Source organism: Triticum urartu, chromosome 7, assembly GCF_003073215.2.
Source record: "Triticum urartu cultivar G1812 chromosome 7, Tu2.1, whole genome shotgun sequence".
Classification (NCBI taxonomy): domain Eukaryota; kingdom Viridiplantae; phylum Streptophyta; class Magnoliopsida; order Poales; family Poaceae; genus Triticum; species Triticum urartu.
The window spans coordinates 697,302,246-697,372,891 of NC_053028.1; the positions used below are offsets into that span (position 1 = coordinate 697,302,246).

The 70,646-nt window shown below is 45.3% G+C and overlaps 5 protein-coding genes and 2 pseudogenes across 11 annotated transcripts; 4 read left to right on the forward strand and 3 right to left on the reverse strand.

Moving 5' to 3' along the window:
- The first annotated feature begins 1,675 nt into the window (after positions 1-1,675).
- On the forward strand, positions 1,676-7,145 carry LOC125525687 (protein NRT1/ PTR FAMILY 8.3-like). Its single transcript, XM_048690688.1, has 5 exons — positions 1,676-1,815; positions 2,850-2,949; positions 3,223-3,440; positions 4,612-5,168; positions 5,491-7,145. Exons 1-5 carry the CDS (start codon positions 1,753-1,755, stop codon positions 6,311-6,313), a joined length of 1,761 nt encoding a protein of 586 aa, XP_048546645.1. The 5' UTR covers positions 1,676-1,752; the 3' UTR covers positions 6,314-7,145.
- A 4,623-nt stretch (positions 7,146-11,768) lies between these two features.
- LOC125525689 lies at positions 11,769-13,603 on the forward strand. The gene is made up of 2 exons (XM_048690689.1): positions 11,769-11,874; positions 12,306-13,603. The coding sequence occupies exon 2, from the start codon at positions 12,367-12,369 to the stop codon at positions 13,447-13,449; it is 1,083 nt and encodes a 360-aa protein (XP_048546646.1). The 5' UTR covers positions 11,769-11,874; positions 12,306-12,366; the 3' UTR covers positions 13,450-13,603.
- Positions 13,604-30,896: 17,293 nt separating this feature from the next.
- LOC125519462 lies at positions 30,897-37,169 on the reverse strand (annotated as a pseudogene).
- Positions 37,170-41,298: 4,129 nt separating this feature from the next.
- On the forward strand, positions 41,299-43,952 carry LOC125518756 (pentatricopeptide repeat-containing protein At4g15720). Of its 2 annotated transcripts, none has more exons than XM_048683611.1 (2): positions 41,299-41,628; positions 42,041-43,952. In XM_048683611.1, exon 2 carries the CDS (start codon positions 42,161-42,163, stop codon positions 43,946-43,948), a length of 1,788 nt encoding a protein of 595 aa, XP_048539568.1. In that variant the 5' UTR covers positions 41,299-41,628; positions 42,041-42,160; the 3' UTR covers positions 43,949-43,952. The 2 variants fall into 2 exon arrangements, with proteins under 2 accessions (XP_048539568.1, XP_048539569.1); XM_048683612.1 differs by lacking the exon at positions 41,299-41,628 and adding an exon at positions 41,820-41,958.
- A 2,454-nt stretch (positions 43,953-46,406) lies between these two features.
- LOC125518757 (receptor-like cytoplasmic kinase 176) lies at positions 46,407-51,321 on the forward strand. 6 transcript variants are annotated; one of them, XR_007288084.1, is made up of 8 exons: positions 46,407-46,687; positions 46,841-46,976; positions 47,101-47,243; positions 47,335-47,458; positions 48,181-48,610; positions 49,927-49,958; positions 50,115-50,273; positions 50,640-51,312. XR_007288084.1 is itself a non-coding variant. In XM_048683614.1 (6 exons), exons 1-5 carry the CDS (start codon positions 46,421-46,423, stop codon positions 48,585-48,587), a joined length of 1,077 nt encoding a protein of 358 aa, XP_048539571.1. In that variant the 5' UTR covers positions 46,407-46,420; the 3' UTR covers positions 48,588-48,610; positions 49,927-51,321. The 6 variants fall into 6 exon arrangements, 2 of the variants coding, with proteins under 2 accessions (XP_048539571.1, XP_048539570.1); XR_007288083.1 differs by having other exon boundaries at positions 50,133-50,273; positions 50,640-51,311; XR_007288082.1 differs by having other exon boundaries at positions 49,927-50,273; positions 50,640-51,313.
- A 2,033-nt stretch (positions 51,322-53,354) lies between these two features.
- LOC125519463 lies at positions 53,355-55,522 on the reverse strand (annotated as a pseudogene).
- Positions 55,523-64,231: 8,709 nt separating this feature from the next.
- LOC125523641 (putative F-box protein PP2-B12) lies at positions 64,232-66,292 on the reverse strand. Its single transcript, XM_048688692.1, has 3 exons — positions 65,913-66,292; positions 65,697-65,821; positions 64,232-65,155 (listed from the first exon to the last, which is right to left on the reverse strand). The coding sequence occupies exons 1-3, from the start codon at positions 66,192-66,194 to the stop codon at positions 64,813-64,815; spliced, it is 750 nt and encodes a 249-aa protein (XP_048544649.1). The 5' UTR covers positions 66,195-66,292; the 3' UTR covers positions 64,232-64,812.
- Positions 66,293-70,646: the final 4,354 nt, after the last annotated feature.

Consider the following 70,646-nt stretch of genomic DNA (forward strand, 5'->3'; position numbering starts at 1 on the left):
AATTAGATTAGTAAAAAAAGACAGTCGTAGGATGAAGTGGGAGCACGGATAGGAGCATGGGAAGGGAACAGGCAAGCCGGATAGTGGAGGAGCGGGAAACGTGGATGCGCGCCCTTAGGCCAACTCCACCGCGTGACCCTATCCTGTCCGTCCTTGTCCGTTTGGGGTAAAAGGGACAAACGAGACGGCCTAGCGCACGGGCGCAAACGGACAAATGTCCGGATTCCGTCCGCTTCCGACCCATCTTCGGCCCAAACTTGGACTCGGTTTGGGGTGAAACGGACGCGCGCGGACGGCCTCGACGCATGCCTTTGTCCCCCCCCCCCCCCGTGGCCCGCCTGTCGCGGACACTAGCAGTCCCTCCGCTCCCAACGCTTCACCCTCTCTCCCCGCCCCGCCCCGCCGCCGGCGCCGCCGCTATTCTCCGGCCGCCTCCTCACCGCGCAGCCCCCCCGCCGTCCGTACCAAACCACGTCTCGACATGGCCGCCACCACGCCCGCGCTTCCGCCGTAGTTTTGGCCGTCGATCGGAGGAGGTTTGGCCCTCGCCGTCCTTGCCGGTGGCAGAGGGGACACGACTGCCGGTGACGTACCACGGCGGCCGAGGTAGATTCCCACGAGAGCTCCAGAGCGGCCTGTAGCCGGCCGACAACCACCCTACTGCGTCGAGGTGATCATCGCGGCCTCTTCGCCACCACGAGCGCAAGATGTTCGACCTTTTGCCAACAAAGGTATGGACAGTGAAGACGAGTTTTTCTACCATCACTTCCTTTGTTCATCGAACGATTCGTCGTCGGATGATGACGATCTTGTGGTGGCTGCACTGATGAGAGTATCTTCGACCAAGGATTTGATTATCAAGGTGAAAATATTGAGCCCCTGCACCAAGACCCGGCCACATTTGAACAGTTTGCCCAATTCCACCGTGAGATGCGTGATTGGCACACTCATGTGAATCTTCAAAATGACTTGGTTGAGCACGTGTGGGATCACGTTGGCAACCAATAGATGTATTTGTCCATTTTATGTTCAGTCAAGACAATTTCGATTTGGTTGTAAAACTATTTTATTAAAGACAATTTCAATTGGGTTGTAAAACTATTTTAATTTTCAGACAATTATTTGGGTTCGAAACTAGTTTTAATGCAAATTTGGGCAATTCTTGGCCCTGACGGACAGGATGGGGCAAAAGAATGCGGCCGCGCGCTGAGCGACGGCCACCGCATCCCAGGACAGGCCCGGACACGACTCCAAATCCCTACCCAAAAGGATAAAAACGAGACAAAACGGACGTCCGTTTGGAGTCGCGCGGTGGAGTTGGCCTTAGCCGTGAGTGTCCATGGACACGGAGAGCCGTCCCACTCTTGGGCTCCAAGTGTACAGAATCAATAATGCTTTCCCCTGCCCCGTCCTTACCAAGAAGTGCACGGCGCTCGCTGCTTTTCTTTCTCGGTTTGGAAGAAAGTAAATCCGACCTGCAGGCTGCAGCATGTTTGTCTATATATATACTCGATGAATGCGACGCCCGAAGCAGTTGGAACGAGCACCGATCATTTCTGTGCATTATTGTAGGGCCATAGATTGAGACATCATGCGACCTGCAGCTCCATCCGTTTCATGTTATCTTCTTCCTCTTGCTTCCTCTCTTGTTTTGTGTCTTCCTGTAACAGTTGTAACTCAAATGAAACCAAACAGTTGTAACTGTTCAGCAGCTCCCAAACCTTTTTCCAATCTTCCTGTAAGAACAGAGCCATGGACTCCACGGATCAGTTTGACAACAGCCCTCTGCTAGACGGAGACGGCTCATCACGAGAGGTTTGTACGCTCTCTCTCCCTCACTCCCTTCCCCTCTCGCTCTCTCCCTCTCCCTCGCTCTCTATCTCCCTCTCTTCCGGCAACAGTGTCTTAATTAAGTCTAAGCAAACGGTTTCCATGCTTAGTTACCTGATGAAGCATGCCGTATTAAATTTCAAACTTGTGCTCTGGTGATTTGCTTCATATATAAAGCGGGACGAAAGCCTTTTTTGATATTCCTTTTTTTCCGAACCATGTGCCTATTCTTAATTAATACTCCCTTCATCCCAAAATAACTATCTTAAGCTTAGTACAACTTTGTACTAAAGCTAGTACAAAGTTAAGACACTTATTTTAGGATGGACGGAGTACGTAGTATATAAAGCGGGACGAAAGCCTTTTTTAGTATTCCTTTTTTTCCGAACCATGTGCCTATTCTTAATTAATACTCCCTTCATCCCAAAATAACTATCTTAAGCTTAGTACAACTTTGTACTAAAGCTAGTACAAAGTTAAGACACTTATTTTAGGATGGACGGAGTACGTAGTATATAAAGCGGGACGAAAGCCTTTTTTAGTATTCCTTTTTTTCCGAACCATGTGCCTATTCTTAATTAATACTCCCTTCATCCCAAAATAACTATCTTAAGCTTAGTACAACTTTGTACTAAAGCTAGTACAAAGTTAAGGCACTTATTTTAGGACGGAGGGAGTACGTAGTATAATCTATATAAATAAAGGAAGTATACTCTCCTTAATTAGCCATACTTACATGGATGCAGTCTATTCTGAGTTTCTGACAGCATCGAAAATAGACAGGTGATGGCTCATGGTTTCAAAGAACATCTGTTTTGAGACTAAACTACTCCCAGTTTGTAACCATAATAGTACCTTTGTAATTATCAGATACCAGCTCTCCCTCTGTTCATACCAATTTACCTGTGAATGCGCCATTAATTATATTATTTTAATGCACATTTCTCTATTGCTACATCTTCAAAAATTCAATCGGCGAGATTTATCATTGATTACTTTTGCTTTACTGTGAAGTGCAGAATACAACAGAATATACAGGTGATGGATCTGTTTGCATCAGTGGGCATCCTGCTTGCAGAAAACATACAGGGAATTGGAAGGCCTCCTTCTTAATCATAGGTCAGTCAGTACAGCACAATGCTCATGCATAAGTAACCTTCTGTTGGAAGACCATGGAAATGTGATGGTTAGATGCTTGTATGCATTTAAAAAAATACTTCACACTCAAGCCTTCATATATTATACATCCAGCGTGATCCCAACTGTATTTGTGAAGATAATTTGTCTCTTCAGATAGTGAACGGAACTCTAGTTGAATTTGACACTAGAATTTTGTGGTCGCTTTCTGTATTCAATACAAGATCTAACAAAAGGCAAACTACTTTGTTGCAGTCTGTTCACTCTGCTGTTATCTTGCATATTCTTCCATTGGAAAAAACCTTGTCAGTTATCTCACAAAAGTCCTACATGAAACAAATTTGGATGCTGCAAGACATGTTGCAACTTGGCAAGGTACTAGCTATCTCGCGCCTCTGGTTGGAGCCTTCGTTGCCGATTCATATCTGGGAAAGTACCGGACAGTTTTGATCGCCTGCATGATTTTCATTATTGTAAGCGCTACAAATCATTCATGCCTATTTATGATTTAAAATAATCACAAAGAGTCAAAGACACCCTGTTATCATTCATGCCTAGACACCCTGTTATCTGTACCGTCCGTGCAGAATATGGCGTCTGGAGATCTGTGCCATGCACTGTAGGGTTGGAATCAATTAGCAGGTCTACTGCATCGTTAAACACGGGAGAGTTCACAATATTTGAATGAATCTGGGCCTATTCTAGGCCTGTTCCTCCTGACCACCTACCTAAAGAAAGATGAATAGACATTGGAGATGACATGTCGGCCTGCTACCTTTCTTCTCTCTCCGTTCACAGCCTCTCCATCCATGGAAAACAGTTCTTTTCTCTCCTCTCTCACAGCCTCTCTCTCCTTCCATTCCTCGCTCATAAAAAATGCTCTCTCTCCTCACCTTTCCGCTCTCTTGCCTGCTTAATTAACTGAAGTGGAGCAGCCATTGGGGTCTGAGGAGAAAGCATTGGCTGTATGTGGTGGATGTCGATTTTTTTACATACTGCATGCAAAGCTAAAGAGGCAACCGGATGTTACAGGATCTGACACACTGCTCGCACCTGTTCCATCGCGGTCACTTCAACCATCGTGTGCACCGCATACACCTTCTGCCAGGCCTACTCCTGCCAAACCTATTTCTGCATGCTACACCTCCTCCCGTCGCTGTTTGTCTGCTTAAAAAAGCCCGACTAATCAAGCTGATCCTGCAAAACGTCTGCATCTGTACAGTGCCTTGCACGACTCGTAATATAGCTGGACGGACAAGATTAGAGGGTGCCGGGACTCCTAGGTGCTGTGGCACCTTTCCGAAGACACTTATGCATATATAGTTCTGATATGATATGCGCATTCAGCACTTTATTTTATCTCGAACATGCATCTAACTGTGTGTCATTTTGTATTGGAAGAAGAAATAAAAATTGCGCAAAGCTCTAACACCTGCGAAAACATAGCCATAAAGGTGGCACTTACCAAAACAAAACAAAAGAGAAACTATAAAAACTAAACAGCCCAACAAATCTAGCAACCAACCTATATGCCTGATTGCAAGAGATCAAAAGATCATTATTTACCTTAACATGTGCATTCAACATCTGAGTTCAGTTTTCTTAACATGTCTGTTTATCTTTTTTTTTCATTCTGTTGTTTAGGGAATGATGATGTTGCTTCTATCAGCAGCACTTCAATTAATCTCAGCCGGTCCTCACGCTTGGACTGTTTTGGTACATCTAGTCTCTTCTCAGTACACCATATTCTTGGTTGGGTTGTACATGGTGGGTTTAGGGTATGGTGCACAGCGCCCTTGTGTCACGTCTTTTGGAGCCGATCAATTTGATGACACCGATTATGTGGAGAAAACCAGAAAGAGCTCCTTCTTCAATTGGCATTATTTTGCAATCAATGCTGGTTCATTGATTGCTGGGACTGTTATTGTCTGGGTTCAAGAACATGAAGGCTGGCTCTGGGGTTTTACAATTTCAACACTGTTTGTGACTTTAGGTGTATGTATTTTTTTCTTGGGCTCCATCGTGTATAGATTTCAGAAGCCTGGAGGAAGCCCTCTGACAAGACTATGCCAGGTTGTCATTGCAGCTACTCGGAACTTTGATAAAGTTTTGCCATGTGATTCCTCAGCTCTTTATGAGTTTATGGGGCAAGGCTCGGCAATCGAAGGCAGGCGGAAATTGGAGCATACAACTGGACTTGAGTAATACTCTGCTGAGATTTTGACTCTTAAGTTTATAATTTATGCATTCATTCTATTTTGAATTTCCATTCAAGTATACTAGATTAGTTTATTTGCTAGTAATATGGTATTATAAGCTACATTTTAACTTATATTCGAATCCCTGAAAAGGAAAAAAAATCACACTTTTGTGAAACTTCTATTGTGGTACAAATGGATGTGCTGAAATTCGTACGAAAAATATTTCTCTCTTCTATTTCAGTGTTAAGGGAAGTTGAAACAGAGTCTGATCAAGTAGATTTCTATAATTAGTAAAGTGGTCACATTTTTCTTTCCCATTCAGGTTCTTTGATAAAGCTGCAATTGTGACATTACCTGACTGTGAATCTCCTGGCCAACATAATAAATGGAAGATTTGCACTGTCACTCAGGTAGAGGAGTTAAAGATTCTGATCAGGATGTTTCCAATTTGGTCGGCAATGGTATTGTTTGCTGCAGTTCAGGAACAGATGTCTTCAACATTTGTAGAGCAAGGGATGGCAATGGATAAACACATCGGGTCTTTCGAAATACCTGCTGCATCCTTCCAGTGTGTAGATACAATTACTGTCGTTGTACTGGTTTCAATTTATGAGAGACTCATTGTTCCAGTAATTAGAAAATTTACTGGCAGAGCGAATGGCATTACGTCACCACAGCGAATAGGGATTGGTTTATGTTTCTCGATGTTCTCAATGGTGTCAGCAGCATTGGTGGAGGGTAACCGGCTACAGATTGCACAGGCCGAAGGTTTGGTGCACCGCAAGGTGGCTGTTCCGATGAGCATCATGTGGCAAGGACCCCAGTACTTCCTGCTAGGCGTCGCCGAGGTGTTCTCCAATATTGGGCTAACTGAGGTTTTCTATGATGAATCTCCAGATGGCATGCGAAGCTTATGTATGGCATTCTCGCTTGTTAACATGTCGGTTGGAAATTACCTTAGTTCATTTATCCTTTCCCTTGTGCCAGTATTCACAGCCAGAGGAGGCAGCCCAGGGTGGATACCTGATAACTTGAATGAAGGGCATTTGGATAGATTCTACCTGATGATGGCTGGGCTGAGTTTTTTGAATATAGTAGTCTTTGTATTCTGTGCTATGAGGTACAAATGTAAGAAGGCTTCCTGATCCTCATTGACCTCTGCAATATGGCGAAGCGTGTGTAGAAATTGTACTGTGGTATATATCATCATGTGCAAAGGTAAACTATGCCGCAGGTAATTGCAATGCCGCATATCTCGTCTCGTGTAAAAGCACCCTTGGCTGAGCCCAACATGATACCATTTGTCATCTACGGGTGTTGTGCAATCAAACACAGTCTTCTTCCTCACGATCTTCCCTCCCCCCAAGTGGTTGATTGACAAAGGTAATAAGCTTATGCATGAAGCTGCCTCGGCTACATCCCCTGAAGTGGAAGCAAGATCTGTTGGACACTGCTTTTCTGAAGAAGGAGCATGTTGTAGTAGTTATTTCAGTGATGTGGGCAATTTGGAGCAATAGAAATATGTATATGGAGAATCTCAATACCAGACACTGAATATCAATGGAGTTGATGAGTTGATTACATCACTTGATATTCCAAGGGGTGATACAGTGGACATGAACTCATAAAGGAACGTTAGAGGTACCACCGCAGGGCTGGGTAAAACTGAACTGTGATGGGGCGACCGACCAGGCCACGGGAGATGCAGGAGCCGGAGTGGTGGCTAGGGATGATCGGGGGTCCTTATTTGCGAGATACTCTAAATACCCTGCTAAGGAGGACCCATTCATAGCCGGAATCCTAGCTTGTCGTGATGCTATGAAACTTGCTATGGTAGACCGTTATCACATGTGATCGTGGAATCGGATTCCGTCCATTTGCACAATATGGACACTAGGAAATTATAGGTCTGTCGAAGGCCAAGTTTGTAGAGAGATGGACTCTTATCTCTCATCCTCTAAGGGATTTGATCTAGTCTTTGTGTGTCGGGAGGCCAATTTTTGTGGCTCACCAATGTGCCAGGCATTCACATTTTTAGACAATGCTTGTAATATGAATGTTATCCCTGATTTCCTGATTGACCCTGCTCAATCAGAGATGTTCCACTTGAATGAATAAATACAAGGAGTGGTTCTCAATAAAGAGGAGTCCATAGGTGGAATCCGTGGCATGCTAAAGTGTCACATTTTTTGTTTTCCGAGGACATAGGGAGCAGAGGCAAGCCGACCTTGCCTTACCGTTATGGCACCTCGGACGGCTACAGGCAAGTGGTCGTGTGTTTACTAGTACTAGTACTTTCCTCTCGTCCAAGTCAACTAGACTATACACATTGACTCAAATCAGGAGATGAGTGGCCATCACCAAAATACTTAGCATGCACGCAGGCAATGCCAGCCAGATATATATGTACGTGTATGTTACGATCCGATTAATACCAGTCCAGATGTATGTGGTTTGTTGATCGACAGGAAACTGAAACTGAAAATGATGTTCTGGGGCGGTTTACCGACGTCTGAACCAGTCAGCCGGTCATCTGTAGCCAACCATTCTCCTTATCTTACCCTGCCGGCCCGCTCTTCATTCTTTTTGCTGTATAAAAGCAGGCAGATAAGTCTCCTTTTCTTCTTGCCCCCCTCTCGTACGCCCACTTGTTGGATGCATGTTAATTTTCGGTCAATTACTACACATCTTCAAGGTTAGTGCTCACCTCTCTGGGGAATTAATACTTTTGGAACCATGAACCACCCGGCCACCATCCTTCGGTTATGTAGTTTTAAACTTATCATATCTTGAAACTTCCAGTTTTTATTCTTATCATATCTTGAAACTTACAAATCTAGACTATACTAGATGAAATACAAGTATTTTTTGTTGATCAAAACAAATCACAGAGAATATATGATATTCTAGTTGTTGTAGGGTTTTGCCTTTGTCTTTGTGAGTGGTCTTTGGCTTTGTTCTTCTTTTATTGATGTTAGCCTTTAGGTTTTTCCTAGTTTGCGTTTCTTTCCTTTTTCAATTAACTCTGCAGGTCTTTTTTTTTGGGCTAATTAACTCTGCAGGTCAATTCTTGTGATCTTTTCTCATTCTCCATCACTGATGAACGCATTGATCTATATCTATTATTGTGAAGTTAATTTCATGATATGTTTTTTTAGGTATCAGAGAAGCTGGCTGGGCTCATCTAGAGTAGTACACCTGGAGGAAGGAAGCAAGATCATGGCTTTGCCGGCCTCGATCTCCCACCTGGCTCACTTGGAACAGAAGCTATGGCTGCAGGACACAGGGAAAAGCTTTTGGTTCCCCAAGGGAACTACCTTGAGCATCCAAGGCCTCAAGAGGGAACTGGTGAACTTGTTGGAAGATGTAATCCTTGTACGTCAGATCAATATTTATTATCTTTGCCTTCGATGAAGCGGCAAACCCAATCCACCTGTCAAGATGATCAGAGTACTCTATGAGCAGGCCACACTTAATGCTGAACTTATTGATCCCTATCCCACTATGCCGACAAATAACCCCATTTACGATCTCAATGAACTTTGCTCGTGTTATTTTGGTACCATCCTGATGAGCAAACTCATCATCGGTATCATAATCCAGATAAGCAAACTCATCGTCGGCATCAGAATCCGGAACATTGGGGCCATCGAATCATAGATTACAGTGGAATTTCCAGAGCATTCTCCAACTTGTTGAAATGATGCTTGTCCTCACAGCCTCTTTCAGTGGCAGCAGTGAGATTATAAGAGTCCGAATCCCCTGCGACAAGAAAGGACCTGAGTTTCTAACTGGTAGACACAGTGAGGAACCTAAAATATCGAGCCCCACTTAGGAAAACATGAAATGAACAATAGTTGAAGCATAGTTGATGTTCCTATTTATGCAGAAAACAATTTAAGCGAGAAGCCCTGAACATTGAGGCTCACATTTTTGCCCCAGAGTTCCAAATCCATGGTTCAGGGAGATGCAAATGCATCACATCAAGCAATGATTTTATTTCCCTTGCTGTAATGTAAGGAAGATTAGGAGAGAAAAAAGAGGAACTGGCGGAATGTGAGTAGTTACCGCAGGCAGGTCCTCCATCCGGAAGGGCGGCGCGTCGGCGACGCCGTGGTGGTGCTCCGATCTGCCCCCCGCCGGCTGCATCTTCCATGGGCTGCTGCAGTGAGGGAGGATCCACAGGTTAGTTAATGGCGACAGGAACTTCGCGCCCGCAGATCGATCGATCTGTCAAGAACACCCACGGGAGAGGAGAGGGGAGGGGAGAGGATGCTAGCGCAGCCTACTTTCTGATCTAGAGGAGGTGCAGCCTCAAGATGGCAATGGGCCCCGGAACCCATGTCCCAGTGGGTTCTTTTTTTACCCTATTATAGGGCATGTCCAATGCATAGACATTTAGATAGACTTTTAAAAAATTAAAATAATTTAAAAAACTGTAGCGTAAGATCCTGTGTCACAAACGCCGAGGCACTTTATGTCACATCTAACCGGCTGCCAAGTCTAGCATCGCTGGCTGGGAGACGCCAGGAAAATCTTTCTGTACGAGCAAAACGGCAGGGATTCTATTCCTAAGTGCCTGCTGTAAGTAATGCGTTGTACATGGCCTTAGGGAACATGAATGGGTGTCATTTTAACCTCGCAGGGCTGCTGCTGGGTAAAGTATAAAACCCATCACGTTTCGCGGGTTCAAACCCATTTCAACAATACCCGAACCCAAAACCTGCCACCCCCACCAAAATACTGCATTGAGTGTATTGGGCCATTCAGGCTCGACTACACACTAGCCCACCCAGGTATAGGTGGTGTACATTCAGGTACATTGTTGACACCGTCAACAGAAATTGCAATTGTGCATTCAGGTATAGGTAGTGTACATTTAGGTACATTGTTGACTTCTATTTTTAATCTTTTGGTTGAAGTTATGCCGCTGAAATATGCTCTTTTTGCTGCTGAAATTCTATTTTGTGTTGCTACTATGTTTGCTTAAAACTTGCCGATTTCCCGTGGGTTTAGAAAACCCGATGGGTTTAGGGGACGGGTAAAAGGCTAGCCCCGCGCACGGGAGGGGCTGGTGGCACGGGATCGGGGGGCCCTGGAGCTGCCCGAGGGGAGGCGACACGAGGGGGGAGGGGAGGGGAACAAAGGTTTAGATGACAACTATCTTGGAGTGCAGATTCAGATGTCGGACCAAGAATTGGGAATTATATGACCACTTTGATATGGCATGACAATTGGATGAGCTGATTACATCACTTGATATTCCAAGTGGTGATACAGATGGACATGACCTCGTAAAGGAATATTGAAAGGTACCACCACTAAACTGGGTAAAACTGAACTGCGGCGAGGCGACCGACCAGGCGATGGGAGATGCAGGAGCCAGAGTGGTGGCTAGGGATGATCAAGGGTCCTTCTTATTTGCGAGATGCTCTAAATACTCCGCTAAGGAGTACCCATTCATAGCCGGAATCCTAGCTTGTCGTGATGCTATGAAACTTGCTAGTAAGGCAGATCGTTATCACATGTGATCGTGGAATCAGATTGTCAGTCCATTTGCACCATATGGACACTAGGAGACGACATGTCTGTCGGAGGCCAAGTTTATAGAGAGATGCACTCTTATCTCTCGGACTTCGAGGGATTTGATCTAGTCTTTGTGCGTCGGGAGGCCAATTTTGTGGCTCGCCAATGTGCTAGGCATGCATTCGCTTTTTTAGACAATGCTTGTAATATGAATGTTATCCCTGATTTCCTGATTGACCCTGCTCAATCAGAGATGCTCCACTTGAATGAATAAATACAAGGAGTGGTTCTCAATAAAGAGGAGTCCGTAGGTGGAATCCGTGGCATGCTAAAGTGTCGCATTTTTTGTTTTCCGAGGACATAGGGAGCAGGGAACCGGATCCTCTAACATCCTCAAGGGATGTCACGTAAGCTACAGTAACCGTGACATCCCTTCTTCACATCTATATGGTTAAGCCTAAAATGATTATAATTAATTTGCAAATTACAAATCTACTGTATACATTTACAAAGATTACATACAAACAAAATTATAATGCAATAAAATTATTTTTCGATTTATTTTTGTATATGCTACAGTAAATCCGCACAGTAATTGCTATAGTAACCCTGCCATTCCTTCTCCGTTTTACACACGCATGTCATTGTAGCTTCGTGACATCCCATAAGGATGTTAGAGGATCCGCTTCCAGGGAGCAGAGGCAAGCCGACGTTGCCTTACCGTTACGGCACCTCGGACGGCTACAGGCAAGTGGTCTTGCGTTTACTAGTCCAAGTCAACTAGACTGTACACGCTGACTCAAATCAGGAGATGAGTCGCCATCACCGATATAGTACTTAGAATGCACGCATGCAATGCCAGCCAGATATATATGTACGTGTATGTTACGTCCGATTAATACCCAGTCGATGTACGTGGTTTGTTGATCAACAGGAAACTGAAACTGAAAACGATGTTCTGGGGCGGTTTATACCGACGTCTGAACCAGTCAGCCGGTCATCTGTAGCCAACCATTCTCCTTATCTTACCCTGCCGGCCCGCTCTTCATTCTTTTTGCTGTATAAAAGCGAGCAGAGAGGTCTCCTTTTCTTCTTGTCCCCCTCTCGTACGCCCACTTGTTGGATGCATGTTAATTTTCTGAGAAGTGCATCGATCGGCCGATTACTACACATCTTCCAGGTTAGTGCTCAGCTCTCTGGGGAATTAATACTGTTGGAACCATGAATCACCCGGCCACCGGCCTTCGGCTATGTAGTTTTGTACTTATCATATCTTGGAACTTCCAGTTTTTATTCTTGTCATATCTTGAAACTAACAAATCTAGACTATACTAGATGAAATACAAGTGTTTTTTGTTGATCAAAACAAATCACAGAGAATATATGATATTCTAGTTGTTGTAGGGTTTTGCCTTTGTCTTTGTGAGTGGTCTTTGGCTTTGTTCTCCTTTTATTGATGTTAGCCTTCAGTTTTTTTCCTAGTTTGCGTTTCTTTTCTCTTTTCATTAATTCTGCAGGTCAATTCTTGTGAACTTTTTTCATTCTCCATCACTGATGAACACATCGATCTATCTATTATTGTGAAGTTAATTTCATGATATGGCTTTTTAGGTATCAGAGAAGCTGGCTGGGCTGATCCATTGTAGTACACCTGGAGGAAGGAAGCAAGATCATGGCTTTGCCGGCCTCGATCTCCCACCTGGCTCACTTGGGACAGAAGCTATGGCTGCAGGACACAGGGAAAAGCTTCTGTTGCGACGGTTGCCGTGAACCCGGCAGGGGCGAGAGGTACAGGTGCCATCCATGCGACTTCGACCTCCACAAGCATTGCGCCTTGGACAAGAGCATGGCTTTGCCAGCCTCGATCTGCCACCCCGCCCACTTGGGACACAGGCTGTCGCTGGAGGCGACCGAGTACTGGGAGTTCGTGTGCAACGGCTGCCGTGAGAGAGGCGCGGGCGAGAGGTACAGGTGCCGGGCCTGCAGGTTCGACCTCCACAAGCAGTGCGCCTTGGAACAAGGAACCAAGATCATGGCTTTCCCACGCTCCATCTCGCACCCCGACCATTGGGGGCACAAGCTGTCGCTGGAGGCGACTGACTACTGGAAGTTCGTGTGCAATGGCTGCGGTAAGAGCGGGTTGGGCGAGAGGTACAGGTGCCGGGCCTGCAAATTTGACCTCCACAAGCAGTGCGCCTGTGGCCAAGGGACCAAGATCATGGCCTCCTCAGGCTTGATCTCCCACTCGGCCCACTTGGAACACATGCTGACGCTGTGCGCCCCTGGCCTCTCCAACTTCGTGTGCAACGGCTGCCGTGAGCCCGGCACGGAGGGAAGGTACAGGTGCCATGCATGCGACTTTGACCTCCACAAGCAGTGCGCCTTGGACCAAGGAACCAAGCTTGTGCACCCGCTGCTTAAGAACGTTGAGTTGGAGCTCCGGTTCCAGGGCCCCAAGGACGGCGGCAGGCTGGTGTGCGACGCCTGTGGCAACGCCGTGCTGGGATTCCACTACCACAGCAGCAAGCTGTGCCTCCACCCGTGCTGCGCAAACCCACCGGATGTCAACAAGAACGAGGATGATGGTCGCGGGAGAGATCAGCCGTCCAGGAGTAAATTCCAGCGCACATTGTCTGTCAGCGGGCATATCAGTGACGCGATAGATACTGGAGAAGCGATAGCTGATCTCTTCAACTCAATTGATCTAGACGATGGCGGTTCGGTAGAGGAACCCGACTTCGACTTTGACTTTTAAGTATATCTGATGGTTGGCTCTCATCTGGGATTGTACATATATATGTGTATTGGCGCGTGCATGATTGCTTGGTGACATATGAAATAAGCTTTGTAACACCTATTTGCTCCGGATATTGGTTGCTTGGTGTCTTTTGTGCCTTATTATTACATCATAGAGGCATGATTTGCCGCGCCCGTCCACCTTAAGAAAATTAGAAATATAAATACTTGAGAAATTTGGAGCTATGATAACATCGCTCCAATTTATTGTGCATCGATATAGACATTGAGAAATAATTGCTTAGGACACTCAAATATCATCACAAAAAGGGGAAATCAAACCACGAATGATCACAATTATAACATTGCTAGTAAATACAAATGAAGGCCACAATTGCAATACAGTAAGTAATGACCTCAATACTTCCAATGCATATCAATATTTATTTTTGTTATGGGTTTATTTTTGGTTTATCATGTACTCCCTCTATGAACTTCTGTAAGACGTTTTAGATCACTAAAATAGTGATGTAAAACGTCCTTTAGTGATCTATAACGTCTTATAGAATTTTACAGACGGAGTAGAACATAATGACTTGAAAAGAACAACATTGTGATGCATTGTTTTCTTTTTTGCATGTCATGTCATGATGAAATTTTGTGAGCACTGTCAATGTCACAAAAAAATCAGATTTTTTTATTTTATTTTCAATTTTTCTGGGTTTTGCTGTTCATCCGCGCTCATTTAAGCTTGAGCTCAGAAACACCACGTCCCGTCGTAGAGGGTGATGAAATTATCAAATTCGTCTTCTTGTTTTTTAGAAAAGGAGGATGACCCCCGGCCTCTGCATCTGGGAGATGCATACGGCCACTTTATTGATTATGCTCGAGGACCTTACAAAGTATTACAACAATGTGCCTGAATCCACCATCTTGGCAACATATGCCGCTACTCCTATCCAAAATGATGAAGGGGTGCTAGCTGGGCCACTACCCAAACCTCTCACCTAAGCCTAACATCAAAAGCCGGAAGCCGAAACTCATTCGGAAGCCCCAGCCGAGCCACATACCAGGTCTGGGGCATAATCCGGTCAGACGCACTCGTGTGTTGTCGCCGCCATCATCCATAGTTCTTCAGATCATATTGAGGCTTCTACCTTGTCTGGCCACCCTGCCATCGACGTCACCATGACGCCAGACAGCAACCTCCTCCTGCGCGAGCCCATCTCCGCACGTCGGACGCCGAGTCTCCACAGCGCCATGCCATCGATCTCCGCCGCCATCAAAGTGTGGGATGGAACACCGCTCCACCATCCCTCCAGCCAGCACTTGCTCCAAGACGATGCCCCCAGAAGGGAAAGCGATAGAACGCCATCATCATCCGATCCGGAAGACCCAGATCTGGGGTTTCCCCCTGAGCACCCCGAACCTGATGGCGCAGACTGCCAACGATGCCTCGACCATCGGCAGTAGCTCCACCAGACGAGCGTCGCCTACGTCGCCGCAGCCTCCAAGATGAAGCTGACCAGAATGCATGTGTCGACATCGAACCGCCGCCACTTCCGCTGCCGCTTGAGCAGCCCCCGAGCAACGCCTTCAGGAAGGAGCACGTCACCGTGGTGTCGTCGTCGCTTGGAACAGGGGGGTCTGAGGTTTTCACCTGAGCTCCTGGGAGGGGTGGAAGGAAGGAGATCCTCTCCGAAGCCTCCAACGAGGGAAGCAACACCCAAAGGCACTGCCATCGGAGTGGCCGCCACGCCGGCCAAGAGATTCCCCCGGAACCCTTCCAGCCACCGGATCTGCAAGGCTAGCACCCAAGAACGGTGACCGAAGCCACCAAGGGCCGGATCCGCTGCAGGTCGGAGTAGATCGGGGTCGAGGACGAACATCACCATGGCCACCAACATCCAGTGAGGAACCGCCGCCGCAGCCGAAGCCCACCACCTTCCCGCCATCCACATAGCCAGGGGAGTGGCCCACCTGACCACGCCGGCGCCGCCTGCCGCAGCAGCGCCGCGTGCCACCAGCCATGGCCGCCGCCATGGATCCGAGCCGCAGGCGGGCCGCCAGCCGCGGGGCCCCGCGGGAGAGGAGAGCCGCCGCCGCCACGACGCGGGATTCGCCCGGTTGTGGCCTCCGGCGGCGGCGAGGGGATTAGCTAGAGAAGGGGGGCCCGGCGGCGGCGCGGTTGGGGGCTGCCGCCCGAGTCGCCTACCCTAGGCGACGCGGGGCCCGAGCGGGGGCCCTAGCAAATTCGTCTTCTTGTTGTCGATGAAAATAGTCGAGGATTTTTTTTGTTTGAAAACATAAGGCAATGCATTCACTGAATGAGTCGGTCCGAGTGTACATATTAATTAAACGTAGAACGCAACAGAGTGAGCGAACAAATAAGCATAGAAACTGAATATCAGATGACATGACTTTAGCATTTTTACTACATCCAAAATGCCACAGGATCTTCAGCTAGGAACGACTTAGTGGCTGCATCAGGCACTCTGTAGTATTCCACGCGACAGCTGCCGCTAGTCGTGAGGTCTCCGTTCGTGTCAATGCTGAGAGAGAATGTGGTCAAACGATAGACACAGCGGGCGTGCAGACCCATATCTCCCTCCTCCTTGACGAGGGCTTGATCAGGACGACAATCATCCTCATTCACGTGCTGCTGATTGTCTTCATCAACGGAGAGGCATTCTACGAGGCAGAATTTGCTTCCGCGTCCCATGTAGACCAGGGTGGCGCTTACATGCCGATGGGACGGGTCCTGGCTGAAGAGCTTCTCGTTGCAGAGCACCTGCTGAGGGGGAGCGTACTGCCCTTCATGACCGGTGTAGGCGGAGCTGGGCGCTTGGCAGGAGCAGATCTGGCCAAAGGTGTCCGGGTGCTTGGAGATCCCCACGAAGGCCTCGAGGCGCCGGTCGAAGTGACCACGGCCGTCGAAGGGCAGCGCCCAGTTGCCGAGCAGCTTCCACGCAAGCTTCACCGTGTCAAAGGCGAAGGTGGCCTCGGTGACATCGCCGTCCATCGTCTTGGTGCTCACGAGGAAGGTGTGTTTCTCAGCGTGCACGGAGTAGGACGCGACGTCGTAGGCATAGAAGGGCTGTTTGGGGAGGTCCTCCCACGACCACTCCATGCCGCATGACCTATCCCACGGCGGCGGCGGGGGCCGGCGGCGCTCCTCCAGGCGGAGCATCTCGAAGGCGCCCATGCTGAGGCTGAACAGCAGCTTTGTGCCGACGGCGAGGTAGATAGGACATAGAGTATGCCGCTGGCCCGGGCCGAAGGTGAAGCCCCGCGAGCGGACGTCCAGCATGGGGAAGACCGTCGAGCATGCTGAGGGTGAACAGCAGCTTTGTGCCGACGGGGAGGTAGATGGGTCGAAGGTGAAGCATGTGTCTCTGGCGTGCATCGCCAGGATCCGGGCGCCGAAGGCCGACGTGATGTGCTTGGGGTACCCGCGCGGCGCCATCAGCCGGTTTAGCGGCTTAGGCAAAGGGCGAGGGCAACAGCAGGTCTGCTGATGATCGTTCCCGCCGGCGGGCAACAGGTTCACCTTGCGTATGCTGTATCCGGAGCGCCAGTCGTCGAGGACGAGGTAGAGCGCCTCCCGCCGCTTTGGCTTTGGCTTTGGCTTTGGCTTAGCTGTTCTTCCTCCTTGCTCCTCGTCATCGTCCCGCCCTCGCTTTGGCATGCTTCCGCGTCGTCTTCTCGTGATTTCTTGGTTCTTACTACCCACGAAAAGAGCGGACAAGGTCTCGTGGATCTGAACCCTTCGATTCATTTTAAAGGCGTTGCCGATCCCTGCAATTTGAATTCAAACCGAATCCGTGGTGAAACAATCCGTCCAATCGTCATCGATCCTACTACAAGTCGGAGTTGATTAGCGGCAAAACATTTTGGGTGGGGGAAGGCCAATAACTGGCCGTCGTCAGTTATTAACGGAACCCTAGCCAACTATTCGAAGGCCCCAATGGTCCGATCCCAATCACCATTCCTGCAATTTGCCATGGATAAGAAAAATAAAATTTAAATTGCGAGGCCATGAAAATAAATTTGCCAAAGGAAATTATTTCTGTACGATTATATATTACACAAAAAATGCCGTGATTTTGGAAAAACAAAAAACAATCATAAATTTTGTCATGTCACGTTGCAAAAGTATAAAATGATTTTTTTTTCTGGGAAAAGTATAAAATGATTGACACCAGTTTGCAGGCAACGCAAATATACATATAATGCAATGATGGGCAGAAAAATATTTCTTAAAAATGTCATGATTTAGGACACAAAAGATTGTAATTTTTGCTATGTGAACATTGCAAAAATTCATTAAAAATTGCTGCCAATTTGTAGGGACCAAACAAAATCTGAACTTTCTGTTTTTTTTTTGAGAAACGCAAAATTTCATGAATTGATCATACTCTGACTAGGGAAAATCATGAGATTTTTTACATAGCGCAGACACAAAATTTCATGAATTTACCAGCTGGAAAAGTCCATTGGCCAAAGGCCGTTCGGTGAAAGTTAAAGGGCTAGATCTCTGGGTCAACCTGGCTAGGGTTAGGGCACTCCGAGGTCTTCGAGGGGTAGCAATGCCACCAAAACAAAATCTGAATTCTCCACCTTTTCCTTTGGATTACCTGGCCGGAGGGCACGCTGCTGCACCTGACCTTGACGAGCTGCAATTGCTGCAGTCGATAGGGAGAGGCCAGGCCGCCTTCCCATTGCGCCATGTGTATGCCTGCTGGTAGTGGTGGCGGAGAAGCTGCTGGAGCTGGTGCTAATCCCTTCCACCGTTGCCCGCGTCCGCGGTCTGCCGGTGCGGCTGCCCTGATCACGCCACACCTCCTATATCGTCTGGCCGCTACGCTTGCTCTGCGCGTGGCCTTGAACGACACAACGTCCTCATCCCCGGCTCGCTTTGTAAGGCCCCATAGGCCGACCATCACCCAACATGGGCCGGCGAGCTTTGAAGGGATCTTCTAGAGATGCTCTTAGAAGACCCCATATATATAAGCTTGCCGGCCCTTACAATCCCGGCTGAGTCACAAGAAATGTGAAAATTTTGGCTCGAGCAGATCGTGTAAAAAAAGGCCCACCCCATAAAAAATATACCGGTGACCCGTAAAACCCCAACGTGGCCGCTATATTTACTTGATCCGATGCGTTTTAGGGTTTCTATCCGGTAAATCCCCCACCTTCCTCCATCGCAATCCTCTCTCTCTCTCTCTCTCTCCTGCGACAAATTTCTCTCTCTCTCCAGCCGGCATTTTCGTCATGCACAGCGAATCATTGACCGCCTCGATGTCGAGTGGAGGACGTGGGCGTGGTGGCCGAGGGGGATGCGGTAGCTCGGCGCCGCACAAGCTTGCCTGCCACGACGATGAGGCCGGGAGCTCCGTCATCCGCCCCCAGGTCCGGGAATGGGTCCGCGTGCAGGCGAGGGAGCGTGGTGCCCTCTCCTGCAGCGGCGACCAGAGGGCGTGGAGGGAGTTTGATCACCTCCATGACATCCTTTGGCCGACCACCAAGCGCTTCCGCGAGGCGGAGCACGTCTCATTGAGGCGGTCACGGTAGGAGAAGAAGGCGCGGGGAAATATGCACAGCTCAATAAGCAAGTTACGTATGATAGGATGAATACATAGGATCCTTGCAATAAAACATGGACAAAATTTCCAGATACGGTTCTGTGTGCAAGAAAACTTCTCTACAAGCTGTTTTCGTCATCATCACATGAGGAAGAAATGTTTTTGTTAGGTGAAATACCATAAACTATTGTTTACACAAGCATATAGTAGCATAAATGATGAACTATGAAAGAAACGTGTATGTGCGGCAAATTACACTATCAACATCACCAGAAAGATGTTGAGTTGTCAAAAAATAAGGATTTTTGTGAGGGTCAGATAGGTTATATACTGAAAATAAGTTCCGGGAACACAACTCAATCAAAGGCTTCCCGATTATACAACTAGGTATAGAATTTATTTATTTTGGCCTCGGTAGCAAGTTCACACTTGATACACAACCGGAGCATGTCTTTTTCCCCTGGTTGCAAGTCCATCCTTGACGTGTAGCTAGGGCCCGACGTTTCTTTTGTTTTGGCCCAGTTGCAAGTCCACTTTCGGCTCGCAACAGGGCTCGACCTTTTTTGTCTTAGTTACAAGTCCATCATCTACATGCAACTGGGGTGAGCGGTGATCTTTTTTTTTGCCAATTTGCAAGTCCACCATCAACACACAACTGGGGGTCAACCATTTTTGTTCTAGTTGTAAGTTCACCATTGACAAGGAACTTCTGTCCTCGACCGCCTTAGCACAGTTCCATGTTCATTACTGACACGCAAATGGCCACACCCTTTTGTACCAGTTGCAAGCTCATTCTCGACACATAACAAGCCTGACCCTTTTGTCTCCTCATTTTTTTTCAAGTCCATCCTTGTCATGCATTTGGCCTTGACACACAAACGGCCTATTTTTGTGTTCAAATCAAGTGGTTGTCATCCTTTCAAAAGTTTAGCAACAACACATGTCTTTTAATCCAGTTAATATTTATCCCAGTTTTTCTGGAACAACTTAACATTTATCCAAAAAAGACCCCATTTTTGCTCTTTTTCCTAGGTGCTCACATTTGTTATTCTACTCAAGGGCTTTTCTGTAAAATTTCCAGCAGTAGCGGATTTTTTTAATGTATATTTTTACTTTTTCGTTTTTTGGTTTTTTTTCTACCGTGCGACTTATAAAATGTTTGCTTCATTTTAAAATAAATCCATCGCGCATTTTCAAATTTTTCATCGCTTTTTTATAAAATGTTCCTCATGCATTTTTATAAAATGTTTTGTCTCGTATCTTGAAAATGCTTTTCTAATTCATGAACATTTTAAAAATTGTTTTTAACACCCGAATGAAAATTTTGAAATTGTTTATAAAATGTTCATCATGTAATTTTTTTCCTGAGCTTTAACACACAAAGCATTTCAAAAGGAGAATGAGATGAGCCTTTTCACGCCATGTTCCAGCTGCATGGCAATTAACAACTTTTTGTGAAGAGAAGTTCTACGTCGATCAGCCTTAGTGGAATAACAACGGAACACACGTGAGCCTGAGCGATCAATCATGCATCAAGCTATAGGTTCAACAAAATACAGGCATCAGTGCACAAACGAAGCACGTGCACACTGTACATTCATACAATTCGTTGTACAATGGATTAAAAAGAATAGTATACATTTTCAGAAGATTTTATCGTCCCCTCTCAGCTCATTGTTCATGTATCAGTTCAAAACATCTTTTCATATCTTAACTCAGTTTTTCCATTCTAAGTAGTTAGATTTTTTTATCTCATTTAAATGTGTTTTCATCAGGTTTTAGTCATGTTCCATTTTCTGTATTTTTCTTTTTTTATACATTGAAATGTTTTTAACACAGTACAGACACAAGCGCTCATATATATGCGCATACACTCACCCTATGAACGTATACACGCACACCCTACCTCTATGAGCACCTTCGAGAGACTAAGTCGCCATATCATCTTGAGATTTACGAAATCATCGTAGGCATGTCGTCGTTGACGGGAGCATCTCCTCCCACTGAAAACGCATCACCGAAAATCCTAAAATAATTTCAGGAATAATGTGAGCACCAGGACTTGAACCCTAATGGACTGGGATACCACTATCACTCTAACCATGACAAAGTAACCAACCATGTCACATTTTTATACTTGTTGTAGAGCTCGTACCACGTCCGCTCCTTTTTCTTGAAACTAAAATAGGAGTAAGATTTATCTTTAATCATACAGAGCAACAGTGCTCAATGCATTGACGGAACCCTACTGGGAACAAGCCGCCCTGATATATACTTTTTACTCTGTTGCGTCAGAACGCAAGATTTTGATTTTTCGCCTCTCACTACACAGCAGCAACTGGATAACCAAAAGACAACCAATAGCAGGGTTAAAAATTTCAACGAAATTTCAGTGAAATTTTTGAAGTTTCGCATATTTCAGTGGGGTCCAAAATATATTTAACACCGAAATTTCAAGGTAGATTCAAACTGATTTAAAAAATAAATAAATTGTGTTAAAATTCATTAAAATTAAGTGAAATTTAAAATCTAAAAAATCCAGAATATGCAAAATTTCCAAAATTCCACATATTTTGGTGAGGCCAGAAATTATTTTTTTTCCGAAATTAAAAATCTTGACCAGTAGGCCTAATCAGTGGAAACCAAAACAATAACAGTTTGTGTCAGTCAACTTTTTTTCTGCTGAGCTATAGGTGCTCCCAAACAATTACAAAGGACTGAGAGAAAGAAAACGAAACAAGCCCACAATTTTGTACATGAGTAGATGTCGCATGATGCGCCCTAAACAGACCCATATGCTAAAAACTTCCAAATTGCCTACTGCAGAAAGTGGGGTTTTATGAGCCCGAAAACTACTACTCCACGATGAACTACCCATGACGAATAGAGGAATCGGAAGCAAAAACCACCAAAAGAACAAGAGATTGAAGACCTGGTACCATCCTCTCGCCGAGTCTGCTCGGTGAGGTGCGCTGCACCGATCGCGTGGATGCCGCGCTCGACGCCCACGCCATTCGATCGACCCATCACGGTGCCAGCTGCAGCGAACGGGGAGGTGCACCATCGCGGTGCCCTCCTCCTTGTCGCCGGGGGAGCTCCGGCGGCTTCCCGGCGGAGGAGGGGTACTGGCTGCTCGCTCCGAGAGCGCATGCACAATCCCAAAGGTAGGGCTCCAACACGTAGTGCTAAGATTCTCAACGCCGGCGTTGCCGGCGACGAATGTCCTCAACGCCAACTGTGGTGCCAACGACGAGGTGGACGAGTGTGCTGGCGCTGTCGACGCCAAGGGTGGTGGTGGTGCGCCTTGGACCAGCATGTAGATGTAGTGTACTAGCTTGAGGGGGCAATCAGAGTTGAGGTGACGAAGAAGATAAATTATGCATGAACTCTAAGAAATAATTGATATTCAAACCTATAATTAGTGGTAGTTTTTCTGGAGTAGGGGGCAATGGCCCCCTTTGGCCCCATGAAGCTCCGCCACTGATAAAGACCATAGGTGTAGAGGAGAAGACCATGGACCATGGACGGAGGGCGGGAGATAACTCGTACTTAGAGGATGAGAGGAGGAAGGAGAGGAAGCACAAAGTATTATGCAAGCATGTATATAGCGGGTGGTCGACGAGAGGAGCGAGGTGAGCTGATGGAGTAATGCTAGAGATACATAGAGTTACATGGAATTTACAAATTGGCGAGTTTTGACTGGAGATTGAGGGAGAGGAGGGGCCCACATTCATGAAAATCAGGGTAGAGAGGTTAGTTAGAAAGAAAGCTCTTTCTTTCTAATCAAAGCTCACCAGTTTGTAAATCCCGTGTAACTCTGTATTTCTAGCATTACTCTATGTATTATTAGCATTACTGGGAGCTGATGAGCATGATGCATGGCAGTGTAGGCCACGCCTCAGGTACCGTACGTGGAAAAAAAATTAACTTGAATTCATGTGTACATTTTTTTAGGGGTTAGAATCCATGTATACATGACCATGATGAGTGGGCGCGCAGTAGGCTGAGGGGTCGTTCCTCCATACAGAAGAAGTAGCGAGGGAGAAGGACATCGTGCAGGGCACGCAGGTGCATGCACGCCTCATCATTTTTTTTTGGAAACTATGATGTGTTTTTATTCAACCCTAATAAACGTGCACGTGCAAAATACGTCTTCATAAATGCAAATGCGATTACAAATAAAAAAGGTGTAATAATACCAAAACGGTGGTTTTTCTATTCTAAACAATTGTTTTAGGTTTTTTTACAATCAAAATGACAAGTATATATCTTTATCTTTACCTAATGTTAAAGGATGGAGACTTTCATAGTTCTCCATACGAATAATTGTTTTCCTACGCCGACCCATATATGTGTTCCCAGCCCATTATTTGAACAAACTATTATGGGCCGAGGTAGGCCTCCTCTCATTTTTTTTAATCAATGGAGGAGGAACGAAAAAATATTGGCACGTATAGATCTCCAGACTTCGCTGTCACGTATAGATCATGGGAGCCAGCTCAGCTATGTCATAGTATGTGCTAGGAAACCGGTCGTTTCGCTATAAATAGTTTCAGCTCGCTCCTTTCGATCAAGTTTCACCAACTTTTATATGTTTCCCAGTTGAAACCGATAAGCCGCCTAATAAAGAATCAAAGAAAATATAGTCATTCGTTGCCATGAACCATGGAGGAAACGAATTAAAGGATGAGAGAGAGAGAAGGCCATGCACCAGGAAAGAAAGGAAGGCATCGGCTATATTTGCACTGGTTACTACAGAATGCAAGATGCACATAAGTTCTCAAATGATTTCATGTTATCCATACAAGTAGAGGGATATACAATATATACCCTAGGTATTTTAGGGGACCAACTAATAGGTTTCTGAGTTCTGAGTTTTCTAAAGCTCTCTTTGCATTGGATGAAGGAGGGAATTTTTAATGTATAAGACATACAAACTTGACCTAAATAAGTGATCTTGTAATTCTAGGAAAGTTTCCAGATAAATTAAATCACATGTATGGCCAAATTATTGTCTATGGCTGAGATATTATAATTTAAAAATCATGATAAATTAAATCACATGTATGGCCAAATTATTGCTTCAGGTACTGTACAAAAGTTTCCTAAAAAAGGTACTGTACAAAGTGAACTTCACGTGTACACAAGGCTCGATCAAGACAACACTTGATATTACAGAACCTTGCAACACAAGCACTGACATTATCATAGTTCTCAATGCACGCCTGAGGTTAAATAATTAACAAAGGAGCCACAGATCTTGGAGAGGTAAGGCATGTGCGTCAAAAAGAAGACCAACCCCGGCCGCTGCCATCACCTAAGCAGATGTCAGCGGCCCAGGGTGCGTCAGCTGGAGGCGGTGTTGATGGTTCAAAGATACCGGCTGCACCTGAGAAGTCTCTAGGGACAAGAAATGCATCAAATAGCTTATTATGTATGTGAATTAAACTATATTCAGAATAGCAATTTGGAGCTGACCCAAGTCAGGTGTGTTACCTTGAATGACTTCCATGATCTCCTCCCTGCTGTAATGACTTTCTAAATTCGAGGATCCTTATTAAGTATCTAATCTTTGGATCTACATCTAGTGTAGTGTAGTACATTTTAGCCAAATTCTTTACATAGATGCATCACATTACATGAGCCGGCCTCAGACATACACGAGCAGCAAATAAAATGAGAAAAATAACTGAACACTGGGTGAGAAAATTTAATTTGCCAAATATCTGAAAGAAAGGACACGAAGCGAATATGCATGGCCCAGTAAAACTACCTAATTATCCTAACAGGAGAGAGAACTAAAAAATGCTCAATGTAAACTTGAACTGACATAGATTTTGCTGGACTGAAAATGACACATATTCATATAACCGTCTAGTAAACGCACACAGGCCCGGAATGGCTGTTCTCGCTGCTGGAACCACTCTCGGACACCACGTGCATGGTACTGCTTATGATCATGTGGCATGCGTGGTACATGTGCAATGAAATAACCCATGGAAAGATCCCTCCACCGACGGAAGCTTCCCGCAGATTCCTCCAAGGATATATCAACTCTCTCTTGTGTATCCACCAGTGGCCTTATGGAGATATGGTGAAGGGCAAGATGGTCGTCCAGGTGGGAGCTGTGTTTCGAATTTCGGTCGAAAAAACAGATTTCGACCATCTCGGTCTGGGATGAAAAATATCTTTCGGCGAAAAACTAGATTTTGGTCAAATTTCTGCCAAATTCTGGTGCCGAAATTTTTGAAAATGGCCGAAATTCGACCATCTTAGCCTAGGCGAAAAATTTCACAAACCGAAAATCAAAACCTTGGTGGGAGCTGATGCTAGCTGTCATACTGTGGAGCATAAGAGCATCTCCAATAGGCGCCCAAAAAGAGCTCCGCGCACTAAAAATTCATTTTTTTTGGCACCGAACAGCTCCAACAAATGCTGTAGCGCTAAAAAGTTTTGGGCGCGCGCTGAAAAACGCTATTGCGCGCAGCATATTTTGGGCTCCGGATTGCGCGCGCTTCACAATTTGCACTGTGTGCTTTTTGGGCGTCTGCTAAAGCAAAGTTGGTCCCGGTGCATTAAAAATGCTACAATGGCGCGCTATAACTTTTATTGGGCGCGAAATTTTTGTGCGGCCGTTGGAGATGCTCTAAGGAAGAGCTGCACTAGGTGACTCCACATGTCCTGGTTGGACGAAGCTGAATGTTGATGGTAGCTACGTGCCAGCTACGGGCGAGGCGGGTGGCGGTATGGTGCTGTGCTCGGAAAGGGGCGAAATTATATTTACCGCATGTAGAGCGATCACATGTGATAATAGCCTAGATGTTGAATTTGCGGCGTGCAAGGAAGGACTCAAGTTCGCCCTACACCTCACAGACCGCCCCATTGTGGTTGAGATGGACAACACCGAAGCGGTCATGATGTTGAACGCTCGGTCGGTGGACTGGTCGCGATCGCGTGCATTCGTCATGAAAATTCAGAGGATGATTGTGGATGACCCTAGGGAAATTTCGATTACTGCTATTAGACGTTCGCAGAATAAAGTGAGTCATGCTCTTGTTGTACATGGCAGAAGTATGCGTCGTACTGCTGTTTGGTTGGGCTCGGGTATGAGTGACATTGTAAAATTGGTTGTGGCTGACTAGCCACCTTAAGTTAATAGAAATCTCCCTTTACCCTGCAAAAAAAATGCACACAGAAAAGTGGGGAAATCTGAAAATAAGGGTAAAAAAATAGTACATGCAAAAATGCTAGACACACGACTAAAGCAACGGGACTTTATGGATCAGCTGACTTGTTCTTTTTTAATTGGGCTAAATAACCTTCTCCTTCTAATTAACCGCCCCCTAATTTAACAGAAGAAAATCTTATACGACCCGGGTCGTATAGGACCGATTGCGAGACCCTCTCTAGCGCGTGACACCTGGAGAAACCAATCTCAAAGCACAAATTTGTTTGAGTATCCTCTTTACCTAGTAGCAAATCGTGAATCCCATTTACCAAAATCCCTAATGCTCTTTACTTCGCCGCCTCGGCCGCTGTAGCGCTCGCTCGTCGTCGTCGCCGCTGCCAACGCTCGCTTTGTCGTCGTCGTCGCCGGCTCGCCGCCGCTCTGTTGCAGAAGCACCGGAGCTCCATCCCCGCTGCTCTCCCCAACCATTTACGACCACACACCTCGGTGCCCCAAGCTCAAGTCAAGCACCAACAAATTACAGGAACGTGCTGATTGAGTCATCTACAGGTGCCCAGACGTAGCAAACTTAGTGAATTCGGCCGCAGCCAAAGAGTGCATGCAGCATGCATAGTGCGTTTGGAGGCGCCCACGAACATCACCGTGGCCGGCGGGGACGTTTCCGTTTCCGACGGGAATGAAGCGCGCTGAGCTGGGGTGGTGTACCTGACGTCGAGGAGCACGCCGGCGGCAATGTGGCTAGCAGCCATGGCGCATCACAACGCCGCTGGAGAGATTAGAGAAGGTTGTGCTTTAAGATTCGTGTCGCCAAGTGTCACATGCGGGAGAGGGTCTCATGATGGGTCCTGTACGACCCTGATTTAACTGGTGGGGTGGGCGCCGATGCCCGTAAAGCCTCCGTAATTGTCCGTTGATGTAGCAAAGCCGGCGTACATGTGTGTGTGTGTGTGTGTGTGTGTGTGTGTGTGTGTTTGTGCAACTGCACACAAAAAAGAAGGAGCCGGCTATGTTGCTAGCCAGAGCAAAAGAGAGAAAGGCATTCATCGCCTGAAGAGAAAACTGAACCTGTGTCTTGTCTGTAGTTTTTCTCTGGCTTTGCATTTCGTGGAACACCTCCTGAGCGTAGTGAGATCCACCACAACAGAGCGTGAACTGAAGTTCCTGCCAACACAAACCTGTCAAAACCTGCATACAGTGGCATTGAGAGAGACAACAGGGGAAGCAAGAAGGATTGCTAGAGAGAGAGAGAGAGAGAGAAGACGATCTGGAGAGAGAGAGAGAGATAGGATTGATAGAAAGACATGTCCCCCGCCATTGCACCGAATCGCCGGATGCGCGGAAGAGGGCAACGGGATGAGGGAATGGGGGCGGCGGCGGAAGTGCTGCATTCACGCCTGCAACGACATTAAACATGGAGGAGCAGGGCCATGCGTGGGTAGTGGCGGGCGGCGCGGTTGCCTCTCGTGTTGGGGAGGCAGGATTCAGAGTGGCAGTTCTGTATCCCGTGATTTGAGGAAATGACAACTGAATGGGTGCATGGGAAATTTCGTCTAGAATTTTTTACTAGATCCAAAATGCCACAGGATCTTCAGCTAGGAACTACTTAGTGGTTGCATCAGGTACTCTGTAGTATTCCACCCGAAAGCTGTCGCGAGTCGTGAGGTCGACGTTCGTGTCACGGCTGAGATAGCATACACTTTGAAAATGTGTTTCATTTTTCACCGGGCCATGTTGGGCAGCGGCGGGCAGCGCGGTTGGCTCTCGTGTTGGGGAGGCAGGATTCAGAGTGGCGTTTTTGTATCCCGTGATTTGAGGAAATGACAACTGAATGGGTGCATGGGAAATTTCGTCTAGAATTTTTTACATAGAAAGACATGTCCCCCGCCATTGCACCGAATCGCCGGATGCGCGGAAGAGGGCAACGGGATGAGGGAATGGGGGCGGCGGCGGAAGTGCTGCATTCACGCCTGCAACGACATTAAACATGGAGGAGCAGGGCCATGCGTGGGTAGTGGCGGGCGGCGCGGTTGCCTCTCGTGTTGGGGAGGCAGGATTCAGAGTGGCAGTTCTGTATCCCGTGATTTGAGGAAATGACAACTGAATGGGTGCATGGGAAATTTCGTCTAGAATTTTTTACTAGATCCAAAATGCCACAGGATCTTCAGCTAGGAACTACTTAGTGGTTGCATCAGGTACTCTGTAGTATTCCACCCGAAAGCTGTCGCGAGTCGTGAGGTCGCCGTTCGTGTCACGGCTGAGATAGCATACACTTTGAAAATGTGTTTCATTTTTCACCGGGCCATGTTGGGCAGCGGCGGGCAGCGCGGTTGGCTCTCGTGTTGGGGAGGCAGGATTCAGAGTGGCGTTTTTGTATCCCGTGATTTGAGGAAATGACAACTGAATGGGTGCATGGGAAATTTCGTCTAGAATTTTTTACTAGATCCAAAATGCCACAGGATCTTCAGCTAGGAACTACTTAGTGGTTGCATCAGGTACTCTGTAGTATTCCACCCGAAAGCTGTCGCGAGTCGTGAGGTCGCCGTTCGTGTCACGGCTGAGATAGCATACACTTTGAAAATGTGTTTCATTTTTCACCGGGCCATGTTGGGCAGCGGCGGGCAGCGCGGTTGGCTCTCGTGTTGGGGAGGCAGGATTCAGAGTGGCGTTTTTGTATCCCGTGATTTGAGGAAATGACAACTGAATGGGTGCATGGGAAATTTCGTCTAGAATTTTTTACTAGATCCAAAATGCCACAGGATCTTCAGCTAGGAACTACTTAGTGGTTGCATCAGGTACTCTGTAGTATTCCACCCGAAAGCTGTCGCGAGTCGTGAGGTCGCCGTTCGTGTCACGGCTGAGATAACATACACTTTGAAAATGTGTTTCATTTTTCACCGGGCCATGTTGGGCAGCGGCAGGCAGCGCGGTTGGCTCTCGTGTTGGGGAGGCAGGATTCAGAGTGGCGGTTCTGTATCCCGTGATTTGAGGAAATGACAACTGAATGGGTGCGTGGGAAATTTCGTCTAGAATTTTTTACTAGATCCATGCCACAGGATCTTCAGCTAGGAACTACTTAGTGGTTGCATCAGGTACTCTGTAGTACCACCCGAAAGCTGTCGCGAGTCGTGAGGTTGCCGTTCGTGTCACGGCTGAGATAGCATACACTTTGAAAATGTGTTTCGTTTTTCACCGGGCCATGTTGGGCAGCGGCGGGCGGCGCGGTTGCCTCCCGTGTTGGGGAGGCAGGATTCAGAATGGCGGTTCTGTATCCCGTGATTTGAGGAAATGACAACTGAATGGGTGCGTTATTTGTGGCGCTCGGCAGAGTATCGTCCGCCAATGGTAATTGCTACCTGCAATTGTGGCTTCAGTTCAGATGTGTATAGGCCATTAGATCAGTCATGGTCGGGTTGCGTATCTGAGTGTGAACTTGCTACCAGTGCCGCCTACCCACCAATGGTGCTCTCATCAGGGGACGTGGATCCGACATTCCGACTACAGCCAGGCGCACCGTCGGTCATCGCCCTCATTCTCCAGGTGGTCTTTTTTTTTAACTATTCTACAGGTGTTGTCGACACGGTGAACCGGGTGATCAGCAAAATATGCTGCAGGGCAACCCCATGTTCAGTTCACATTCGCGCAAAGAAAAAACCCGGCAAATTCACCACAATTCCAAACCAAACGAGCGGCAAGATGTCATGTTGCATGTAGATGTTTTGTATGGCTTGAGGATTTGGTACCTTAGCATACACTTTGAAGAGGTGTTTCATTTTTCACCGGGACAGGCGAACCTAAAGACAGCCTTTCATTGGAGCAAAAGGTAACAAAGTTTACTTTGTGGGGGAGGGTACCAGTTAGTACATTGGAATAATCACAGTGAAGAGAACGGAGTGCAAGACTTCCTAACAGAGAAACATACTAACTCACTCCAGGATCAGGATACAGTGAGGTTAAAAACATCAGGGGATTACAGAATCTGAGCGGCATAGCATCCCAGTAATTAAGATCTACTCCTAATAATCAGAAGGCGATGACGGCACTCGCTAATGATGGTGGTGAAGAGATCCTGCGTCTTGCTGGGCCAAAGAAGCCTCCATTGCTGCAGGAAAAGTAATGTGTGAGAGATAACGTCAGTCAGTTGGATGTTCCAAAGAGCCCACCGAACCGCTGTACATCCCAATGCAAAGATAATCAATGCTCCCAGTCGGCTCAGATTTCAGCCATGTAATCATGTCTTGGACCGATGGAGGGTGCCAATTCCAACCCAAAACCTCCCGAACAGAAGGAGCAGACAAAGACAGCAATGAGAAAACAAAAGAAAAGATGATCAGTTGTTTCAGTTTCCCTGCACATGGGACACTTGCTATCAGTAGGCCCATGTCTATGAAGTACTTGTTCTTTTGTAGGGATTCTATTCTATCATGGATAACCTATCATGTTAAAACCAAAATCTTCAAAGGAATTTTTAGCTTCCAGATTTGACCAAATATGGGGTTTGGACTCCGAGATAGGAAAGCCAACGATGCATAAATTTTGTGGTATAAGTTCTGTTACCAGTGAGCTCCCATTACAGCTTCACTTCTTTCAAGAGTTGGCAAATGTACATATAGAGATGCAAGTTTATTTGAATTTTCACGACTCAGGTTCTTTCAGTAGCTCGAAAGATAGCATACCAGGACAAATAACCATCTTACAGGTCGGAAAGGAATACATGCATTGGACACACATAGATAAATTGTTCTTTTTTCTCCCTAAGAGAAGAGGGACACACAAATAGTAACCAAACAGTCACTACAGAAGCATTACATGAACGAATAAACTTCTCCCAGTTACACTGAAATGCTCAAGACTGCCTACCAAAGATTATTCAATAGCACGTAGTACATATATGGGAAAGGATAGTTTACTCACTGTGAAGGGGCGCACCTAACACGGTGATCACCTTACTGAAGCGCTCCGAGGTGATCTGTGCCCACTCACAGACCCTCGGTAAAATTCTTTCGAGGCCTTTATTCCACGCATAATAATTACCCGCCCATATTGTGTTTGTGACCTTTGATTCTATCGTCAGCTGCTCAAGAACACAAGCATTTCCCAAGACACAACACGCCAGCTCAATCTGAGCCTTGTAACAGCGAAATCCGCTCATGAAGACCGTCTTGAGATGATCATGGCGGCGCATACCCGCCACCTCAGCACTGGAGACACCACTGGATATCATATAGAACATCTGCATTGGAAGATTGCAATCATTTGGTCAAACTAATCCAACTACAGTTCTTTTCTGAAGGTCCATATATTAATCTTTCTAAATAAATAAAATTGCACTCGCATGCAAGTGCAATGTCTCCAGTCCGGGTGCAGCATCCAAACAATGGGCCAGTTGAAGAACTTCATTATCGTAATTTGCTTCTCTACAATTTACACTTAGTTGGCAAGTCATATGCCTCAAATGCATAAACATGCCCTGTGGTCTTGCTGGCAGCTTCTGCAACTGAAACATGACCCGGACAAAAAAGATGACATAACAGTAACACCAATTTTGAAGAACTATCTATGAGGTAAGCAAAAAGAAAAAAGAAAAACTAGGCAACCTGTGCATATTTTGATATAACAGCTTGCATATGTAATATCTTTACGGGCAAAATGCTTGGAACTGCAGTGAATGTGTGGGTCACTGCTTTAGTGGCCATAAACATTATTGTTGCCTTCTCTAATTTTGAGCAACCATGAAGCACTATAGGGATCACTTCCCCTCTGTACTCAAAATGAGCAAGATCAACAGCATGAAACTCAACCGTCTTGATATCCCTTGTACTATCAATTAGCAAATGTTGAAGTTTATCGAGTTTGTGTGGTACGCTTAAACTAGTAACACGAGAGCAGCTGATGATCTGCAAGTCCTCAAGTGCTGAACACTTTGCAAGCAAGCCAGGAAAATCCCCGAATATCTGAACAGATTTCAGAACAAGCTTTCTGAGTATTGTAAAGCCACATATTCCTGAGTGTGGCTTTATAGAAACAGCAGCGAGAAACAATGACTGCACAAATGAGCTATCTTGAGCATCTAAGGCCTCAAGAGGGAAGTGGTGAACTCCATATAATGGACCATCAATTATTAGCAGATCAAAATGTATTATCTTCGCCTTTGATGAAGTGGCAAACGAAATCCACCTGTCAAGACGATCAGAGTCTTCTTTGTGCAGGCCACACCTGACGCTGAACTTGTTGACTCATATCCCACTGTGCTGTTGAATAACCGAATCTACAGTCTCAATGAACTTTGCTTGCTTTATTTTGGTACTATCCTGAGCAGCGAACTCGTCATCGCTGTCAGAATCCGGATCACTGAGATCATCAAAACATAGATTACAGTGGAATCTCCAGAGCATTTTTCAACTTGTTGAAACAATGCTTGTCCTCACGGCCTCTTCCAGTGGCAGCAGTGACATTATAACAGGTTGAACCTCCTGCGACAAGAAAGGATATGAACTATAGGTGGGTTGAATTTTGACTAGAACTCACGGCCACCGGTAGACAAAATGAGGATGAAAGTGTATATATTTGAAAAGAGAAATCCGATGCAAACTGCAATTTTTTTGCAGTAGTTTCACTCAGTCCTTCATGATCTTTTCCAGAAAGTTGATTCGTATTCAGCCTGATAACAAATTAAAAGCAAGATGCCCTAAAACATGAGGCAGGAAAATCATGGAGTGGTCAGTAGTTGAAGCCCCGAGGCAACGACTAAAACAGAACACCAAATATTTCCCCTCTACAGGTTCAGATCCGTGGAGAACACAGCAGGCATCACACCAAAGATCAAATTTTCCAGTAAACACTTTATTTCCCTTGCTGTAATGGTAGGGGGGAAACAGAGTAACTGAGCTGACGGAATGGAAGTTAGCAGCCACTTACCGCAGGCAGGTCCTCCATCCGGAAGGACGGCGCGTCGGCGGCGCCGAGCTGGTGCTCCAACCTGGTCAGCTTGCCCGCCACCGCGGCCTCTTCCGTGGGCTGCTGCAGTGAGGGAGGATCCACAGGTTAGTTAATGGCGACAGGAACCCCGCGTCAGCAATGGATCGATCTGTCAGAAACCCCTGCGGGAGAGGAGAGGAGAGAGGATGATAACGCAACTTACTTCCTGATCTAGAGGAGGAGGAGGAGGAGGAGGAGAAGAGGCTGCTTCGTCTTCGCCGGCTCCGGCCATCGCTGTTGCTGCTCCAGTCCGCCGCTTTCCCTGTAACCTCGTGAGGAAGTGGAGGTACCCAGCGGCCAGCGCTGTGTACCACAAAAATGTTGGTTTTTACCTCTTAGAAAATACCGATTACAACATGGATATAGATGCACCATACCAAATTATCAATACATGCACATTCATAATATGTCTACTGAAGAATGTGGTATCAGAGTATCAAGATAGATAAAGTTGTCACAAACGTCTTGCTGCGGACACAAATATAGTCTCCCGCAGAAAGATTATTCTACATAAATAAAACACATCTTCATGTGTTTTGACTCTAAAAATCACCGATTTAAATGTATATACATTCTTGAAAATAGACGAGGACATGCAAGTTAAGCATATCTTTACCTCGGGTCGCATGAGCTTCCAAAAAAAGAGGGACAAAAGTTTTGCCCGAACTACTGAGAAGGCTGCTTTGCACGGCCATGTATAGAGCCGCACAACTAGATTTTCATCTATCTATTGATCGAGAGGCAAGGTAAGAAATATTTTAACTTTTTAGGAATGACAATGTTGTTCATTAATAAATACGGTCTACCATATCAGTTCTAGAAACCTTACGTCGTCAACGTGGGACAAAACCTTACGTCGACGTGGTTGTGGCGTATTGTCTTCCTTTTAGCGGGTAAGATCATGCGGCTACGGTCGAAGCAAAATCAAGCAAAGACACCGGTGACAAGGCGGATAAGACTTCTCGACGGTAGCCACCACCCGTGCACTTAATTGTCTCTGAATTCTGATGATTTACATGAGATTTAAACATTTGATTATGTTTAATTTGAAATATAACTTGGATTAGTTTAATGCTCATGCGTTGCCACGGACAAACAAATGGATATATCACGAGCCTCTTGCTTCAGCTCTCCTTTGGTCATTGTGCCATTGCTTCACTATGTTGTCACCTGGCTCCAAATTCATTTGTGTTTTCTCCAAGTCTACCAAATTGACGTCATCATTTTAATCCCTAACCCATGTAGTAACAAGTGAATCTATCATGAGCCGCTCGACTTCAGCTCCTCGGTCATTACGTCGCCATTTTCCTACATTGTCACCTGCTCCAAATCCGTATGTGCTTATTCCAAGTTCGCCAAATTGCCATAGTCATTCCCATCGTCCCTAACTTCAAATGGCTTGCATAATATTCATCCATAAATTCAAAAATTGCCCAAAACAAATTTGTAATGTTATGCATCATAAATCTCAAAGTCCCTTCCTTTTATTTTTTTAGCATTGCAAGAGAGCTGGTAGCTCCACTTGTATAAACCCTCCTACCCCAAGATTAAAATCACCCATACAAAAAGAATAGCCTAACACTTTACGTCCTCTTAATGATTTGTTGCTCTACCACTAACCCTAACATAGCCCAATATCACCAAGGACACCTACACGCCCGTGCCTTCAACTTGTCTCTCCCATGTCCCTACCACTTGATCCATTGGTGTGTTCGTTATAAGAAAGAAGCTTCACAAGATATTGAATGCACTGCAGTTTACCGAAAAAGGCTTTCGCCCCGCTTTATAAATAAAGCAAACCGCCCAAAGCACACATACAAGGTCTAGTACAGAACACACACACCCGAGAAACACACCGAGATCCGAAGGTTCTGCTGAGGGCACAACTCAACAAGCTCAAAGAAAATAAAAAAAACACATAAAAGGCCGAAGCCAAGGCGAGCGTGCGCCAAGCATCTAGTCAGGCTCAGGGGGAGCGGAGGGGGCGGCGGCGACAGGCGGACCGCCATCGAACGAATATCGGCGATGAAGGCGGAGATGGCGTCCCTGTCCTGAGGACGGCTAAGCGGCCGCCAGAGCTGCAAGAAACCAGACAATTTGAAGAGAGCGTCAGTAGCCCGACGAAGCGGAGAGCGCTGAATCACAAGCTTATTGCGAATCGTCCAGATGGTCCACGCGAGAGCACCAATCTCTAGCCACCTAATGTGGCGAGTGGGCAGGGGGGGCAGGTCTGGAGTTCGGCGAAGAGGTCAGGGAAGTTGGTGTGGCACCAGTTACCACCGACCGCCTCCCTAAAGCAACTCCACATAAACTGGGCTGAAATGCAGTTGAAGAAGATATGGTTCGAGTCCTCGGGGGTACTGCACAGCGGGCACAAGTCGGAACCCGGACCATTGCGCTTGCGGACCTCAACCCCGGAGGGGAGCCGACCGCGGATCCACTGCCACATGAAGATCCGGATCTTCAGAGGAACGCGAATGGGCCAAACAGCAAGGAGGGGGGCGGCGCAGTGGAGGGGGCGATGGCTGAGTAGAGGGACTTGGTGGAGAATTGCCCCGAAGGATCAAGGCGCCACCGGACCTCGTCCGGGCCAGAATCGACATCCGGCTCATGAAGGGCGATGCAATCCAGAAGTTCCTGCCAAGCGGCAGCTTCCGGAGGCCCAAATGGCCTCCGGAACGCGAGGCGCCCTAAGTCAATAAGGCCCGTTCGACGGAGATCGTCGGGATGACAGCGATGAAGAAGAGATCGGGGAACCGAGCTGCGAAAGGGGAGTCGCCTGCCCAGCGGTCAAACCAGAACATGGTCGCAGATCCCGATCCGACCGCTATGGAGGTCCCAATACGGAGGACGGGGAGCAGCTGAATGACCGACTGCCAAAACTGAGGTCCCAATGCACTGCAGTTTACATGGACCAGTCAGCAAAAAGCTTGAAAAGATGTGGTTGCTTGATGTATTAAGCAGGTCCCTTAATTAGGCCTAATAGGAGATCTCAGAATCCCTAGCCAGCCAGAAATGACATTTTCACAAGCATCACAAAATGTCACCAGGACAACTATCTAAGACTTAGTCCAAAGTCTTTTCCAGGTCGAGTGATAGAAGTAAGAAATCCTGTAGGCAAGGATACAAACGTACTTTTTTTTTGCGGGGTAAAAGGGATTGTATTACTCAAGAGCCAAGAAGGTCCTCCCTACACAAGCTAGGGATATTGTCCGGGCCGGAGCAGAGCCAGACCACAGTACGGTCTTCCGTCCTTCCAAAGTTCGCCAACGCATGGCTTACATTATTCTGCTCTCGAGAAATATGAATGACATGACACTCCCTTTCACTCATAAGATGCTTCACTTCCGAGACCACCATGGCGTACTGTGAGCGGTCTTGTCTTGAGGCATTGATCAGTTGCACTGCCTGTAGACTATCGCACTCGACGATAAACGGCAGCTCCGTCCATTGGAGGGCCAAAGCTATGCCCTCCATGCACCCAGCCAGCTCGGCATGTAGAGGGTCCGGGCACGACCATAGCGAGCGACACGCGGAGAAAATAATGGCCCCTTCCTGGTCACGGAGCACCATTCCCGCCCCGGCCCTCCCGTCATCATGGGAAAAGGAGCCGTCGACATTCAGCTTAGTCCAGTTGGCGGGTGGGGGACTCCATTTGTGTGCTCTTCGTGGCACACCTCCCACTTGCGATATAGGCTGCTCTGCACCTTCTTGTTGGATGGTCATCTTCCCTTTGTCCCAATCTCCCTGCGGATACTGCTGGATCCCGAGCAGTGAGGTTACGTAGCTCTGCAAAAAGCGGCGAGATACCTCCACAGGCGGCGCCGGTTTGTCATGAGTGATCTCGTTGCGCACATGCCAACATCTCCACAGCAGCATAATCAGGCGCAGCCGATCCCCTTCATTGCTTTCTGCAATTAGGTTCAGGAGCCACTCCGGGCCGGTGTTCCGGACTGACTCGATGTCCGGTATACTCCACACCTCCGCCATAGTTCGCCACAAATGCACCGCCCGAGGGCACCTGCAAAACACATGAAAAGTGTCCTCGCGCTCGAGACCACATAATGGGCATATATCAGTAACCTCCATGTGTCGACTGAATTTATTAGACCATGTGGCAAGGGAATTAGTAGCCAAACGCCATGCAAACACACGCACCTTAGGAGGAGCAGGGCACCTCCATAATAATGCCCAGACGGCACGTCGCCCGTCCGGTGCCCTGCTCGCTGCGACTGAAGAGGGACGAAGTTTGTCCTCAAGCGCCAGCCGGTACGCGCTACGTACGGTGAAGATACCGGTACGTTCTGCACCCCGTGCAAGGAAATCTGCCCCCAGCCTAGGGGACGCTTTAATCTTTAGTATCTCCTGAACATCAACGGGCAAAAAATACTGTTGAAGTAGGGTTCCGCGCCATGCACCATGCTCTTCTAGGAGCTTTGAGACTCGGCGGAGACGGCACCTTCCCTGTTGGGTAATTGGTGGCCGACCAACAGGATGTGGAAATACAAACGTACTGACTCCAGTTTAATAGTAAAGATTATGAATTAACGTCTCCTTGAGCTAGCTCTTTTCTCCTTGTTTCTAATTCCTTGTAATCTTTTCCTTCTCGTCAAATTTCAGTAACAAACCAAATTTAGTATAACAGTAACAAGTCAAGTATTATAGTAAAAAAGAGCAGTAGAGGTCAGTTTTTAGTACAACCGATATTATATTATAAACAAGTCCGAAACGAATAAAATCACCTAAGCGGGATGAAACCAGGAATATCATCTTATTTTATTAGTAGATACTAGCAAAAGGGCCCGTGCGCTGCAACGGGATGAAAAAATTCATAATCTCCAATGACCATAATTACATTTTGTTGCATCATCGAGATACACTATCACTCTCAATTTCGTGAAATCAGGAACAATTTTTTAAAACTCATGAACATTTTAAAAATTCATGAACACTTCTACAATTTTTTGAACATTTTCTAAAAATTAAGAACTTTTTTCGAATTCATCAACATTTTATACTATTTGCAAACTTTTTCTAAAACTTGTGACAATTTTTTAACAATTTTCTTGAATCGGTGAACATTTCTAGAATGGACGAACATTATTTTGGAAATTAGTGAAACAAATTTTGAAATACATGAACTTTTTTTGATTTAGCAAACATTTTTTGAATGCATGATCATTTTTTGAATCAGCAAAGATTATATGAAAGAAATAACTATTTTATAAGTCTCGAACAGTTTTTGAATTTTCAGGATATTTTTTCGTTCATGAACGTTTTTTCAATTGGTGAAATTTTCTTCAATTTCATTATAAAAATAATCACGTGAAATTTTTCAAAATCATTAACATTTCTTTATTTCCCGAACATATTTTATGAAAATTTCGAACAAGCAATTTTTTATAAAATCGCAAACATTTTGTGATTTATAAATATTTTAGTTCAATGTTATATATATATTTTAATTTTTTTTTGCAGTCGCAAACTATTTAACGTAGGAAACAAAACAAAAAAGAAAAGTTAATAAAATTAAAAAAATATAAAATAGGCCGCGCGGACATAGCCCGGCCCAAACCGGTGTGCTGCGTGTTCCCCATCGCGCAGAGCACAGTATACGAGGTCCATACCTGCATGGGAAATTTTATGGAAAATTTCCGTGATGTACCGCAAGAACCAATAGCCTCTTTATTATTACTAGCAAAAGTGCCCATGTATTGCAGCAGAAAAAAATTCATAATCTTCAATGGCCATGACCATATTTTGCTGCATCATCGAGATACACTATCACTCTCAATTTCATGAAATCATGAACATTTTTTAAATTCGTGAACATTTTTACAAATCCTCGAAAATTTTCTAAAATCAAGGACATTTTCTAATTCATGAACATTTTATTCTTTTTTCAAACATTTTTTACAGATTATGAACATTTTATAACATTTTTTGAATCACCAAAAATTTCTAGAATTGACGAAGTTTTTTTTTTGAAATTGATGGAACAATTTTTGAAATTCATGAACACTATTTCGATTTAATGAACATTATTGAAATGCATGATCATTTTTGAATCAGTGGACATTTTACGAATGAATAAACTATTTTGTAATTGACAAATAGATTTTGAGTTTTAAGGATATTTTTTCATTCATGTACATTTTTTGAATTGGTGAATATTTGTTCAATTTCATTAACAATTTTTAATACACGAATTTTTTTAAAATCATGATTTTTTTCCTTCAAATTTCTTTTTCTAAATTTCGAACATATTTGTATAAGCAAACATTTTTTTCTAAAATCGCGAACATTTTTTGAATCCACAGACATTTCATTATTTATTAAACATTTTATTTCAAAATACTAATTTTTTAATGCTCAGAATTTTGTGAAGTCTCAGGATATTTAAAGTAGAAAAAAATGAAAATAAAATAAAAATAGAAACAAAATTAAGAAAATAGGCCGCCCAAACTTGGGTCGGCCCAAACGGGCGTGTTGCGTCTTGTCTCAGCGTGCAGAGCGTAGTATAGGAGGTCCCTACTGCATGGGCCGGCCCAGGCCGGGGATTACTTTGTGTAAAACGGTTTTTTATCACTTATAAGTGACATTGGTGGCTAATATTTTGAAGCTTCGGGGGCAATTTCCGTAAGCATATGTATAGATATAGAGGTATATATAGATAGATACAGATAAAGTTATAGGTGTTTCTTAAAAATAATCAAGCAGTGGGCGGTGAAAGGAAGGAAATCTAAGCGACACTACTATTCTCCTCATGCTGGTTGTAATCAGCGGCGGAGCTTGAGCCGAAAATATGCCTAACACAAAGGAGTATATACATGTTTTCTTGTGAGCTTGGGGGGGCCATGGCCCATGTTGGCCCCATGTAGCTCCGCCACTTGTTGTAATAGTAGTATATATGCACTACGTACCTTCGTCCTAGTTTATTGACCTTTCTTGTATTTTGTGTCAAATTTTGACCATAAATTTAAATGATAAAATATGAATGCATATCATAAAAAAATATATCCTTCGATTCATATTTTTACATATTTTTCAATGAGTTTTTTTTCAGTGACATGCATTAACATTTTGTTAGTTAAATTTAAAGTTAAAATTTAGCACAAAATACGAACGGGATCAATAAATCAGGACAGAGGTAGTAGTATAATCGAGTAGTATCATAGGTAGTCTTATATATTGGCATGCATGACAAATAGTAGTATAGAATTTATTATGAGACGGTATCATAATATGATACTCAACCTTTTTTAAATTTAATTTTACGTCATCTCATCAAAATTGCCTAGTTGACATGTATGATACTAGCTATAATACTCCCACTACGACCAGCCTCAAAACAAGTGAAGTATTTTCATGATCATGGCATGAACGATATACACTAATCGGACAATTTCCTTTTTTTTTAAGGAAAGGCCATCATGGCTAGCTTTATTAATTTAGATCAAAATTGCATCGTTCACTAGACTATTTACAACACACCCCGGTGGTTCGTCAATCAACAACCTGAGAGTTTATTGAAAAACTAAACTTTTTTTTTACGACATTAAAAAAAAACTAAACTTAGCTAGCCCAAACACTCCGCAAAGACTGCTGCCGAAGCATCCCATCACTGAGTTTGTCCTGTACAAAATTGGATGACTTCAAGGGAGTCTGATTCTGCTTGCACTCGATTAAAGCCTAGAGAGTTGGCAAGTTGAAGACCATCACGCATTGCTCTGGCCTCCATAGCTGTAGCATCTGGAGCAAAATCATTGTATCTATGTTGGGCAGCCAGAAACTGTCCCTTCTCATCTCGGATTATTACAACTGTCGCTCCTCTACCTGCATCCTCATGAAAGGCAGCATCGACATTCACTTTGACAAACCTTGGACAGATTCATCCATGCTCTTGTTCCTCCCTGTCTAGACTGGACAGATTCTAAAAAAAAAGAGAGTATAGACTGGACAATTCCTAGTTACCCCGAACGTAAATAACAGAAAATTAGCCCCCCAATATAAGCAAGTTGATCTGGGCCATTGCTTTTAAAAAAAAGTTTATCTGGGCCATCCGTGTCTCTTCTCCTTGTTCAATCACGGCCGTCCGTTATCTGAATCGGCGACGACCGAAGAATGACAGTAGCAGCCATCCGCCCCTGCCACTATCTCCTCCCGCCGCCACGCGCCGCCGCCACCGGCTGCTCGTCGAGTCCTAAGGGGAGGTGCCGCTTGCCGTCGCCCAGGCCCCGGCGCTCTCCAGCCCCAGCAGGCCTCCGCTGCACCCGTCGCTGCGTCGCGGCAGCGGGCCACAGATCGCGCCGGCGGCGCCTCACATCTCCTCCTCCTCCTCCGGTGGTGCCCGGGAGGCGCGTCCGCTCCCAATCCGGCGCGGACCCGACAGGCCGAGGAGGATTGATTGTCCACGGAGCTGCCCAGCGACGCGACGCCGCACGCCTTGGTAACTCGATTTTCCGATTCTGTTTCCATGTCTGTCTAGCTCGCGCATATCAACTCAGTGTCATATGTGTTGCCGCGGCTTGCTGACCAGATTAGTTTACCACGGCATCGTATTTGCCGCAGGCTGATGAAATTAGAAACATTGGATAATGGGCTTTCGAATGCTGGGAAAACAAATGCGGCTTCAACTGATTATAAGATACTTAATCATGTTGGTGGTCATTTAGAAAGTTTCAGTTTTTAAGTTTGCAGTTTTGCTCTGATGTAAGAGAGAGGCTGCCTGAAACCTTGGACCATCTTAGCTAGCATTATAGGTGATTTTGCTTAAAGGGTAATCTGGTTCTCAAATGTTCAATTTGTATTGAATGTTCAATAGTTCTTCTGATTTTTTTTTTGTGTGTGTGGAATTGCAGGCAGAAGTAGCAGTTGTGCCAAATTCTACATTCGTATATGGTATTAAGAGGAGGTATTAGTGGTGGGCTGATTCTCTGGGAGAATGGAACGTAATGACCTTCGGATGACAATCCACTCCCATGGCGGCGACATCAACCACAGCCACGGTCACGCCGCTGTTAATCCACCTACTGCGCGGCGCCACCGACCACGCGTCTGTAGCCGCCACCCACGCAAAGCTGCTCAAGGTCGGCACCGCCTCCGCTGTCTCATCTTGCAACCACATCATCGCTGCTTACTGCCGATGCGGCGTCACTGCCCGCGCTCACGACCTGTTCGATGGAATGCCCGAGCGGGACGTCATCTCCTGGACAGCCCTCATGTCCGGGTACTCTAGCACCGGCCGACCTCGCCTTGCTGTTTCCCTCCTCCGTGACATGTCTCACAGCGGTGTGCCACCGAATGCCTTCACCTTCTCGACTGCCGTTAGCGCGTGCGCACGCCTTGCTGATGCTGGACTTGGGCGGAAAGTGCATGCCCGTGCTGAGGTCGAGGGCTATGCGTCTGATGCTGTTGTTGCCACCGCGCTCATTGACATGTATGGCAAGGCCGGAGATGTGGAGACTGCACGTGCAGTGTTTGATGGTATGGCTGCTCCGGCGAGGAATGCAGTTTCATGGGGCTCGATGCTGTCTGTATACGCGCAGAATGCGCTTGGGCGTGAGGCCATCCAACTTTTTGCCGAGTTCAGAACGAAAAGCAATTTCATGGCGCCCAACCACTTCATGCTGTCAAGTGTTGTGAATGCGTGTGCAGGTGTTGGGCGGCTTGGAGTTGGCAAGTCTGTGCATGGGACAGTCCTTCGGTTTGGGCATGGATGCAATGGCGTGATTGTTGTAGGCTTGGTTGACATGTACTCCAAGTGTGGATTCTACGAGTACTCAAGAAAGGTATTTGACAGGATTGAGCATCCATCGGTCATCTGCTATACCTCCATCATCGTGGCAGCAGCAAAGTACGGTCTTGGGAGGTGCGCACTCACTTTTTTCAATGAGATGATCGATCGAGATGTGCTACCGAACAGTGTTACACTGCTTGGCGTCATGCATGCTTGCAGCCATTCAGGTCTTGTTGATACTGGCCTCCATCTCCTCCACTCCATGCAGAGCAAATATGGCATCCATCCATGCGCCAGCCACTACACATGTGCGGTTGACATGCTCGGCCGAGCAGGACGGCTTGAGGAGGCATTTGAGCTGGCCAACGAAGCGCAGGTTGAAGGCCGTGATGCCCTCATGCTGTGGAGCTCATTGCTGTCAGCTTGCCGGACACATAGGCGCTTAGATCTAGCCACCAGGGCTGCCCACAGAGTGTCAGAGTTCAACCAAGATGTAGCAGGTGCACTGGTAGTGATGTCAAATGCATACACTTCAGCCGGCCAGACTGACAATGCTGCTGCTGTATGGTCGAACATGAGACGACGAGGCATACAGAAAGACCCTGGGTGCAGCTGGATTGAGATAAAAGACATACCGTACGTGTTCTACGCCGGATTGGTATCACCCGCCGGTGCAAGGGCAGGTGAAGTGATGATGTTGCTTGATGAGTTAGAGGGTAAGATGCGGGAGAAGGGTTACAAGGGTGGACTAGGTAGTACCAGAGTCTTTGATGCTCATGAAGAGGATGGAGAGGACGGGAAAGGCGAGATGGTTGGAGTGCACAGCGAGTTATTGGCTTTGGGGTTTGGTTTGCTGGTTACCCCCAAGGGGATGACCATCAGGGTGATGAAGAACCTGAGGATGTGCTGCGACTGCCATGACGCGTTCAAGCTCATAAGTGACATTATGGAGCGTGAGTTTGTTGTGAGGGATCTGAATAGATTCCATCACTTCAAGATGGGGTCATGTTCTTGCAATGACTACTGGTGATTCAAGGCTGAAAGCAAAGTGATTGTCAACTTTGTGAATTGTGATACAGAGGGAAAACAACAAATCTTTGAGTATTCCACAAGAAAGTCAAAGGACAATGTCAAAATGTTTGAGTGCACAACGAATCTTGACATTCTTCCAAAGGGAGTCAGCGGCAAGATTTTGTTGACCATAGTCTCCATGGGCATGGACTTATCACATTTGCACAATATGAGCCCGACTTATTCCAACAAATCATTTGAATTCTTTTTAGAAGATATGCAACTCATCTTACAAAACCCAAAAGGTTAAAGTGGTGAGGAACTGGGATTGTCTCTGGCTTTTGGCACTTCATAATTCATACCCTGGTACAGTGTCCAGCATGAGTATCTTATTGTTCTTTAAGAGTATTTCAGTTGAGTTACAAATCTTATGATAGGTCGGGACAATCTCTTTAAATTATTCATGTAATCATGCAGGAACTTACATGCCTTTTTCTAGGTATGTAGTTTGCTATCCCTGGTGCTAAGTAGCTTTTTGGTCATGCTCTGTTGAATCATAGCTATGGCTTGATGCCTTGGTTTGATCTTTATGCCCGTATTGAATGCCCCGTGATTGTGAATATCTGCATTTTTTTTAAGGTTTAGACTGGGGTGTGTATTTACTGTTTATTTGTGACGACGGCATAGATGTTTTTAAGCTTGCTTTACTGCTAAGTATGTTATGTTGATATAATCTTGAGGTGCTAAATATACCGTATATCATTTGAGCATGAAGATTCATTCAAATGAACAAGGAGTCTGAGCCCTGTGCCTTGTGAATGATGTCATATTGTCACATTGTTCATCAGCGAACTCGAGGCACATAGCACCGCATGTTTTATGTAGCTTGTGCTGATTAGTCCAACTAATCCTGATGTCTCATTTTGTGATTAGTTGTTTCGATGGGAATACTGAATTTTTTCCTTGAGCTTAGTTACACAATTTGCATGAACATAATCTCAATCAAATATTAGTTTTTGTTGTCGGTCTGAAAGAATGACCTCATGTGGTTGCTGGCAGGGGTAAGAAGCTGATCACCAAAATGTCTGAGAAAGTGGCTGCTAGAATACTTTTATTTGGAGTTGTGAAGAGTACTGGCCATGTTACAAGCTCATCAGCTAACTCAAAGGCTGGCGAGAGGTTTTCAGCCTATTGCCTGGAGAGATTGTTGTCGCTTCTCTTGATGGATTCGGTACGTGATCCCCTTTTATGTCATACTTCAGGCCTACACTAAAAATAATTAATTACTGCTGCCTCTCATCATACAAGGCTGTCATGTTAGTCGAGCTATCGGTTACTGCAGTCATACGCATAATGAACTCGCTGCCATAGTGCTACACTGCTAGCGAGTAGTGAGGTATGCCTCCCAAGAATATGACCATAAAAGAGGGGCGGGGGGCTAAAAACACTTAACTATAGATAGAAATAGTACTTAAAATGTCTGTTCCCATGTGAGACTTCTCTTTTTATTCTTTTAAATATGCACATCAACAGCTGCAGATATTGTTGCATGAAATAAATCTTGTTTGACTGGTTAAGCGATACTTCTTTTGTCAATAAATCAGTTTGATTTTTTTAATTATTTTTGTTGCCAAAAGTTGCTGAAAACGCAGACAAATTTAGATGAAACCAAGATTATTCTAATACTAGTGCTATATAAACCAATATGTTCCCTTGCAGCCTAGGCTTTCCATATTGTTTTGGTGATTGTTCATGAAAGATGTTGTGTGCATTGCTGAAATTCAACAACATTATTTTGTGGTGTGTGGGAGCTTAACTCTGCCAGTTGACTCCTTTCTTGCATAGGTTCTTCTGTTCTTGGGCCATCACTCCGTTTCATTGCGGCCTATGTTGAACACAATGTTGGTGCCACTTGGACATTGTACTATGTATGCGCCAAAGAGCTATAACTTGTTGCAATGGAGCCAGCCACGATGCAGAAGCTTCCAAGAAAAGACACGTGCCAGAATTAACAAAGGTCAACTAGATAATATGGATGTATGCACAGATTGCTTTTTGTGTAGTGCAGAACAGAACTGCAGATAGGTCATTGGTTGCTTAGTTGTTTAACAAAGGAGATAGATGGATGAGGCTCTTCACTTATGGGACTACTGTATGGTACAGAGGTGAAGAGCCTATGAAAAGTGTGAACACAATATAGTACTGCTGTAGCGTCATATGTTTATCCATTACAAATGTACTGGCCGGTGCCTGCTGCTTTAACATGATTAAATTAATTAATCCTCTCCTTTCTGTGCTCATTAATTCCTGAATATAAGAGTAGTGGTGGTAGTTGTTGAGGAGTAAATAATTAAGCTCAGCTGGGATCTCGTTTGTGCATGTCTAGTCAGTAGTCAACTATCAGTCTTAAGGTGCTCAGATAGTTGTATTCATTCATTCTAATCCATCTGCTGGTTTGTGGAGTTTGGTTTGATCTGGCATATCACCAGCCATGAGTAACTGCTTCGCGAAGCCAACCTCTAGGAGCGAGGGCGAGATCCTCCACTCGGCCAACATCAGGAGCTTCACCTTCAAGGAGCTCAGGACAGCCACTAGGAATTTCCGGCGGGACAGCATCCTCGGTGAGGGCGGCTTTGGAGTGGTGTACAAAGGGTGGGTCGAGGAGAGCACCTTCGCCCCGGCCAGCAGCGACACTGGCATGCCCGTTGCCGTTAAGAGGCTCAGCCAGAAAGGCATCCAGGGCCACAGGGAATGGCTGGTCAGTACTCACCACCAATCATCCCAATTCATTTCATCTCTTCAATTCTGCATGTATGTACATCCACAATCAACATGTCAATGAAATTTCTGGATACATTATTACCGAATGATATGTTCTTAATTTCTGGATCTGTTTCTGAATCCCATGCAGGCTGAAGTGAATTACCTTGGCAGATTGTCGCATCCCAATCTGGTGAAGCTCCTAGGCTACTGCCTCGAAGACGTGCAGCACCTACTTGTCTACGAGTTCATGCCACAGGGAAGCTTGGAGAACCATCTTTTCGGGAGTAAATGCAATTTCTAACTCTCTTCTAGCCTTCCGTTGATCGGTCAACATGGCCCAGCTTAGTTACTACTGGGTGAAATAGTGGTTAGTGGGATAATAACAACTTTGATTGAATGGTGACGTAGGGAGCTTAAATTTCCACTCACTGTCATGGAATGTGAGGATGAATGTTGCTCTTGGAGCAGCTAAGGGGCTTGCGTTCCTCCACAGCGACAAGGCCAACGTCATCTACCGCGATTTCAAGACGTCAAATGTTCTCCTTGATTCGGTATGTTTCTGTTTTTGCCTTCTAATTTGATTGAGAAAACAATTTGTTCAGTACCTTGTTGATGCTAGTTGTGTTGACTGGTGGATTGCAGAGCTACAGCGCAAAGTTGTCTGATTTTGGGTTGGCGAGGGATGGGCCAAACGATGATGAGAGCCATGTCTCTACAAGGGTCATGGGCACAGATGGATATGCAGCCCCTGAATATCTGGATACAGGTACTTTACATCAAATGAACAGATAGCTTAATTTGTTCTTCAAAGTCATGACCGGATTAGCGTAAATTTATATTCATAATATGCTTTGGCGTCGTTGAAATGGTTCTAACCTTCAATTTATTGAGTATATTTAGCATTGGGGAGATACTAGAAATGCCCTGAACTTTCAGTATGATAATTTTGATGTCGTCATGAAGCACTGTGAGAAGCAGCAAAGAACACTATTAAAATCCTTGGGTTGGGCGCTGAGGTCTTGAGGAGGTCATATTAGTTAGTTGCAGCACAACTGCTCCAATTTGTCATGGTTACAGGCCTAACTGGACCCCTTCACCGCATGCACTAAACCAGATTGATTAAGTATCACCACCACTTTAATTGTAAGGGAGTAGCAGGGGATCGATCCATAAAAGAATCCTGCATAATCTTGCAGCTAGATAAGCATCCATGTACTTTGTACCAACCGGTCAACGGCGGCCAGTACATGTTCTTTTAGTTTAGTTGTTTGTTCCTAGCCTCCTAGGTAGGGATGAGCTGTGTAGTGTAATCCCCATATAATATTGCTAATGCGTATGCTAATCCATGTTGGGTTATATCCAAGCTGGATCATTTGTCTGTTCCTTTGCAGCATCTGAAAAAACAAATATGATTTTGACGCCTATGGAATCTGCACCCTTGGAAGGAGGAGTATCTAGTTGGGTCTTTCTGAATCTTTGTTTTAACAGGCCATCTGACGACGAAGTGCGATGTGTACAGTTTTGGTGTGGTGCTCCTGGAGATCCTATCCGGCCGGCGAGCCCTGAGCAGGAGCCGTCCGTCCAGCGAGCGCAACCTGGTGGAGTGGGCGCGGCCGTACCTGAAGAGCAAGCGACGCATCTCCCACATCCTGGACGCGCGGCTGGACGGGCAGTACTCCCTTGGCGGCGCGCAGAAGGCTGCTGCACTCGCGCTCCGGTGCATCTCCATCCACCCGAGAGTCCGGCCGGGCATGGAGCAGGTGGTGGTGGCGCTGGAGCAGCTCGAGGACGACAAGGAGACTGTGACGAGTGGTCAGGGGAAGGCAAATGGCGGCGGCACATGCGGCTTCTTCAGGATGTGTAGTGGTGGCCGGCAGCAGCAGCAGCAACCGTAGCCCGCGGTAAGGCGGCTGCACGGGTGAGCACTGATAAAGGATTCATTGTAACGAGAGATGATTTATTAGTGCTTCTTGCTTTTGCAAATTCAGGGCTTTCATTTTTCTTTTCTTTTTTGCTTCTTTGGGCACGGTGATGACTGGTTGAGTTTCTGTTTTGAGGCAACTCCACTGTGTCGCTGGTTTCCCGGTAGAAATGAGCTCAAAAATAGCATGAGAAAATGTCTTTACTTCCATGGATGGATTGATCAATGATGCATGGTAATCAGACCTGATGTTAAATGGTAATCAGTTATGAACTGAACCACTACCGAACTGAACTGTACTATATTTCTAACTGTTTGGTTATCTTGTACATGTTTCCTCCAAGAAATGCTGAAATTCTACCAGCTAGAAACATTTCTCTCATAATAATTTTTCCGTTTCAAAATTGATAGTTATTTACATCCCACAGGAAAATCAAAGGATAATATTGGAGTTGCATAACAAATCTTGACATAATTCAGAAGTAAATCAGCAGCAAGATTTTTTTTTTCCACAGACATGGACGTTCGCATTTGCTGCACACTATGGATTTGGCATAGTCCAACAATCATGTTAATTCTTTTTAGAAGATACTCAACTCATCTTGAAAAAAGGTTAACGTGGTGGAGTTTAAGGAACTAGGATTGTCGTCTATGGCTTTTGGCACTTCATAATTCAAAGATAGATTAGTATATCGTTATTCTTTAAGGGTATTTCATACTTTCAGTTGAGTTAGAAAATCTTATGATCATTAGGGACAATCTCTTTAATCCTTCCTGTAACCATGATGGCACTTACATGCCTTTTACTAGTTCTGTTGTTTGCCATCCCTGGTGCTATACTGCTATGTAACTTGTGTTCTTGCTCTGTTAAATTGTAGCTATGGCTTGATGCCTTGGTTCGATCCTTATGTCATATAGGTAGAATCCCAAGCATTCGTATCAAAATGGCCCGTGATTGTGGATATTTGCATTTTGACTGGATTTTCACCATGGAATGTATTTATTTCTAACGATGACCTTTCTTTTTAAGCTTGTTTTACTGCTATGTACATTATGTTGATATAATCGCGAGCTGGTAAATACTCCCTCCGTTCCTAAATATAAGTCTTTTTAGACATTTCAAATAGATTACAACATACGGATGTATGTAGACATATTTTAGAGTGTAGATTCACTCATTTTGCTCCGTATGTAGTCACTTGTTGGAATCTCTAGAAAGACTTATATTTGGGAACGGAGGGAGTACATCATATATCATTTGAGCATAAAGATTCATGTGAATGAACATGGAGTCTAAACAGTGTGCCTTGCAGGTACTGTCACACTGTTCATCAGCGATCTCGAGGTACCTAGCACCACATGTTCTATGCAGCTTGTGCTTATTGGTCCAACAAATTCAGATGTCTCATTTTCTGAGTTTTCTTAATGAGAATATTGAATTTTGTTTTCCTTGAGCTAATTTACACAATTTTTATGTACATAATCTTGATCGAAACATTAGTTTTGTTGTTGATGGCAGGCTTAGAAAAGTGTACTGTTATTTGGACTTGTGAAGAGTGCAGTGACTACTTTACAAGGTCATCAGCTAACTCAAAAGGCTGGCGAGAGGGTTTCAGCTCATTGCCTGGAGAGATTGTTCTTGCTTCTTTTGATGGATTTGGTATGTGGTCCACTTTTTATGTCATACTTGAGGCCTATACACTAAAAATAGTTAGTTACTGCTGCGCTTCTGCTTGTATAAGGTAGTCATGTTAGGCCAGCTATCAGCTACTGCAGTCATCGTAGTTAGTATGTAGTACAGGTGGCTGATGGGCGCTCGCCACCGTGTGATGCCATCATACTCCAAAGAGTGAAAATGGTTATAGTTTAATTCGCATGCTGGTTGACCCTACCCCAATATGGCAGAGTCAACCAAAATATTTAGTCCTGGGAGCACATTGTGTTATGCACTTGCTGTTGTTGTTGTCAAATAGTCTCATACCAAATCATGCATCTCATGATCTGCTCTGCTGTGTCTCGCCGTCAGGTGTGTTGAAGCTCTGTGTGCCTGAACACCATTCTTAAACCCTGTAACAGGGGAACTACTTACTTTTTTGTGGTATTCGATTTTACGTCATCCGGCTTGTGTATCTTGTACTGGTTTCAACAAGAAAGATACATTTGGGACGCCATGGAATTGCCGGGAACGAGAAGGATGCATTGCTTGCCAGGTTCTGCACCATCAAGGCCGCCGCTGCTGACCTCCGAGCGAAGCATGGCAAGAGCAAGTAAGAGTCTGAAGTTAGCCCCAGCTGACGTGCTCCAGCTTCGTGTGCTAGAAACCAAGAGCAGATTGCCACCATGATGAATTTGATGATGTCCTTGTACCGATGTGTTTCCGAGTGGAATCTTGTTGATGGAAGGTCGAAGCATAGGGAAAATGGTGGTAGAGCGTGACAGAACATCTAAAAAATCAGGGTGGTTATTATTTTTCTTATTGATAACATGCATCAACATAAAAGTAAAACGTTAGTTTGTTCATGACCATCTAAGTTTATTCTTCTTGTACTGATGTGTTTCTGAGTCGCTGTTGTTGAGTTATGGAGTCTAGTTGGTTGTGCTTTTATATTAAAAGGACTTGTACCTCTAACCAAGAAATATTCAATCAACATGTATGTAAATATAAATTGTTTATTCTAAGGGACTTTTTAAGTTTTTAAAAGAACTTTGTATGTTCGGAAAGAATCATCGGAAATTTTTCCTCCGAGGCTTGTATGATTTTCAGGATTAGAATCTCTGGGATTTTTCGGCATGGTTCAGTTTATACACTTCAGATGGGGAAATTGGGCTTAGCTACTGTTAAGTTGCTTAAATTTTCACCTTTTCCGTTTCCAATTTAGTTTCTTGTATTGATTTTAGTCTCCTCTACCGTGATTAGAACCTCATGTTGTAAAAGCATTTGTAGTGACCAGGTAACCAACAGCTGCATGCGGCAAGCGGCAACTTCTCCAACGCCCGCCGTCCACCGTCGGCCTGGGAGAAGGAGATTGGGGAAGAATAGAAGGCCAAAGAGGTAGAAAAAGAACTGGTGGCTGGACAATGGCACCTTGACACCGCCGTGAGCTCCCTGCCAAGCAAGCTTCCACTTCCTTTTCTGCCTATTAGACCTTCTATTCTTCTTTTCCTTTTTGCACTTCCACTTCCTCTCTACTTTGGAGGAGGAAGAAGAAGGTTGTGACACTCACCTTCGCTTCCTAGGATGATTACACACGTACACGCATGCCATGTAAAACGTACCAAAAACCGCTCCAAGTAAATTTAATTTTGCGTACATGTTCAGGCAAGCCAATCAAGTGTGCTTTGTAGAGACATTTCATGTCCAACCGAGAGACAGATAGTTTTACTTCTTTCACAAGAGTCAGCAAAGGTAAATGAATAAAAAGAAAGTCATGATTCTGTTCGAGCTTTTATGCTACTACACACAAAATAACCTCTCGTTCCAAGCTTAAAAAGGCATAGGTGATGAAATGATAATTTGACGATACACATATGAGGAAAATGATATACACGTACTCACTCTGAAGGGGCATCTAAGACAGTGATCGCCTTACCGAAGCGCTCCGAGGTGAGCCATGCCGATTCATGGACCTCCGGTAAAAATCTTCCTCTGACGCCCATATTCAACAAGATAGCATAACAGCATATCTTGGTCAAGACCCGTGGCTGTATTCTCATGTGGTGGTGCTTGGGTCAATCCACATCTAGGCACAATCTGACTTGGTTGACAACGTCACCTTTCCCAGATTCGACGGGTCACATTGTGTTCCACGGTTGGGCAACGATCAGGCGGTGGCGCTTGCAAGAAAATTCCTCGTCTTCCTTTGTCCCATTATTCAGTTTAATATCCATGTTTTGGATTCGTTCTTTGACATCCTTTTTTTTCCTTCTGAATTTTCTTTTATGAAGAAGGGTGGTTGTTCATCCTTCGTTTTGTTGATACCGGTACTTGCAGAAACCAAACAAAAAAAATGAGTTTTGCCCATCTTTATCGGATCATGTGTTTAAGTTTTCATTACGGGTTGTCAATCAAACACCTTCTATGTTCCTCTCCTCGTGCATGTGCATCCTCAAGTCCTCAATCCTTCTCCTGCTGACCATCTTTATGGCGAGGTCGATGCGGTGAACATGCCATCTCCAACTTTCGGTGACAATTTGTGTGCTTGGGTGGCATTCCGCCCAAACAAACCAAAAATTTATGCCCATGTTGAACCGCTACAGTGAAAACCCCCTCCGGGAGCCTTTCTTTGCCCCTACAACATGCTATAGAAAACCATGCTCATATGTGGTTGGGGTAGCAAACGAGCACGGTTTTAGAGCATGCATGTTCATACGGGTGCGGGGTGCCAGCCATGTAAAATGACATGCAACAAAATTTGTGTACATGTTCTGTATGGCCCAAGACAGCCTAGCGCATACTAGAAGATACGTTCCATTTTCACTGAAGATACAAACCTAGAGATAGTTTTGCTATTTTGTAAAAGAAAGACTATGCTGGTCATGATTTATGGATATCTACTGGAAGTAGCCAGTTCAACATAAGAACATCCAACCATCCAAGCCAATAACACAACACACCGGCTATAGCTCGAAGAAATGTAGAAAACAAGCACGCACACAGAAGCGACACCACCCAACATTAACCTTAAAGATGAATGACAATATGGTTTGATGGTTCATAGATGAGGAAATGATACATGCTTACTCACTCTGAAGAGGCATCTAAGATGGTGATCGCCTTACCGAAGTGCTCAGAGGTGAGTCGTGCCCATTCACGAACCCCCGGCAGAAATCTTCCTTCGACGCCAATATTCTCCAGGCCAGGATTAGGGCATATCCAGGTCGCGATCCAGGGTTGTAATCTCATGTGCTCAAGAACACAAGCATTTTCCAGGAGACAATACGCAAGTGCCGTCTGAGCCGTGTAACACCGGAACCCGCTGATGTCGACACTCCTGAGATGATCATGGCGATGCATGTGGGGACCTTCCTCCTCCACGAAATCATCAGGCACCGAAACATTACAGTGTGAATACGTCATCTGCATTTGGATGTTAGCAACCACTCAGTCAGAAACAATCCAAGTACGGGTCTTAACTATACCAACAAAATGCCACTCACATCCAAGTGCAACGTCTCCAGTTGTGGTGTGAGATTTAGACAACAAGCAAGCTGAAGAACTCCATTGTCAGCCTTTGGTATGCTAGAGATGATAGTTAATCCGCAAGTCATGTGCCGCAAATGCATAAACATGCCATGTGGTCTTGGTGCCACCTTCTCCAACTGAAACATGATAGGGAAATACGATAATATTAGAACACAGTTTCAAGAACAATGAGGTAAGCAAACCAGAATAGATAAATAGACACCAGGTAACCTGTTCATATGCAAGTACATGAGCTTGCACACTTAGTGTATTCACTCCCAAAATGATTGGAACATCATTGAACACATGGCTCAGTCCTTTACTACCTTCAAACATTATTGTTGCCTTCTCTAATTTTGAGCAACCATGATGCACTATAGGGATCACTGGCCCTTGGTACTCAAAATGAGTTAGATCACCAGCATGAAACTCAACCATCTCAACATCCATTATATCAACTAGCAAATGCTTGAGCTTATCAAGTTGGCGTGGTATGCTCAAAGTTGTTACACCGGAGCACTTGATCATCTCTAGGTCCTCGAGTGCTAGCAAATTTGCTAAAAAGCCTGGGAAGTCTCCAAATATCTCAACATATTTTAGAACAAGTCTTCTGAGTACTATGAAGCCACGTATGCCCGAGTGTGGGTTTATAGCAACTTCAACAAGAAACAATGACTGCACAAATGAGCTACCTTGAGCATCTAAGACCTCAAGAGGAAAGTGATGAACTATGTCGAACGGGCAATCAATTATCTTCAGATTAAAATCTATTATCTTTGCCTTTGATGAAGCAGCAAAGCTAACCCATCTGTTAAGATGTTCAGAGTCCTCTTTGTGCAGGCCACACCTAATGCTGAACTTATTGATTCCTAGCCCACTATGATGTTGAATAACACAATTTACAGTCTCAATGAACTTTGCTTGTTTTATTTTGGTACTATCCCGATGAGTAAACTCATCATCAGTGTCAGAATCCATATCATTGCGGCTGTCAAAACATAGGTTACTATGGAATCTCCAGAGCATTCTTCAACCTTTTGAAACAATGCTGGCCCTCACAGCCTCTTTAAGTGGTAGCAGTGACATTATAACAGGTTGAATCTCCTACAACAAGAAATGATGAAAATGTTCAGGTGAGTTGAATTTTGACTAGAACTAATTGCCATTGGTAGACACAATGAGGTGAAAGTGCATATATTTGAAAGAGAAATTTGAGCAGATGCAAAAAATATTTTTTTTGTAGTTTCACCGAGCATTTAATAATATTTTAAAACAAGTTGATGCCCTACTCAGGAGGAAACAAATTATGCAAGACAACATAAACATTGGGCCTCACTCACAAAAAAATATGAAGCATATATGTATGGGAATATTTTAGTAAATACTTAATTTTGGTTGCTTTCAGTATAAGGAAAAATGAAATACAAAACAAATGGAATGGAGGTTACGGTAGGAAGGTCCTCCATCCGCAATGGCGGCGGCAAGTTGGGCATATCAGTGACGCGGTGGTAATGGTCAGATCTACGCAGCTTGCCCGTCGCTGCCTCTTCCATGGGTTGCTGCAAGGAAGGACAAATCAGAGGTCAATGGAGAAAGGGATTCCAAATCGATCGATCTAGAGGAAACACCTACGGAGGAGGGATATGGTGGAGGATGATATCGCCGCTTACCCGCAGATCTAGAGGGGGAGGAGGAGGTACTACTTCCTCTTCTCCTGTTCTGGCCATCGATACCCTCCGCATTGACGAAAGGCCGGGGTAGTTTAGTCCATTTTCCATTGGGTGGGGGTGGGGGGTTACATTTGGGCACAAACCTTTGTGGGCACATTGCTGGCACATTGATGATTTGCCCTTTTTATTTGATTTCAGCCAATTTCAAGTTTACACCACTGGCGTAGCTCTCTGTAGGGCAAGGTAGGGTGGCCACCCTACCTTGATTCATGTGATGTTTCTGCACATATACAGGTATACGCATGCATAGGTATCGCCGACCGGCCGATGGGAAAATCGCTTGAAAAAGGAAAGGTGAAAAAATCACTCAAAAAAGGGAAAGTGAAAAAGCCTGATGATGTCCTTGATGTTGGGCCATGAGCAGCCGCCTTATTGGGCTGCAGGCTGCAACGGCTAGCGTCTAGCCGGCTGACAAACGAATCAAACAAAACACACACCATGTGCACATGCTGACAGGGGATCTCCTATACCGCGTGCTGAGCACTGGGAGGAGACATAGCGCGCACTCCTAGCTCCCCAACCGCGCGTTTTTGGGTCAGCCCATGTGTGCGGCTGTCAGTTTCTTATTTTTTTCTCTTTTCTTTTTCCCTTTTCTTTTTTCTAGTATGGTTTTATTTTTGTCTATGTTAATTAAATAAATTGGGATTTCAAAACATTCCAAATTTTTCAAAAATTTTGCATTTTGGAAATATTCAAGAAACCATAAAATATTCGCAGATTCAAAAACTGTTTGCATATTCAAAAAATGTTCATAATTTTCAAAATATTCATGTCTTCAAAAAATGTGATGAAATTGCACAATTGTTCGTAAATTTAAAATGTTTTCATGATTTTTCAAAAATGTTCAGAAAATTCAAAAAATGTTCATGAATTACAAAAATCTTCATTGATATGGAAAATGTTCGCTGATTCAAATAAAATTCATGTATTCAAAAACTGTTCATGAATTGGAAAGATGTTTGTCAAAAAAAAGTGAATTACAAAATTTGTTCCCCCATTTCTGAAAAAATTTCGTCGATTCAAATTTTTTTTTGCAGATCCAAAAAATGTTCAGAGGCTTAAAACACATGTTCACAATTTCTAAAAATGTTTGCAAATTTGTGATTTCTAAAAATATGTTCGTCAATTGAAAAAATGTATATGATTTTTAAAAATATTCGCAAATTTGTGGAAAACATTAACGAATGTTCACAAATTTAAAAGATGTTCATCCTTTGAGAAAACGTGTTCACAAATTTAAAAGATGATCACAAAACGAATAATAATAGAGAATAAGAAATAAGAAAGATAGGAAAAATAAGAAAATAAAGAACAATGAAAATAGAAAAAATAGCATAAAAGAAAAAGAAAAGAAAGGTCGGGAAAAATGAAACAACCGTTGGGGTACAGGCCATCTAGAACCTTCCCAAAACCGGTGGGGAAGAAGTCCGAAATGGGCCGGCCCAAAAAGAATCATAGGCTGTCGGGGTACGGGGGCTAGGTCGCTCGTTCGCGCTGGAGACACCCACTGACAGGTGCACGCGACTCACTTGTCTCAAAAAAAAAAGGTGCACGCGACTCACGAACCATAGCGGCTAGCGAAGTAGGCTACGATGGCCGAGGCGACAGCCAGGATGGAGAGGCAAGCCAAGCGATGGTGGTCGGCACCCACATGCCACAACGGTTCGGTACCTGGTTAGCAGTCGACGGCGAGCAAGCCTCATGGAATCCATTTTGTACTCAGGTTCTGGCAACTAAGAGCATCTCTAGCCGCGTCCTCAACAAGTCTCACAGGTCACTTTTTCGATACCGGCGTCAAGAAAACGCCTTAGTCGCGTTCTCAGAACGCCGAAAAACGCCGGTTCGACCTTTTTTTCCGCCCGGCGGTCACAGGCCGAACCCGGCGCACTGGGGCAGTTGAGGGCTCCGGCGCAAGGGAAAAGCGTGGCTGGCCCACGTCGTCAGGGGAAAAATCAAGGTTTTCTTCCCCGACTCGCCTCCCACCCCCCGCGCCCTCGGCCGCTAGTAGCTATATCCCGCCGCCGCCCGCCGCCTTTCACCACTAGATAGCCATTCCATGCCGGAAAAATAGCAGAGCTTCGCCACGGCAGCTCCTCCAACAGCAGCTGGGCGTTTCCGGTCGCCGTTTCCGGCCGCGGAGGGTCAGTTTAGCGGCGGGTACACGCCCATCGGGCGCAAGGTGTTCGGCGATTTGCCTGCCTCGGCGATGGACCCGGATGACGAGGAAGCGCTCGCCGCGCTGCTGGAGAAGGAAGCCGAGGCCGACGTCCAGGAAGAAGAGCATCTCATGGTGCTCGTCGCCCTCGCCCAGCTACTGGCGAGCAATGAAAAGCCGCGGCGAGGTGGCTCGGCGCCGGCGCGGGTGAAAGCAAAGAACCGGCATCGTCTCGAAGGCTACTGCATGCTCTACTCCGACTACTTCGTCGGTACTCCACTTCACAGCGAGAAAACATTTCGGCGCCGTTATCGGATGAGCCGAAAACTCTTCCTCAGGATTGTGAATTCCATCCGGGAGTTCGACAACTACTTCAAGTGCAAGATGGATTGCACCGGCGCCCTTGGATTCACCTCCATCCAGAAGTGCACGACAGCGATGAGGATGCTTGCATACGGAGCTCCCGGTGATTCACTCGACGACTATGGGTGCAAGGCTGAGTCCACCAGCATAGAGTGTTTCTACAAGTTCTGTCGGGCAGTGGTGGCCGTGTTTGGACCGCAATACTTGAGAACACCCAATGCGGAAGGCACTGCTCGGATCCTAGCACAAAATGCAGCAAGAGGATTTCCTGGGATGCTTGGAAGCATCGACTGCATGCGTTGGAAATGGAAGAATTGCCCATTTGCTTGGCAGGGGATGTACAAAGGCGCCAAAGGCGGTTTGCAGTGTGGTACTTGAGGCGGTGGCCACACAGGACCTCTGGATTTGGCACTCCTTCTTTGGTATGCCAGGAACTCACAATGACATCAACGTGCTGCAGTGCTCTCCTGTCTTTGCCAAGCTTGTTGAAGGTCATTCTCCTCCCGTGAACTTCGAGATCAATGGGCGGCACTACAACAAGGGGTACTCTCTAGCTGATGGCATCTATCCGAGATGGTCGACATTTGTGAAGACGATCTCAAACCCTATGCCAGGAGGCAAGAACGCCTGGTTTGCGAAGGTTCAGGAGGCTTGCAGGAAGGATGTCGAGCGGGCATTTGGTGTGCTCCAATCTCGATTTGCTGTTGTCCGGCATCCCGCTCAGACCTGGTCGAAAGATCAAATGTGGAAGATTATGACTTGCTGTGTCATCTTGCACAACATGATCATCGAGAGCGAGCAAGAAGACCCAGTGTTTGACACTGAACCATACTACAGGCAGGGTCCTCTAGCCGAAGTTGATCACCAGCTACCGGCAACCTAGACTGCCTATCTCAGTATGCGTCAGGAGATCCGTGACCCACAGGTGCATCATCAACTGCTGCAAGATCTGATAGAGCATCTATGGAGGCTCAAGGGTGACGCCGGGCGCGACGTGTGATGAAATATGGGTTTTTATTTATTGAACTATATAATTTGTATTGAGCTATTTATTGTTGTACTATTTTGTTGAAGTATTTGATATTTCTGTGATGAAATATATGATAAAAAAATTTATGTACATAATTGAATGCCGAACAACGGCGAACCACGCTGAATATGGGCCTATTGTCGCTCATATGGGCCCTTTATTCGCCGAAATTGGGCTGAAAAGTGGGCCAATATCGACGCTTGAGGGAGGGCGAGCTGGGGGCGACGACTAGGCACGAAACCGCCCCCAGTTGAGGATCGCCGGCTCGCCCCCAGGGGCGATTTTTATGCGTAGGGAAAGATGGACAGAAGGGGGGCAGGGCTAGCAAACGGTAAATGTGAGCGTTATAATATTTAGTGAATTTTAGTGACATTTTTAGAGACTTTTGGCTTTGCAGTCATGCCGAAAATGTTAAATATCCTTCATATGATAAATTATCCATATCTTCTATTTTAGGCAGTTTCTATTCAAATTATGTTTGTAGTTCAATTTAATTTCACCAGTGCTAGGTGCGCGTTGACTGACTGAGGTTTTGGTTGCCTGCCCCGCAGTCCGGTGCAACGTTCCGCAGATGTGTGATCCGGCAACCATTTTCTTCGCCCCCTCGCGTATCTTCCACCTCGCGTCGTTGAACACCAATGCGCAGAAGAAACCGCCTAACGACCGAGCCACCACAAGGGCGAGCAAGACACCGGCATCGATGGTCGCCGGCTTACCGCCGCTCTCCATCCTCGCTCTCGGAGCAGCCACGGTTCCAAAAAAAGAAACCGAGTTTGCGGATGCAGCAAAACGCAACCACGGTTCCAGCTCGGTGGTGACTACCGCAGCTCGCCACGGCCATGGTCCCAAACGCCATGGTGACCGCAGCAGCTCGGTGCAGTGACCATCGCAGCTCGCCGATTGCAGCATATCAGTTCCGTGCGCCATAGCTTTTTATGTTTGCCGGTTGTAGCATTTTGGTTTGCAGGTTGCATCTTCCTTGGTCGCCGGTTGTAGCCCTCTGCTATCGCCAGATGGTTATTCCCATGATTCAAGAGGAGGAAGTAGCATGAAAATATGTCCCTGTCCAACCTCTAGTCAGGCATGAGGAGGTCTCGTTTTTATCAACGAAAATGCGCAGATTGCATGACTGGTACCTGAGAGAAATAAAGAACGGGTGAGAGAGCCTCATGGTGAAAGTCAAGGCAGAGCATTACTTTCACGAAAAAGATTTGTAGGTTGAGTTTCAAGAAATGTTTCAGTTATTCAATCAATACACACTCGACAAATCTCTCGTTAGTTGCTATTGTCTGTATGTAATTTCTTTCTATAATTTAAGTCTTTAGCTGTGTTCGTTCATTGCCTGTAATTATCCCCACTATATTCTTTTCTGTGGTATTATGCAGAATGAAGATTTATGAAATATAAAGAGATAGAGTCTATGACATTGGGTTCATTGATCCAAATATGTTAATGAAGGTGTGTGGAAAATCAGCGCAAAAGACAGCAGGGAGTAGCTTGCTAGAGTTTTTGAAGCAACTAAATACCCAACCAGAAATACTACTTCCTTGCAACTTCGGGTGAGTGTTACTGTCTTGTACTACAAATTCTATTTTGCTCACTAGATGTTAATAAGTGTAGTGGATGAGTTATACACATGCTCGCTTATACGAACATGTGCGCATGCAGTTTCCACTGGATCCTGCTAATCATTGAAGTTGACGAGGGAAAAATTCAAGTACTGGACTCACTACTTAAAGAAACTAAAGAATACCACAACGTGAAGTTGATGCTCGACATGCAATTTCAATCACTATCGCACTATGTCGGCCTCTTTAGTTCATTTTCTGATATAAACTAATTAATAACTCATTTTTTTTGTCGAGCATGGTTTGGCAAAAGTTCATCAAAGAGGTTATCGACCCATGGAAACCAGAGCTGAAATGGTGGCGACCCAGGGTAATTAAGTAGTACTAGCTACGTCCGAGCATCTCTTTAATTCTTGTTTTAATACCATTATTATGCTTTATTAATTATTGTCTGATTGAATTTTATTCTCGTAAAGTGCATGAGGCAGGCATTGGGGAATAATTTATGTGCATATTACGTTTGCGAGAGCATTCGCTTTATGACAGAAAGGAGCAAAAATGCAAGATATCTTTTGGTACGTAAACACAATTCACAATTATTTTTATCATGATGTAATATATATACACACAACTAATATATCATATTGATCTCCTTTAATAAAGATGCAATAGATGCGGGATCAACTCCTACCAATGGACCGCATACGAGCACTTCAAGAGAAAATGACGGGATTTTTGCTTGACCAGGTCATATATCCGAAGGAGAATACCATTTTACCTAATGCCTGCATGTAGGGTTAGTTTGGATGGTGTCCACGTTCAATCATGTCTGGCCTGGAGCCTGCCTGAAGTGTGCCTGGGTGGTGTTTGGTTGTTGTCCTGGAAAATTGAGTGCTAGCCTGGGCTGTTGATGGGACAACTTGATCAGCCTGGAGTATAAACCAGGCATCCTATTTAGCCTGGACCAGGCACTGGACGAGGGACGCGTGGATGTGCCTGCTGCCGTGCCTGGTAATATTATACTATTTCTTTTGCGTACAAGTGATGGGATGGGCTTCTTTTATGTACTAATCATACTGCAAAGTAGCAGCACTTCCTGGATGCAGGCCAAACGCATCCGTGTGAGGCTAGCCTGGCCAGGCGAATTTTTCCAACAATCCAGGCTGGATTCAGGCAGGGGTCCTCTCCAGGCATAGTGTCCAGGCTTTGAACCAAACTGCCCCGCAATGATCTGCAAATTGTAGAAGAAATTGTATATACCAAATTGTGTGTGTGTGTGCCTGCTTGTATGAGCAATTCTATTCTATATGATTGGCTATACGAGAAATTCTATTTATATATGCATAACGTGTACAGTATGTAGTATGTAGTAGCGTATAATATGTTTGAAATGAAAAGCAAAAAATTAAAAGAAAAAATAAGCCATAACCCCCTAAACCTTTTAGTCTCTATTGGTGCCACCAATCAGGACTAAAGAATCCCCAGTCCCCAGCGCACGCTCGTACCACGTGGTGGGCCTTTAGTCCCAACTTATTAGGTCCGGTCCGGTTGGTGAACCGGGACTACTAAAGGCCCTTACGAATCAGGATTAATGGCCAATCCTGCACTAATGATATTTGAATTCGGATCACAACATAAGAATCCTAAGTTATTGCCAGGAAAGCAAAACCTTGAATGAGGGTGGCAGATTGACCAGATGAGTCCTCCATAGTGGTAGCCACTCCACTCGTACCACAGAGCTTTCGCTGGTGTCATGTACTTCTTGGCCCCGCTACGCCTGTCCAACGAGAAGCTCTTCTTGCCGGCCGATTGATGCCAGTGTCAGAATTAGACGAGATCTCGTGATAAACACATGCAATTTTGAATTATAACTACATCAATTACCATGATACACACATGCATTTTCGAATTATAACAACAACAATTACCATTGAGACCATTCATCTTGATTGATATACCATTTGGACATAATATCCGGAAAACGCCACACTATTTAGTTGTAATCCCTCCTTCTCAAAATACAAGGTGTATTAATTAATCCAAAATTCAAACATTTCAATGTTTGACCAGGTTTACAGGAACACATACAACACGAAATAAATGAAATACAAAAATATATTCCGTGATGAATCTAATGATAATGATCTCTTATCTTATAATCCCTCCGTCCGGATATATTTGTCATCAAAATGGATAGATGGAGATGTATCTAGACGTATTTTAGTTCTAGATACATCCCTTTTTATTTATTTCGATGACAAATATTTTCAGACGGAGGAAGTATGTTGATAGTTCTTTCTATAAACTCAATCAGACATAGAGAAGTTTGAATTTTCAAAAACTAATAGACCTTATATTTTGAAATGGCAAGAGTATTTGGTAGGGGCAGAACCGTAGACTCAAGCACACACAGAAGCACCTCCATTACTGACCCATGACCAACTAAGCTGAGCTGGCTATATAATATTATTCTTTGGGAGCAATATTAGAGGTGTAATCATAAGCAAAGAGAACATAAAAGTAGATTCTTCTGAAAATATAATTGTGTCATTGCCGTCGTCTAGTAGAAGTGTCAATCTCGCATCTTCATGTTAGCTCTTATTATCGAGTCGAGTATAAGATATATTCTTGGCCTTCGTTTCGGCCTCTGGAACAGCAGCCCACAGGACAGCCGGGTCAGATTACCCAAATTACGGGATAGATGATTTTGCACACGAAATCTAACGGCCAGGAAAGATTAGATCATGAAACGGACGGCCGAAAATCCAAATCGCTGTGAGGGCTCGCTTTAGGTGCGGTTATACTGTCCTTAATTCTTGACTATGAGAATCTCAGCTCAATGCTGCTAAAGATACTTTTGAATTAATATATAAACATGAATTTATCTAAAATGAATGAAGCTAGTTCAGAATGTTTATACCTTAGCATTGTAGAGGATATGTCATGAGAGAAATGGCAATAATATTTATCTCAGCACTCTCTACCCAGCTTTATGAGGCAACCGAGGCAATCGCATGTGCAAAGGGCTTAAGAGAGGATCTAAGGAAGTTAAAGCAGACTAAAGCACCACTTTAAGTTTCTTCGATCTGATCTATAAACCTTTACATTGTACCGACTAGAGGCTCAACCACCCGTTCTTTTTTTGTGCGGTGCCAGCAAAAATCGAGCAATGTCATTGTTGTGAAAATTTGGTCGGACAACACAAAACACTCTCCTAAAAAATGAGGCAACTTCATTGAAGACAACACTTAACTTTACCAAGAAGTTCAAAACCCAGCCCTCCCAGCTTCTTCAAGAAAGGGAATTCGTTATGATGACTCTCACATCGTCTCCAAAGAATAAGGTAGTGTTCAAAAACAGAGCATATCTTGTTACTTATGTCGATGCTCTTCATATGCCCAAAGCTCTATCATGAGCCAAATCCATCACATGTTTTTTTGTGTACTACGACTAAAATTAGTTATTCTTTTCAAAATAACAACTCTGATCAAGTTTTGACCAATGAGGACAAAGAGCTTAAGTACAAATTAGTGGTTAGAGGAAACAAATATCTATCTTCCAGTAACAACTTAACAGCGATCATTGACTTCATAAAATAGGTTGCTAACTGAGATCGAGAAAATACATGAGGCAAACCAAAAAATATTGTCCATGCACCGTGATGTAACATGAACCTTATGTTATATATAGAAGGTATGCCAGCTTTGGTTGCATGAGTTACGGAATTCCACTTATTCCACAACACTTACAACCAAAGCTAGGCACACCTTCAATATGCTAGGTTTCAAGTTTCACCATTGGTCTATGGGTGAATAAAAAGGCTAAGATATACGTGCCTCATATGTTACCAATGGAATGCATGGCACAAAATTTAAATACCAATGGAATGCAAGGCACAAAATTTACACAGCGACATACTTGAAAATTGCAATATTGCCGCAAATAAACTTAACCATATTGTTGAATTCATCTATCTACGAAATTTGGCCATGCTTTTAACTTTCCATTGCTCTTGGCCGTATCTCGATCCCTTCTATGATAATCTGACAACTATGCGACCCTGTGAACCCTCTAAACTCAATGGAAACATTCCTCTCCTCCCCGTCCAGACACGGTTTGTCCAATTCTATGTTGATCTCTTGCTCTATCCATCGTCCATCGCTTCTCACGCTCACACCATCAGATTTAGCCGCTGCTTCAGACTTCGATTCTTCTCTTCCGTGTCTACTGATGCCAACGATGATGCTCCATCGAGTTCCCAGCCCCAGTCCCATAAAAGAGATCGCGAGTGCTTCTGAGGGACGAGATGGTTGCACTCATGATTGCTGCTGGCAGAAGAGGACAACACTTCAGCTTCTTGGTCTTGGTTCTGAGCTGTGTCTGTGTGCAGCTGATGCACCCTGTATATGAGATAGGCCATGTAGCCTCTACCAATGCCCGAGAGGTTCTTCGTGTTTAAAATGCCGTTCACGTCCAGCCAGCATATGTATGAAAGAACGGCCACCTCGCTGAATCTACATGTCGAAAGAGTTAGCCTCAGTTTGCGGTGGTTGAACCGTGTGTGTTGCGCTTATTTTATAACTTGTGGTGCAAAATTACCCACCCAAAAGTAAGCAAAACTGGGTCACACAAACACTCAAATAAGAAAAAAAATGGGTTGGGCAATAGGGATTCTCATATAAGCCGCCGCAACACTAAACGCAGCTTATACTATGGGCTTGAGTACTTCCCTATACTCATTTACCAGTTGAAGGATTCATGCAAGGCATTAGAAATCTAAAAAATTAGAAGTGTACTCTTCAGCATCCGAGAGGCTATATCATAATGTTACTTTGCTAACATAGCTGCTGAGTGAATTTAATTGTGGATTTCACTCACCTAATTTTCCCATTACTTATATTAAAATGGCAGCATGGAAGCGTGCATTTTGTTGTGTGGAGGAAAGGAACAATCCAGTGACTACACAAAGTGAGCTAATGAGCAGAAGGAACACAGAAATGATTGAAATTTGACCAGAAATTAAATAGATTGTGCGAGATTGGACGAACACAAAACCTGGAGTGAGGGTGGCAGCGTGACCAGACGAGGCCTCCGTAGGGGTAGCCACTCCACCCGTAGCACAGAGCTTTCGCCGGTATCATGTACTTTTTGGCGCCGCTATGCCTGTCCAGCGAGAAGCTCTTCTTGCCCCGTCGATAGATGCCAATGTCAGACGTGATCTCCTGATACACACATGTACATGGTATACTAGTAATGCAGCAGCATATATACCAGCTTGCCACCATCGAGGAGAACTGGGGAGTCGCAGAGTCGGAAGAAGAACCCCTTGTTCGTTTCTCCGTCCCGGCGGCGCTCATCACTCGTGCTCCACCGTGCTAGGATGTCGGCGCAGTCTGCCGGGACGAAGCTGCCCCAGACCTCATCAGAGTCGGCGGCTTCCCGGAGCACGGCAGCGGTGGCCGCCAGCCTGCACGCGTCGCCGGGGGAGGTCAGGGAGGCGACGCGGGCCAGGCAGTCCGCTGGGAGGTCGCAGATTCCCGTCTCCACCTCCATGCGTACTCGTTGATTAATTTGCTTTGGTCGATCCTCGACCTGGAGCGATGATAAAGCAATGCTAGTAGACTAGTAGTAGGCTTTGCTGGTAACAACACATGGTGATCATGGTGTTGCCAACATGGCGACATCTCTTCCCTAAAATAAGAACTAAAAACATGACAACATCTCTTCACATAATGACGACATCCCTCGAGACAATTTTGTTAGCACTCGTGATTGGTGGCCTAGTGTGATAACAACCCTTCTATATATTTTTCTATTTGAAAAAACTGATCCAAATCTTCTATATCTAAATTAGCACAAATGCGCGAGCGTTGTAACAAGACTTGTCTCATGCCTCCACTTATTTCTGTCTGTCCCACACTACTGTCCTCCTTATCTCCCTCGGAGAGCTCCTCTAGTAGCTTGGACAACAAGCTTCTTCACATTCATAAATCTCAGGAATTCGGATTTTCTTCGCCTGGTTTTTTCAAATGGATTTTGAATTCAATTTTTTAATGTCAAAATGTATTGAGTTTTTTTTTTGCAGGTGAAAATGTATTGAGTTTAACCCTTTGTGTACAGGAAGTGCCTCTTGTTGTAGTGGTTAGGTCACATAGTTACCTCTTGAAGGTTGAGAGTCCGGAGGACGGGGCGTCGACCCGGTGCTCGCGCAGTTTCTCCTATAAAAAATGCCAACGAGGGTTAGCTCTTAGGTTGGTCTCATTTCTTTGAAGGTTGAGAGTCCGCACTGCGAACAATATTTTTTTAAATGCTTGAATAACACACAAAGTTGATTATTCCGCTAAGTGGGGTTCGAACTTGCGATGCGAGAATAGTAGCTTGTGCGCCCTACTGCTAAGCCGACGCGAGAACAGTAACTCACGCGCCTTACCGCTTAGTTGTTGTACCGTTTGGAAAAAAAATACTATTTGACGTTAGTGTGACGCCCCGAGACCGATGTGCCAGGTGTCTTCCAGTTATTCGCTGTTGTTGCCTTGTCTTTTGCTTGCATGTCATGCATTCCATATCATGTCTTCATGTGCATTGCATTTGCATACGTGTTCGTCTCATGTATCCGAGCATTTTCCCCGTTGTCCGTTTTGCATTCCGGCGCTCCTATGTCCTCCGGTGTCTCCTTTTATCTCTTTTCGTGTGCGGGTGTTAAATGTTTTCGGATTGGACCGAGACTTGTCATGCGGCCTTGGTTTACTACCGGTAGACCGCCTGTCAAGTTTCATGCTGTTTGGACTTCGTTTGATACTCCAACGGTTAACCGAGGGACCGAAAAGGCCTTGTGTGTGTTGCAGCCCAACACCCCTCCAAAGTGGCCCAAAACCCACCTAAACCTCCTCCATCATCTAGATCATTCGATCACAATCGCGTGGCTGCAAACTGCACCTCAATTGGAGCCTCCTACCTCCCTCTACCTCTATATAAAGCCCCTCCTCCGAAATTCCGGATCCCCTCCTCCCAAACCCTAGAAATCCGCCTCCCTCGCCGCCGGACGTGTCCGATTTGGGCCAGACACGTCCGCTTCCTCCGCCGCCGCCAACCGGGAGCCGACACATGGCAACCGGCGCCCGCCGCCGCCGCGGCCCGCACGGGCCCGAGGCCGGCCCTCCCCGCCGCCGATCTGGGCCACGCCCCCTTCGCCCGCGCGCCGCTACTTCCTCCTGCGCCGGGGACGAACCCCGCCGCCTTTTGCTCCGGCCGCCGCAGCCTGCCTCGCCGGCGACCGCACCGGGAGCCGCCGCCTCCACTCCTCTCCGGTAGCCGCCCCACGCCGGTGACGAGCCCCGTCTCCCCCGCGCCGTCAGCTCCTCCCGCAAGTCCGGCCGGCGAGCTCTCCGGCAAGTCCCTCCCCTCCGACGAGCGCCCTCATTGCTCCGGCCACCATGGCGCCATGTCCGGCGAGCTGCTACTGTGCCCGAACGCGATCTGGATCTGGATTCGCCGCTGCTACAGTAAACCCTAACTAGGGTTGACTTCCCCCTCTCCCAGATACTTTTTGCATACTTTGACATGCCATAACTTCATCATCGTGGCTCCGATTCGTGCTTGTAGCATATCGAAATGTTCGTCTCGACGAGTACATCATTTCATCTCATTACATCATTTTCATTTGAGCTCATCTTGATGCCCGAAATTCTGTTGGAAAAGGGCTATGTGATGATAGTTCCAGATCTGATTCAGCAAATGCACTTTTGTCATTTTTGCCATGATTAATGTGTGCACGCTATGATCCTGAGCTCTACATGTGTTTTGAAATATGCCATGCCATCTTTACAGGGATGTATGTCATGTATTTTTGTGATCTTTGTGGTGACTAGCACAAGCATGCAAAGTAGCTTACTCAATGATGCTGATTTCAGGGACTTAGAATTTCACTAAGTCCTTGCCCTATCATTATCTTTATGCCATATGTTCATGTTGATATTGAGTGATCCATGCCTATTTTGAGGAGGATCGGTAAGGATGTTTTGTAGATATTGTGGTGCTCTATCCATACATGTCTTTGTTTGGATTTATGGAGCACCCTAGCTTGAGTCAATCGAGCTCTACTTTTTCTATAAAATGTTCCTGGCAGATTGTTAACATGTTTAGCAATTTTGCCAAGCTTATTGTTGTTGATCTGTGCATGCTATGTTGTTGTTCTTGCCATGTCTAGCTTCTATGTCATGTCTAATTGCTGGGTGTATGCTTAGTTTGTCATGCCATATTTTGTAGTGAGTGCATCGAGCTCGTAAACATGCCTACTCATTATCTGTTTTGCCATGCTCCAGTTTTTCACTAAGTCTGAATCTGTTTATGTTTTTGCTATGTTCACATGCTTGCAATTGTATTTTCTGATCCCTTTTGGCTCATGGTCACTAAGGGACTTTTGTTATATGCTTTGAGTAGCTTCATTCCATGCCTTTCTTTGCCATGATATGTTCTTGTAGCATGTAGCTTTCGTGCTCTAAACATTGCTTTCCTGATGATAAATTCCTAACATGCTATTAATTTCACTAAGTCTGAAACCTATTATCTTTTGCATTTTTGCCATGCTTGTTTGAACCTGTTAATGAGTCATTTAGCCATAGCTCAGTGTTCATCTTTTGTCAAGCATCATGAGTGGATCCTTGCCATGCATTTTGTTGCTATGTTTGGGTGCAGTAGCATGTTGTTCTTGATGCATTTAGATGGTCTCGTGCTGATTATCACAGACCGGTGCCATATTTGTTTTGCTTGCCATTTCCAAACCGTGCATCCGATTCCGGTGATCTTTATATCGATTTTGACCGAAATCAACTCATCTTTCCAGTGGCACTCTTGGATTTCCAAGTTGAGGCCAGGTTCAATCATTCCTTTCCAAATCACACATATGCATCACATATCGCATCCCGCATATCATAACATGTTTTGCATCATGTTGCTTGAGCATTGCACGTGGTTGATTGTGTTCCTTTTTGCTTGTTGTTCTTGCTTGGGTAGAGCCGGGAGACGAGTTCGTGTTCGAGGACCCGTTGAGTACGTTTACGAGGATCAAAAAATCACTTCTATCTTTGCTTGCTAGTTGCTCGCTCTTTTGCTATGCATATGTTGCGATACCTACCACTTGCTTATCATGCCTCCCATATTGTTAAGCCAAGCCTCTAACCCACCTTGTCCTAGCAAACCGTTGTTTGGCTATGTTACCACTTTGCTCAGCCCCTCTTATAGTGTTGTTAGTTGCAGGTAAAGATTGGAGTTTGTTCCTTGTTGAAACATGATGGTTATTTTGTTGGGATATCACAATATCTCTTATTTAATTAATGCATCTATATACTTGGTAAAGGGTGGAAGGCTCGGCCTTATGCCTGGTGTTTTGTTCCACTCTTGCCGCCCTAGTTTCCGTCATATCGGTGTTATGTTCCCGGATTTTGCGTTCCTTACACGGTTGGGTTATAATGGGAACCCCTTGATAGTTCGCTTTGAATAAAAATCTTCCAGCAAAGCCCAACCTTGGTTTTACCATTCGCCACCTAGCCTCTTTTTCACTTGGGTTAGGCCAGCCCAAGGGTCATCTTTATTTTAACCCCCCCCCCCCCGGGGCCAGTGCTTGTCTAAGTGTTGGTCCGAACTAGAGTCCTTTGCAGCGCCACCTCGGGGAAACTTGAGGGCTGGTTTTAGTTGTACGGAGCGCTCATCCAGTGTTGCCCTGAGAACGAGATATGTGCAGCTCCTATCAGGATGTCGGCGCATCGGGCGGTCTTGCTGGACTTATTTTACCATTGTCGAGGATGTCTTGTAACCGGGATGCCGAGTCTGATCGGATTGTCTTGGGAGAAGGAATATCCTTCGTTGACCGTGAGAGCTTGTGATGGGCTAAGTTGGGACACCCGTGCAGGGATTTGAACTTTCGAAAGCCGTGCCCGCGGTTATGGGCAGATGGAAATTTGTTAATATCCGGTTGTAGAAAACCTGAAGTTGATCTTACTTAAAATA

Excerpts from the sequence above, each read along its gene's own strand:
- LOC125523641 (XM_048688692.1), bottom strand. The coding sequence starts at position 66,194 with ATGGAGGTGGAGACGGGAATCTGCGACCTCCCAGCGGACTGCCTGGCC. Across the intron at positions 65,822-65,912 it reads TCCTCGATGGTGGCAAGCTG|AGCTTCTCGCTGGACAGGCA; the intron begins GTATATATGCTG and ends CGGGGCAAGAAG. Across the intron at positions 65,156-65,696 it reads CGCTGCCACCCTCACTCCAG|ATTCAGCGAGGTGGCCGTTC; the intron begins GTTTTGTGTTCG and ends TTCGACATGTAG.
- LOC125518756 (XM_048683611.1), top strand. The coding sequence starts at position 42,161 with ATGGCGGCGACATCAACCACAGCCACGGTCACGCCGCTGTTAATCCAC.
- LOC125518757 (XM_048683614.1), top strand. The coding sequence starts at position 46,421 with ATGAGTAACTGCTTCGCGAAGCCAACCTCTAGGAGCGAGGGCGAGATC. Across the intron at positions 46,977-47,100 it reads GGAGAACCATCTTTTCGGGA|GGAGCTTAAATTTCCACTCA; the intron begins GTAAATGCAATT and ends ATGGTGACGTAG. Across the intron at positions 47,459-48,180 it reads CCCTGAATATCTGGATACAG|GCCATCTGACGACGAAGTGC; the intron begins GTACTTTACATC and ends TTGTTTTAACAG.
- LOC125525687 (XM_048690688.1), top strand. The coding sequence starts at position 1,753 with ATGGACTCCACGGATCAGTTTGACAACAGCCCTCTGCTAGACGGAGAC. Across the intron at positions 3,441-4,611 it reads CCTGCATGATTTTCATTATT|GGAATGATGATGTTGCTTCT; the intron begins GTAAGCGCTACA and ends TCTGTTGTTTAG. Across the intron at positions 5,169-5,490 it reads GAGCATACAACTGGACTTGA|GTTCTTTGATAAAGCTGCAA; the intron begins GTAATACTCTGC and ends TTTCCCATTCAG.
- LOC125525689 (XM_048690689.1), top strand. The coding sequence starts at position 12,367 with ATGGCTTTGCCGGCCTCGATCTCCCACCTGGCTCACTTGGGACAGAAG.